Below are 72,089 nucleotides of genomic sequence, written 5' to 3' on the forward strand. Positions count from 1 at the left end.
TTTGAATTAAATCTTATTCAATGTCACAGGAATTTTTGTTCAGTATAGTTTGAATTGATGATAGGCTGTCGCGCAAACCTGCTTTAGACGATGGTACCACCAGACTTCAGACGAGGGGAGATGCATGCATAAACAAACTGGAAGTAATGCCAGTATTGACTGCCATTATTGCTGCACCACTCCAGACTGTAACACACTTCCAAGACCTCCCCTCTCAACTCTTTATAAACCAAATGAAGAGCCTGTCCGCCTGAAGGGGTGGAGTCACTCTTTCACTGATATGTACTTCTGCCATACAACTGTACACTCCGAAAATTCCATTTACCTCTATGTATAACATTGGAAAAATGCTTTCATTCCAAGACTTTCCAAACTATCATACCTTGAATATTCCCAGCAATAATAATATCTATCTGACCTCAAGGTGATTCTTATCTGGAATACGTCATTGATGTTAGTCTACTCGCTTGAATCAGCGGATCCTTCACGTATATAAAGATAGGAATGGATATGTTTTCCCACTAAAAAATGCATCATTTAACATTCGCTCAAGAGGATCGGCCAAATGCATCCAAATCAAGGCAACGAGACCGTCATTTAAAGATAAATAGCTAGAATCAATCTATGTACAGTAAATGTGGCCCACTCACAATTCCTCAAATTCAAAGTATATTTTCATATTTCCAAAATATATCCTTCGAGAATAAGCTGGAATATAAAATTGTACCCTGTGTTATAGAAAAATGTTCTTCGTTTTGCCACATGTACGTGCATACCGTTCTGTGTGTGATGCCAATAAACTGCTTGCTTTCATTATCTACGTATTGTCGGCTGGCTGTATTGTCCCTCGTCTGGCTGTATTTTCCCTCGGCTGGCTGTATTGCCCCTCGGCTGGCTGTATTGCCCCTCGGCTGGCTGTGTTGTCCGTCGGCTGGCTGTATTGTTCCTCGGCTGGCTGTATTGTCCCTCGGCTGGCTGTGTTGTCCGTCGGCTGGCTGTATTGTTCCTCGGCTGGCTGTATTGCCCCTCGGCTGGCTGTATTGCCCCTCGGCTGGCTGTATTGTTCCTCGTCTGGCTGTATTGTCCCTCGGCTGGCTGTATTGCCCCTCGGCTGGCTGCATTGTTCCTCAGCTGGCTGTATTGTTCCTAGTGTGGCTGTATTGTCCCTTGGCTGGCTGTATTGTTCCTCGGCTGGCTGTATTGTTCCTCGGCTGGCTGTGTTGCCCCTCGGCTGGCCGTATTGCCCCTAGGCTGGCCGTATTGCCCCTCGGCTGGCCATATTGCCCCTCGGCTGGCTGTATTGCCCCTCGACTGGCCATATTGCCCCTCGGCTGGCTGTGTTGTCCGTCGGCTGGCTGTATTGCCCCTCGGCTGGCTGTGTTGTCCGTCGGCTGGCTGTATTGTCCCTGGACAAACTACTGGACCTCAGCTTGCTGCATTGGCCCTCAGCTGGCTGGATTGGACCCCAGCTGGCTGGATTGGCCTTTTAGGAATTGTTTTAAACTTATAAGTTATCTCATGTTGTGTCAGCAATTCTAAACGGAAAGAAACATACCGTTTATCGGGTAGGCAAACATTATTTTTAAATCTTGCTGTTAATAAGGTATAAATAGGAAGGTATTCTAACTAGGCTGTCCTTTCTAATCTGGGGTGGTCGAAAAGCCAAGTGATTAAAGCGTTCGAACGTCAAGCCAAAAACCCGGGTTAATTCCCGACATGGGTACAATGTGTGAAGCCCATTTCTAGTGTCCCCCGCCGTGATATTGCTGGAATATTGCTAAAAACGGCGAAAAACTATACTCACTCACTCACTTTCTAATCTCCTAAATTAGACATTGTATGTTACAGGTAAGGCCAATAGGCTACATTGCAATTAAGTTTGAGTATTCTAAAAATAGAAGCAAATTTGATAGGGAGATAAATGAGTGAAAAATTCAAATAGTTGTATTTTTGAAACAAAAGTGTATTAAATGTTTTATTTTCAATAATTCCCTCACGTTGATAAATCCGGGTGTTGATTTGGGTCGGCCATCCAGGAAAGTAGAGTCATGGTCAGTCTCGTCTATTGTTGTCCTCCAGAAGTAGTTTTGCAACTCTTGTGTCTGTATAATAAACATAATAATAACTTATTAATTTGTTTCGTAGTAAATATTGTATCACGAGATGATTTAGTAAAATATACATATGCACTGTAGGCTGTAGGGAATCAGCTGTCTAATGGCAGACATCTTTATGAAATTGTAAACAGAACACAGGTAATCATGGTTATCAGTTATTTTCGATTTGTTCAATGATGGTTATATACCTTTGTTACGTTGTAATGAAATACACTAAGCGGCAAAAGAAAGTATAGGTTGGCAATTTGTAATTTTCATAACAGCGATAACTAGTGGAAAGTGGGTATTGGGAATATGACTGCCCAGGAACAGGTACAAAAAAAAAAACCTCACCCGAACGCGCCACCTTTGACGGCGCTCGCGCGGTGCCAAAAAAATGGTGAAACGCCTAAGGCATAAACTGAACGTGCATGTAAGCTGTATAAATGCGTTCGTCTGCAGGGTATAACCACACGTGATGAAAGCACACAAAGGAAATGCCACGACTGCCACAGGAACAGAGGGAGTGTCATCAGTATGGCCGAAATGGGGGGCAACAGAGGTCAAAATTTCCAGAAGGTTTGGTTGTACACCATTGACAGTAGCCAGGCTGATTCAATGGTACAGGCAGACAGGGAGGACACAGGACAGGCCTAGAACAGGACGACCCCGAGTGACAACACCACTGGAAGACGGTCAGATACGGCTCATTAACCTGCGAAACAGATTGGTAACGGCGACGACGACGGCAGCAACAGCGTTGGGACATCCCATTAGCCAACGTACAGTACTATGACGACTTCGTGCTGCTGGAATCCGAGCGTATCGTCTTTGGTATGGTACTGACTGCTCAACATCGACGCCTGAGACAGCGATGGGCGAGGCAGGTTCGACGCTGGCAAGTGAGAAATTGGCGTCTAGTGCTGTTAACTGATGAAAGTCGGTTTAACTTGTTTCGAAATGACGGCAGTGAACGAGTTTATCGACGCAGAGGGCAACGTTTGGCTCTGGCGTGTATTCGAGAGGTCTACATTCGGCGGGGGAGGTGTCATGGTGTGGGGCGGTATTTGTGGAGATCAGAAGACGGATTTGGTGATTACACAGGGAAACCGCTGTGCAGTACAGAGACAAAGTGTTGCAGCCAGTTGTGCTTCCGTTCTTACAAAACCAACAGCAGGGGACATTGTTTCAACACGACAATGCCAGGCCCCATACTGCAAGACTGACTCGGAACTTTCTAAACCAGCAGAACGTTGACGTTTTGCCCTGGCCTTCCCACTCACCCGATATGAATCCTATTGAACATCTGTGGGACCATCTTGACAGACAGATTAGAGCACGCTATCAGCCTCCCGTCAACAGACAAGAATTGCAGCAGGACCTGAGAGACGAGTGGCAACGGCTTCCAGTCCACGTCATCGATGAGGCGGCGTATCACAGCGTGCATTGAGGCAGCCGGAGGTCATACACGCTATTGAAGGCAACTGTGTTATCAATGAGCTTGTGGTGTGTCTGACAATTATTTGGTGACATTTCAGACAACTTTTGAAAATGAAATGTCTTACCCCACCATTGTTTACCTTGAGCTTACATTACTTGTGATTGCACAATTCCATTCAAACTGTGGTTGATCAATCATGTGTTACCCCTCCCTAGATAATGTTATAATTCACAACAAAACCTCTTCTTGTTATTTTTTTCATGGATCTCGACCTATACTTTCTTTTGCCGCACAGTTTATTAATTGACGTGTGAAGATCCGGGAAAGAATAGGTCTTCACCAACCCATGCTTGCCGTAAAAAGCAGTGCACGGGTGAGTGGGCAGTGTATGGGTGAGTAGGCAGTGCAAGGGTGAGTGGGCAGTGCACGGGTGAGTGGGCGGTGCACAGATGAGTGGGCAGTGCACGGGTGAGTGGGCGGTGCAAGAGTGATTGGGCAGTGCACGTCTGAATAGAGAGGCTAGTAGTCAATTATATTAGAGTCAGACACCTTTATCTTTACAAGCAGTTTTACCTATCATTTTATCATTTCCTAGCCTGCCATTACCAATAAACATATTTTATTTTTTTTACTAATTTTAATAGGTTTAAAGCTTAAGTTATTTATTCTTGTTTTGTCCTGTGTTTTGTCCTGCTCTCATGCGTGGCAACCCAAGTTCTGATCTGATTTCATCAATATTCAAATGAAATGCTTCAATTATGTATTCTTGAAGAATTTCGTACTCGCATAGATTATATGTGCGGGCATTAAAGTCCCCAATTAAAATTACTTTGTGTGTAGAAACCGTTCAATAATTTATGTAAATGCATTCTACATGTCCATACAATTTACACATGATATATTGACAAGGTCCCAGCCTGCAATCAAGAATTCTAAGAGCTTACGGTTTCATCATAACTTCATCTGCGGCAAAGGCTTACCCTTTGTGCGAACACCTGGCATCATCATTGAATTTCAGCAATCCATTTAGATAGTTTGATTACCTATTACGCCAAATGGAATCTGTTTGAAAATCGAAATAGTTATTCTCTAGCATAGGCGCTTTATATTTCTACAACAATAGATGTTTACAACATGAATCTAGTTGATAACAACATCTGGTGCCACACAACACAAAATAATAGTTGTATGCCTGTAATGTCTGGGTTACTTTGACATGGACATTATACACCCAGGACCACACATTTAAGCTAGAGGTAAGCTAATGTTGTTTAGATAATAGTTTACTCAGGAAACAATAGGTAAAATTAATGGTTTGTAATACTTGTCTTAATCGGATCTTGTCCACTTTGTGCAATTCTTGGCTCAGAATTTGATTCTCGTTCACCCGAAACAGCCCCGAAAGTCCCGAATCATCTACAAAAATATTAAAATATCTCTTCGGAACAATAAAGCAATGTTGTGTCTAAATGATTAATTACGTATGATGTATTACACCTAATAACCTGATGTGCATGAAATATGATAATGTGGCAAGGAATGATACATTCAGGTCAATAACACTGACCTGAAAAAGAATCCAAAAATAATTGGATGAATATTATTAAATAACTGCTTGAGACGCCCAAAGCTAACACCGTATTCGTGCGGGCGTGATTCCCGTGCAACCTTTCGAGTTGAGTTGATTGGTTCAACTGTGTCATTTGGCCTTGTGACGCAGGGTAGCATTATGCAGATGGCTGTTACAATGAATGATCGTTCCCCCCGTGACGAACAGGTCTGGTTGTTGATGAAATATAATGATAGCTAAATAGACATATTTTTTATTCATGCACCGATTGTCTTTCAATGTAATATCCAGTTATGTATGACCGTTTAATAATATCATACCAACTTTGACTGGAGTAGGTCTTATAGTTTTTTTCAGATATCTTAGTAAACGTCGGTACCTCCAATTAACTTCCAGACTATACGTGCCATGAAAGCCAGACGCGAATTGGTTTTAAATCGTCCATGCACCCGTCATATACGTGTAACATAGATAAATGTTATGTGCAATACTGTGTGGAATTGAATATGGTATGTAAACAATGAACGTTTTCATCTGGTGAAACATTTCAAAACACTATGTAATATAAGGTGTTGAAGATATTCTTAAGTTGACCTCAACATACAGTTTTTACACGTGCACACACCATTAGCTAAAAATATACATATATTTTTTTTTTTTTAATTTTAAAATACACATTTCGAAAATATATCAACGGACACTAAAAACCCCTGCTAATCACTACATAAGGAACATCTCAAGATATTAGAGAGGCCGTCAAATCCCTGAGCAAAAGTAAACCTCCAGGTCTGGATAAGATTACAGATGAACATATTATTGATTCTTTATGTAGAACTACAACATGTACCCTATGACCTTAGACTTGGCATGATTATAGCAATATGAGAAATTTGATTCACGAATGTATAGAGGTATTACTCTATCATCATGTCTCTGTACGAACATTTGAACTGTTCAAAAGTAAAGAAGACAAAATGTGTAGGTTTTATCAAGACTTTCCTGATATTTTACAGTTTGGTTTACGTAGAACATGGAACTAGTCAGTATTTTCTTCAGTACATGCAGTACTACATACAAAGGCAACCTGCAGTATAAGCTGCTTTCTTAAATAATGAAAAAAACATTTGAAAGACTATTGCACGAAGAAGAATTGTTCAACCGACATGAACTGGGCATTAGAGGTAATACATGGGAATTACTAGATCTGTGTTATGCAAATACACTGGCCCAAAAGAAACGCATAACAGAATAATCAGTGTTTCATTACATGTTCAATGAAACAGGATTACAAATAAATAATGAAGATACAACAACCACATTTTACACAGGATGAGGCACATGTTTTTTTACAGTACAAACAGTCTTTTAATGTTCTAAGGTGCGTCTATGTCATTGATGGCACTGTGCCAAATTCAGAGCCGGGTGTTACCACCACGAGAATCGATCACAGCTCTGCACCGCCTGGGCATGGACTGTATGAGTCGTCGAATCTGGCGTTGTGGAATCCTTTTCCACTCATCCTGCAATGCATGGTTCAGCTGTTGAAGCGTCTGTGTTTGAGGCTGTCGGCGTCGTACACGTCTGTCTAACAGATCCCACAAATATTCAATGGGGTTTAGATCAGGCGATTTGGAGGGTCATGGCAGCACAGTAACATTGTTGTGGGCAAGATAATCCATGGTCACACGTGCAGTATGCGGTCTTGCGTTGTCTTGCTGGAAAATCAATCTTCTGACAATGGCGGGAATAAGGTGACATTGAAGGATTTCATCACGGTAGCGTACAGCAGCTACATTTCCCTGCACGAGCATCAGATCTGTCCTACCATTCACGGATATGCCTGCCCACATCATGACACTTCTACCGCGGTATCGGTCGACTTCATGACAGTGTCGAGTGTAGCGTTCATTTCTCCGTCTGTAGACACGCATCCTACCAACATTGCGATACCATATCCTTCTCCAGTGCACTAGGGTCAATGGTCGAACGTTTCTGCTCAATTGCAGACGTACACGACGATGATGTTGCCGCAGAACGGGCGCTGTATATGGTCTCATTGGCCGTATCCCATGCTGTCTTAGACGATTTCTGATGGGTTGCGCTGAGACTCTATGAAGACCAGGAACATTGTTAGCTGTGTATGCTGCACCGATTGTCCGGTTGCGAAGAAACAAAACCCGGACAAAGCGGTCCTGTACCGCAGTTGTGACCCTTCGGTCGATCTTTTGTAGAGTAGCACTGCCACAGATGAGAAATAGTACTCTGGCTCACGTTAAAGTGCCTGGCTACTGATGTCTGACTTTCTACTGCTTCCAGACGTCCAATGGCTGTTTTTACAGTGTTCATTCACTCTTTGCATCATGAGAGTCACGTATACAGAACATCGGAGAGTGATTCACACCAGGACTGCCAAATTTTTATACCAATCAGTATAAAGGTTAAGTAGCCGTTTTTGCACGTGCAGCATGCTTACAGCTTTTTCTCCATGCAATTGCTCCCAGTTTGGTTTCAAGATGCTGTATTTTGGCGACAAGTCACCAAATGTTGTGTTCAGGTGCAGTTCATTAGTGTACGGTCAATATTCACAGCTAGCAATGACATTCTACGGTATATGGTAGAAAACGTTTAACGTATAACTTGTCTTGTAAAACAAGAATTGAAAAGGACATTCTTAAAGCAAGGCAAAATGTTAACTCCCTAATATCTTTAGGATTAGATAGTTATGATCTTCATCTAATTTCAAGCGTGAAAATATGGCTCAGAAGAATACACAAAACCAGCATTCATGGATGTGAATGACCTTTGACATCAAGGGTCTACATACCGAGATATTTTACACGCACTGTACAGGATTCTGCTTCAGAATCCACTATTGCGAACCTTGAACAATTACTGCATATACTGATAAATGCAAACTTTCATTTCTTGGTCGTTTATGCAACCTGAACTATAATAACTTTGCAACATTTTTTTTGTGTGCATCCATTTCCAGCCATGTCAAATCAATGACAATCTGTAAAGAACTTAAATCAACACTTGATAAATACAATTTGGGTATAAGTTCAATACAGTGCTTTCCCTGCAAAATTGAAATGGATAAATCATTTTAATGAAAATATATGCATCTACGAGGAACAATTATGGCTCACAAATGCATAAACAAATCTCTGGCATGTCCCGTTCTAAGATAATACAAACGAAATCAACATATCATGTACTGTGGCAATTCGATTTTCTGTACCCGGAACACCGACCTGCCTAACAACTTGTTGTGAAAGTCTCATCATGCTGTAAACTTTCTCGAAAGAATGACAGAACTGAAATTGGCATACGATCGACCATGACAACCACATTATTTAACATTGTTTAACACTTATATCAGAAAGAAATGTGTTTTTCTCTTCTCTTATTGACTCACTTGACATTACAAAATATGTTCATTTCGAGACGAAACGGGTATGTTATCATGTTTATTTTGGACTGAAACAGAATTTACTCACAGTCTGGATCAACACATCTGGGAAACTATCATACTTCAATTGGCATCTTAGCATCTTTTGACATATGTCTTTTAGTGGATATCTGTCTCCGAATCGGTATTTGATTTTGATAAGTTGTGTGGAATTGTTAATATGTTATGCCTTTTTATTGTATTATGTTAGCCATGTGTAAGTGAATATACTTTCATTGTAATCTTCGGAATGACCACTGGAGGTAATGAAGAATCTCTCCCTCTCTCTCTAACATGTATTTTATGTATGGGCATACCCAGCTGTATCGACGCTTCTTATTATTTTCATGTGTCGAATATTGACATAACCCTCGTATTATCATTATGATTAGCCAAAAGATTAAGTTTGACTCTAAGGGAATTTTAGAGATCTATTTTAAAGATCTGACACTTTTTAGTGTACAACATATTTTCAGAAATTGTAACAGGCGATCTGAATCTAACACGAATACATGGAGTTATCTGAGCCTGGAGTGAGAGTTATGGGCCGAGTAGAACAGAGTGAACTGAACCTGTGCTGAAATCACTCAATAATGACTTTTAAGGGATTAATTTGAGGCTGCTACACCGACGGGTTCACCTCACTGTGCCCTCAACTCTTGTTCTGGGTAAAAGTGCAGTCAGTCATGGTAAATAGGGAGACAAGAGGGGGATTAGCTATAGTACGTTTCTATAGGTAACAGGTATACATTTATTTATACAAAGATTCAGGTAAAATACACGATAACATACATTGCAAGAAACATATTAAGACACTTATTCAACAAAAATCAATTTAATAAAAATGGTTATTGATTTAGTTAACATTTTTTAATGGTCAACGTCTACACATACATCTACAAACATTGTACAACACATATTCTGAAATTCCCTATCACGAATACAAAAAGAAGCGTTCTTTCTCATCATTTAGACCCTTTAATCTTAAACAAAGCGTTTTAGTATACATTGAGAAACAGTAGATAGTTTGACTGCATGATCGTTCACGAATATCCTCGCTACGACCCATCCTAGTGAACAAAACGAAGAAATGCACATCCAAACTATGGTAGTATCGACTCGATCCGTGTCTAGGCTAACAGTGACAGTTTACAGCAATCTATGAGTTTACCTTAGCGTCTATTTGACACATCTTTAATCACCTTTCAATCATCTACCAATTGATCAATGATGACTAAATCACGTAACCGCCATACGTCCATTAGCAACTCCCCAAATCTCCCCCGTCACGTTTATCGTGTCGGCCATTTTGACGTCTCGTACTTGGTGTAAATGTATGATGACGCGCTATCATTGTGACTGACTTACTCAGGAAGTTCTTAACAGACCTTTCTCATCTAATGGTGATATCATTTGAATACATGTGTTTCCGTAAGATGTTTGTGAAGAGCAAGTTATGCATTCATCCGGACGCTCATGTCACCTCTTTTTTTATATCTTATTCCGCGATATAGCTGGTTGCTGTAGGGCTGTCCGTGTAAACATGAAGCCACATGTGCTAAATAAAATTGTTTATTACTTGCCCGTGAAGAGATCACCAGTTTAATAAACATACAGCGGTATTACACATTGTGTAATACCAAAACGCGTGTTTATGTACTCCCGGAACAAGTTTCACGAACAAATATTAAAAGCTCTTAACATCCCTTGGCCTATTCAATGATATTGCGTGTGGAGATGATAAATCACTGAGAGGAGCTCACATGGCATTGTTTCGCCGTTCGATCTTGCAACAAAATTCCACAAATTACGTCATCGCGTAAACGTGACGTGATTGCAAACTTTGAGGTGCAAGGCCCATTTCACATGGCGATTGTATGTGGCGCAACGACAGTCGTTGGTCTAAGTTAAAGTATGTGAGTTGCAACAAGAAAACATTGATACAGAGCATCAGGGTTCCCCGCCATATGTGATGCCTCACAAACGCATAATTATGATGTTACTGAAAGGCATGATGGAGCATAATTATATTAACCACAAATAACACAACGCTGTTGTGGAAAAAAAATATTATTTATTTTGAGTATTTGGCAATACAGTTGATACATTTGCATAGGATAGGTCTATTTAAAAATAGTTTCTTGTTTAACGCCGCACTCAGCTTTATTCCAGCCATATGACGGAGGTCTGTAAATAATCCAGTCTGGACCAGATCATCCAGTGATTGACACCAAGAGCATCGAAATACGCAATTGGAATATGATGTTATGCATCGACCAAATCGGCGAGCCTGACTACCCAATCCTGTTCGTCGCCTCTTACGGCAAGCATAGGTTGCTGAAGACCTATTCTTACCTGGGTCTTTATTTAAAAAGTAGATCGAAGGAAATCGAAGCAATTTCTGGCACAAATGTAAACATGTGGAAATAGTATCAAAACTGCCAACAACATTGGCAGATGCACATACTCAAAAAATAGATCACATTCTCTTTACACTTAGCAGTTGGTTATAATAATGTAAATGAAAATACTAAGGGCTCCATATGGCAAAAAAAGTCATACTAGATAAGGTCTTTTTGTCACAACCACAGATGCACATACTCAAAATATTATCACGTAGTTGGAGAACATTTCAATTCCGGGACTAATCAATATCGGAGATTCCTCGTCTCTTGTTTTACGTTTTTTGGTCAGTTTTTTTGTGTATTTCTTTCTTTCAAAGAATAGTAATTGTGATCATGGTGAGTTGAGTTACTTGTTTTTTTTCTATATACTGTTTTTTATCCAGTGTCAGTAACTGTTGTGGAATGTGGTTTACTTGTAACAATGACTGGTTTGAGTTCATATGATGATGATTGATTGGTTTGTCGTTTAACGCCGCACTCAGTAATATCCCAGCTATATGACGAGTCTGGACCAGACAATCCAGTGCCTGTAATATCATGAGCATCGATCCACGCAATTGGGATCGACGCCTCTTAAGACAAGCATAGTCGCCTGTTATATATACTGTTAAGATGTAACATGACAATTCATCCATACTACTAAACAGAAGTAAAACCGCTTGTCCATTCGGATCAATCTGACCAAGACCATTCCGCTGATGACAGTCAAATAATGCATACGAATCGAAATCCGTAAAAACTGCAATGGAGACATCATTAAAAGTTACCAAAAGTGACGGGGATATCAATATTGCTTTTTGAAATGTTTCTATGAAATTTGTTTTCCCTGCTTCAATATTTGGAGCACCTGTGACGGAGCCATAAAACTGATCTGTTATGTAGACAATATCGCTTGAGGCAGTGGCTGCTGGGAGCTGATTATGAACTAAATACCCCTAATAGCCTTCGGTGTTAACTTTGTGGCTGTAGAGAGCTGTGCCTTCATCCAACAGATTATCGAGGTCAGTGGAACACGGTACAGATGCAAATAGATTTGAGCTATGGGACACAAAATATATGAGTGACCAGAGCTACGGCTGTAAAATTGAATTCCATTAAACGGTTGAAAAATACTACAGCCTTGATGCAAATTCGCTGACACACTACTCCGATTTTGCTTTGACTTTGCTACCAAACGTTTCACATGTGGTTATGTGCGGTGCACTGATTAAAAAAAACACACGGGGCACTGGGTTAATTCAAAATACGGAATATAACTATTCCAAATATTTCCAGTGAACATGAGCATCCAAACAATCAAAAGTGTGGTATGTAGAATATGGAATTCAGCCATATTACATTTAAATTGAGATGTCGTCGTTGTTCATGAATAAGCATAGTCAGAACATAATTTTTATTATGCTGTTATTTAAGATCTCCGGTGCAAAGTTCTTCTTTTGTATGCACCGTGAAAATCAGAAAATTAGTCCTTGAGGAAAAAAGGACATCGGATTTCACATGAATGGTTTAATAATGTCAGCTAATGACCAGAAACGGTCAGATGCATCAATTAACTACATAAAGACGATTTTGAAGGATCTCTTATTGCTGGAAAAGAATAGCATCAACATTCGACGCACATGATTTGTATGTTTTGTTTCCGTAAATGCGTGGCTTGAAATTTCAAATAAACCAACATGTCGACATACATGCCACAAATTTAACGTTTCCCGTATACTTCCCCACCTTAAGGGCGGGGAAGAATAACCTTAGCGCTCCGATAATTTTGTGAACGGACGCCTGAATTCTAAAGGTGGACCGTTGTATGGTAATACATTCATAGGTTTTAACTTTTGGCGTGTTTGAAGTATTATTCTGTCAAACTCTATTAGATTGTAATGTTGATCGTGTAGGTGTCAGCCTAGTCACACTCAACAGTATAATTCTAAAAATGACAGGTAATAAATATAATACTAAACTCGCCCCCGTGTAAAACAATTTTTTTGAAACTCGTGAATAGTTGTGGTGGTATCTGACGAGCTTTCGCTAGGTAGATATCAGAACTATTCACTCGTTTTCATTCACTCAGTATAGATCTTGGCCTACATCCTTTGAGGTAAGAAATTGTGATGAAAGTCAATTGTTAAATAAAACAATAAACTTATAGGGCTAGAGTGGATATGTCATCGTTCATACTTATACAAACACTGAGGGAATAGAGCCAATCCAAGTAATTAACACTTTGTATCCAATCAAGCAAATGTTCATGATGTATTTGGAGTCGGACAATCAACTCCACCACTGGCAGAGATTTCTTATAATTGGAAAAGATTTTGTCGCTTATATTTCAATCATTATACATGGCACATGTACGGTCATATTTGTAAATATCAATCTCAATTTTGCACTGAACCTTCTAAACTTTATACTCTTTAGGTTAAATTATTTGTCATATTCAGTTTCATATATTTTATGCTTCTGTGAGTTGGTAGGTATATATAGAGAATCTCACCCGAGTGTCTTTTGGTATCAAATATATTAACACAACTTGATAACACGACTTGTTTTCCTCTTTTATCAATGAATGTATATATATCTGATATCAAAAGAAACGAGGGTGAGATTATATTTATCATCCAACGTCATTCTTACAACTTTTTCAGTTTGTAGACAGTAATAAGCTGTGTCTTGAATGTGTAAAAATACTGCTAGCAGCTTCAGTAGCAGAGCCATAAGTGATTGTTGTACTGCTTAAAACCCAATTAGGCACAAACACATAGCCCAAACGCATCGTTTTTGTACATTTTTTTTTTACCGGCAATGCGCACGTGTTTTTCAGAAATGCAAAGAATGTAAGTCAAGTAGTCAGTAGCAAGTCAAACATCCACATTGTAAACAACCAAACACATTTGAAATACCGAGACTATGTAAGCAAGCAATTTGGATGGTCCAGATGGGGGGCCACGCACGCCCACGTTGCAAGAACCTTTGGCTGTTCCCGTGTTGCCTTTGGAAACTTGTTGCAGCTTTTCAGACAGACAGGAAGGACATCGGACAGGGAGACTACAGTTCACTACACTACAGGAAGTTCGGTATCTGCGAACGTTGCACCTCCGCAACCACCAGTGAAGATGCTTGCTGTAAAAAGCGACTATGCTTGTCGCAGGAATGGCCTCACGGGATCGGGTGGTCAGGCTCGCTGACTTGGTTGATGCATGTCATCGGATCCCAATTGCCTTGATCGATGACCGTGATGTCAATCACTGGGTTGTCTGGTCCAGAATGTGATTTACAGACCGCCGTCATATAACTGGAATATTGCTGAGTGCGGCGTTAAACAACAAACAATCAAAAACAATCATCAAACCTCCGCAACCACCACCTCACAGTGACGTCATCGGCAGTGACTGCTTTGGGTCGGTGGTTGAGCACACATTGTTACCAGTAGACTTCGAGCATCACGTAACAGGGCCTAACGACTGTGAGGGGGACAGATGTTGACCGCTGAACTTCGACGGAGACGTCGTTCCTTACGATGGAGGTGGCATTATGGCGTGGGTTGGAATAAGTGGAGACCAGACAACGCCACTCGTCGTCATCAATGAAAACCTCAATGCACAACGCTATAGATATGACATCATCCGTCCAGTAGTGCTGACCTACCTCCAGCATAAACCCCGATTGTTATGTACAAACACGACATGCCAGGCCCCAGTCGTAGTGGACTTCATACCGTGAGCGCATACATGTGCTCCTGACTAATCCCCCACAGAACACCTCTTGAACGTCATTGAGAGGCGAGCTAGAGTCTGACCAGACCCTCCGGGAAACAGACAAGAGTTGATACAAGCTCTACAGGATGAATGGAACCACTTGCCACGTGACCTCGTCAGACGTTTGACGTTTTCCGTCCGACGCAGTGTCTTTGCATGTATGGAATCACGGGTCGTCCACATTCGGCATTAAAGTGACATTTTTTGTTTGAATGAATTGCAGTGAAAATCTTGACAACTGCATTTTCAACTCCCACTGATTCTGTTTGTCTCGTGTCCGCTATTTAACCACAAGATGTCAAGTTTGAGTTGTTCAATACTTTATGGAATTGTTGCATTATTAAATATACTTTACCTCAAACTTTTGTTATGTTTAGTTTTTGCAGTCACTTCAATCTGATGCAAAGTTTCTTTCGGCGTTCAGTTTAAGTCTTCGGCCTGGCAGGATAAAGTATCAACTACTGGAGTTTTTCCCATATGTTTATAACGGTGTTGTAAGACATTATTAGATAAAAAAATAATATAACTCATTTAATTCGAACACTTTGCAAACTATGTTCAAGGCTAGTGTGCTTCTGAAATAGAATTGATGGGACGTTCAAGAAGCTCTGATCTTTGACAATTGACCGGGGCGAGTGTTGCCTTTGTTATTTTCCCTCGTGGATACCCGGATGATATCCTTGAAACACATTTGTCGCTTTTATCGATTTCTTAAGGGTTTATCAACACATTCACAAACGAAATGAAATACAGTTTGGTCTTGGATGGACATGTAGGAATCTTTAGCCTTCGCATTGGTAATCCAATATGTTTTGCATACAAATATTTACATAAACTGAAATAATGAATGTTGATGGTATATCAGCAGATCTCAAATAGTAATGACTGAAATGAGTAAATCTATAGCATGTGCGTTGATGATGCAGTTAAAGAATTTACTGTAATACTTTGTAAAATCTACGACGTGTATATGCCCAATACAATTATTACACAAGAAGTAAGGAAAATAATATGCGTCGTTTAATGCGTTAACGCAACCGCAAAAAAGAAAGTCTAACCCATGGATTGGAATACGTTCAGACAATTTCGAAGTCAAGTTGTCACATCTGTTAGAAAGATTTGTGAACGATAGATACTGCATAAATATAGATGAAACGAAAGATTATTCCCGGGCTCCTGAGTTTGGAAAAACACTTAAAAATATTAATCAAGCTACTATATAAACTTTTGCAATATGTATCTCCGTCCTGTTATCTATAACATTTAACATGACACTTGTTGAAACGGTTTGATGGTGATCAATCAAACACATCACAAATGTTGTTTTAAACGGTAAAGAATCACAGTTAGAATCTGTCAATGTAGGTATTTCACAGGGATCAGTTCTAGGACCATTGGGGAGTGGTCGGGTAGCCTAGTGGTTAAAGCGTTCGCTCATTACGACGAAGACCCAGGTTCGATACCCGACACGGGTACAATGTGTGAAGCCCTGGTGTCACCGCCGTGATATTGTTTGAATATTGCTAAAAGCGGTGTGAAAACATACTCACTAACTCACTCTTGGACCATTATATTTTTCATTTTTTTATAAATGATCTTGTTGATGATACACACAGCATAGAAATGCTGCATAGAAAGGATCTCCATATGGATGTATGAATGGTAAGTAACGTTTAATCCAGACAGATAACTGAAACAAAAGGTAATATTAACTCAGGCCAAAAACCTGAAAGGTACTCAGATAAAACAGGTATCAAACAAACACCTTTGTCTAATTTTAAAGCAAGTTGGCTACTTGTCAAATCATATACATGTAGATTATATTGTACAGAAAGTAAGTCCCGGGAGTATTGCTCCAATACTTTCAAATTCTGCTCTCAAGAAAAACGTTAGAGGATACCTATTTAACATTTTTACTTACCAATATATCTAACTATTATGAGATAATGGGATAATTACTCTCAAGAACGAACATGGGGATTGGAAAGGCCAAATGTAGACGCACTGAGAACACTATGTGGAGTTACTGTGGTACCAGTCAACTGTCTCTATCCTGTTTAACTAGCTGTACACCCTTATCCAAAAGATGGCAATATCAATATGTAATCATGTTTTTCCTAATGTCTCAGCGAGTGCTCATTTCAATTTACGAATTTCTTCATATTCATGAATCTACTACCTTGGTCTTGTGCTGGCAATTATCAGAAAAAGATTATCAGTACTTCAGCATTATCATATTCACAACACTGACCCGTCTTGTTCCTGCGATCCTGTTGATCTCACGGCAATCAATCAAGTTATGCTGTGAAAAAGAACAGAGGTCATCCTGGTTGAATCTAATTCAAATAAGAAGAACACTCATACAGTTATTAATGGTTTCCTTTTTGCACGAGTTCCCAATCCCGAATGCTCATTCCCTTCTCCATGTGCCCAGGATATTGAAAACAGGATTAACAGGATCATCATAGGTGCTGAGACCGAACTGTTACCTTCTGGAAACTACTCAGTTGATTGGTCAGCCAGTATTGATGGGCCTGTGGCTGAGAAATATCCTGGGACACGACTTTTCATCAGGAAATCTTCCCTACCAACGAAAGGACACCACTCAGAAGACTGATGACGGTATAAGGTCACAAACAACAAACGCTGACATGGTCACTGAAACTATTTGTCTCAAGCACATATTGCTACAGAATTAATCTGATGATATTGTTTAAAATGAGATTTTCAGAGAAGTTCTTTGTCAGTGGTATCGCACCAGCATGGAAGATTCTTTGATAAAAGACGACTTGTAGGAACGTGGGGTGAGGTCTACAATTGTTGGGTTATTCATCAGTAACAGGAAAGGTACACATTTTGCATGTGTGAATATTGCAGCAGAAGATGGTTATGGACGATCAATTTTGGCCAGAGACTATACATACTTTAAAAATACATATGTTTTAGTACCGATTTTGAGCACACGCTTTGCCAATCATGTTCATCGGTATATTTGATGCGTGACATGAATTAAGATTTTGGATGGTGAAAACACTGCTGTTGCCATATATATCCGATACCAAAGCTTAACGGGATATATTTACATTTCATTACATGTGTTTTGCCTTTATTAGATGCCTGTAACATCATCTTGTAACACTTTGTTTGGATAATGGGAGTCAGGCATAGAGATAAGATTAATCCAGTAACTAATACATGTTTTGTAAGCAGAAACAGATAATTGATATCGGCCGCAATCACTACGCACGATGTGGTTAGAAGCAGACATCTTAACACCATGAAAGTGCTTACACGCCAACATATGTGCACTACTGCCTAGAAGTTCATTCCCTTAACATGCGTTCAGAACGCATGTAACACGCATGTGACACGGGTGTTCAACTTGTTGCACATGGGTTTAGCACCGTTGTGTACATGCGTGTGTCACGGGTGTGCAGCGCATGTGCAATCCGTTACGCACACTGGGTGACTTGTTTCACACGCGTGTGCCATGCGTGTAATACGGAACAGGGTTTCAGTTGAATTTGACAAATATATCAAAATGAATAGTGATATAACAGTGAGATGTGAGATTGTGGCCCCATGTGCTAGAATATTTTCCTTTGCTCAAAATTCATGTTGTATCTACAAGCATCATGAAACATGATTCAACTCATTTAAACATAATTCAACTTATTTGTGGCGTTGTTAAAATATATTGACGAGGATATTTTCCTTTGCTGAAAACTCATGTTTTTCTTTTGCAAATACATAAAGGTATGTCTACAAGCATCATGGCATGAATTCGTATGATAAACTATAAATACTTTTTGAGCGGTGAAGCCAGGTTCATAAAAGATCGTTACAATATGTACAAAAGGTAAAACTTGTAAATCTTCTATAAAGGTAACATCCAGCCAAAGGCCCATTTCAAATAGTAATGTAATGATATAATATGAAGCATATTTCACATGATACAATATAGTTTGCACACAAGTAGTTACTGATTTAAGGAGACTGACAAAAACATGAGCGAACTATTTTAATACCGCCCTAGATTATTTGGTTTAAGTTAAAATCATTTGAGTTATGTGCCGTGATGCTTGTAGACACACCTTTATGTATTAGCAAAAGAAAAACGTGAGTTTTGAGCAAAGGAAAATGTTCTAAGGCTTTGGCGAAATATTGTAATAACACCACAAATTAGTTGAATTAAGTTAAAATGAGTTGAATCATGTGTTATGTTTGTAAACACACCTTTATATATTTGCAAAAGCTTTCATGAGCTTTCAGCGAAAGAAATTGTTCACGCCCTTGGGCCAAACCTTTTCGCCCCTAGGATAAATATTATAATAACGCAACAAATTAGTTGAATAAAGTTAACATGAGTTGAATCATGTGTCATGATGTATGTAGAAAAAAACTTTATGTATTTGCAAAAGAACAACTTGTGTTTTGAGCAAAGAAAAATATGCTCGTCCATGGGCGTGCCAATTGGTCAAACCTTTTTGCCAATGGTTGAAATATTTTAATAACGAAACAAACTGGCTGAACTAAGTTAAAATGAGTTGAATTATGTGTCATGATGTATTCGCTGAAGGCAAACATGAGTTTTCAGCAAAGGTAAATATTCTTGCCAATGGGCGAAATATTTTAATAACCCCAAAATTAGTTGATTTTAGTTACATGACACACCTTTATGTATCTGCAAAAGAAAAACATGAGTTTTGAGCAAAGGAAAATATTCTAGCCCATGGTCCAAACCTTTTCGCCCACAGGCCACATCTTTTGATAAGTTGAATTATGTGTCATGGTGCTTGTACACACACTTTTATATATTGGAAAAAGAAAAAACAAAACATGAGTTCTGAGCAAAGGAACATATTCTCGCCCATTGTCGAAACATTTTAATAATGCCACAAATTAGGTAATTATGTTAAAATGATTTGAATCATGTGTTATGATGCTTTTCGACAAACTTCTATGCATTTTCAAAAGAAAAACTTAAGTTTTGTGCAAAGGAAAATATGCTCGCCCACTCTTCGCCTATGAGCCACTCTTCGACCACTGGCCGACATACTAGTAGTTTAAATTTTGAGCTTTTATTACATTTATTTCATTTTTATGCAAACATGACAACAGCAGTTTTGAAAATACCTTTGACAGAGACTAGCTACAGCATGGAGAGATTAATGTTATCATTAATCTGAACACATGTATATTGATATCAACAATAAGCCAATTAACAAGTCCTTGGAAAATGCTTTGGTGCATGTTGATGTTTTCTTTATTTTCACTTTGACATAATACACTCTCCAAAACAATAGAAAAGCACAGGTAGACCTTTAGTAAATTTATTATATCAAGTCGATATATTAAACTTAATATCATGGATTCAAATATGAATTTGTTGATCGCGATTGTCACATGTTGTCTTTGTACAAATGCATTCAAAACTGTTCACTGTCTAGTCACATAAGCCCACACGTCGTTGCCGTGGAAACTCGAAAAAATAACTTTAAAAAAATATCCAAAACTATCAAAGGCACCAGTTCACCACTAGACCTATCAATGTGCAAAATATGGTGAAGACAAATGGTACGGTTTTCAAGATCTGCTCCGGAAACGAGGACTACCTCCATTTTCAGTCTAAATCAAAGTCGTTGCCATGGAAACTCGAAAAATATTTTGTTTAAAAATCCCAAACTATCAAAAGGCACCAGTTCACCACTAGATCTATCTATGTGCCAAGTGTGGTGAAGAAATATGGTACGGTTTTCAAGATCTGTTCCCGAAACAAGGACTACCTCCATTTTCAGTCTAAATCAAAGGCGTTGCCATGGAAACTCGAAATATATATTTTTTTTAAATCAAAAAATACCAAAAGGCACCAGTTCACCACTAGACCTATCTATGTGACAAGTTTGCTGAGGAAATATTGTACGTTTTTCAAGATCTGCTCCGGAAACGAGGACTACCGACATTTTCAGTCTAAATCAAAGTTGTTGCCATGGAAACTCGAAAAATAACTTTTGTAAAAATCCCAAACTATCAAAAGGCACCAGTTCACCACTAGATCTATCTGTGTGCCAAGTATGGCGAAGAAATATGGTACGGATTTCAAGATCTGCTCCGGAAACGAGGACTACCGCCCCTTCCACTTCGTGGCGGGGGATAATAATGAGTAGACCGATGCTGTTCAAACTGTTGATATGTATGAAGACAGTTGAGCACGACAAAGAGCAGATTATTCAGTACCCATTCACTTTTAAAGACAAGATTTGCCTTTTGGTTCGCAACTTCTTGCCATGTCTGTTGCTTCCGGTTCTTGACATTTCATATTATCTGATTCAAGATTTTACTTTGACTGGGGTACATGTCTTCCAAGTCCTATCCATCTGAACCTGCAAAATCAAATGTTTCCAAACTTTCTGAGAATTGTCTACATACATAACATATGACTCAAGAGAAGTTAAGGAACACCCGCTTTTTTCATGTGAGTATACATATGGTTAATCTGGCATGATTAGGTAATTTAAGATGAGAAAACCTCGCGAATGGATCCATGGATTCCTTCAGGTTTTACAGGAATGTGAACCCTGGAGATATAGAGAATGGGCCATGGGAATTAACTATATTCATATGAACAATTCGTTTTTTCAAAGCTTCTTTTGGGTAGTCTATTATTATTATTTTTGTCATTATTTTTATTATTAGTAGTATTATTATTAGTATTATTATTATTTATGCATATCCGGTGTGCAAGTAACAATGCATATGTTTGCCCATTTGTTACATGATTCGACATATTTAATTGCGGGAAAATTGTTTATGAAAATATCACAATTCCAACGCGAATTTTGATTGGCTAGCGCTGTTCCACTCAAACCAGCATATGTAACCAATGAAAAAAACGTGAGAAAGCGAGATTGCGACACTTGCGACCAATGTCGGGATCTCGCGTTCTCACACTCAGCAATGTTCCAGCTACATGAAGGTGGTCTGTACAAAATAGAATCTTGACCAGACAATCCAGTGATCGATGTCATGACATGTAGCAACCAAGTCAGTGAGCTTGACCAACCGATCCCGTTAGTAGCCTCTTACGACAAGCAAAGTCGCCTCTTACGTCAAGCATGGGTTGCTGAAGACCTTTTCTAACCCGGATCTTCTCGGAGATCACAACGTTTGAAACAATGTTGTCTATGCCCATATACGTTTGATATTGAAATACATAATGAAGATTATCTTCGTAGTAATGACCACAACTTCACTTAGGATCAATGACAATAAAACAATAAAACTAATATCAAACTAATGTCCATTACGTCTAATTCTACAATGTATGATTTTCTTTTCTGGTAGTTAATGACATACAATATAGAACATGGAAATGTAACCAGACGCCAGCTATCGTTGAATTTTCAAATTTAGCCAAAGTAAATATATCTATACTACTCAAAGTTAGCTAAGGATCTCTACATTGAAAGGTAATACGTCAAATTGTGTTCATCTACTGAAATAGCCAACGATAATATTGCGTGAAGACATGTTTAATGTTGTTTTTGTTGTTGTTTCTTGTTTAACGCCGCTCTCAGCAATATTCCAGCTATATAATCCAATCCGTACAAGAACGTCTAGTGATTGGCATCATGAGCATCAATCTAAGCAATTGGGATACGATGACATGCATCAAGTCTCACCGGCCGATTGCATTAGTCGCCTCTTACGACAAACAGTGTAACTTTGTACGGCAAGCATGGGTTGCTGAAGACATAGTCTACCCTGGATCTTCACGGGTCCATGTTTTATTAACAGAAGACCGCTGTTATGAGCCACATAATGCCAACAACCACACGGGATCAATAATCAGTCAGATCACCAGTTAGAAAACGAGAGTATCTGACCAAAACTGAAACGTACAAGAAAATCACAAAACTAAATTCATTGTAATAAATAACACCTCTCGTTGGTGTATGTGATTCACGTGATGCGATCACTGCCTGGCACCGTCGTCCCAAACTTCCAGTAAGTGTCTAGGGTGGTTGCCAAAGAAAGATTGTGCCACACTTGAGTGAGTTCCTGGCGAGTTGCCGGAAGGACAATACGGCGACCTGGTTCGTGCGTTATCGCCTATGAGGCTGAAGTCGGGTGCGATTACACCAGCCTTCGTGTCATCGATCCCAATTGCGTGGATCGATGCACATAATATCAATCGTTGGATTGTCACGATTATTTACAGACTGCCGTCACATAGCTGAAATATTGCTGAGTGCCGTGTTAAATAACAGACAAACCAACCAGCCTACGGTCGCACGTACACATCCACAATGTCATCCCTGTACTGCATACCTGTCATCGTGAACCGATGTGGGACATCGATATCGGTTCTTCCAGATCTTCAGTGAAGTCTTGTCTGTATCTCAATTCATCAGTGAAAAGCACTGGAACCCAATCCTGGTCTTCCCAACTGATTTGATCTACGGCCCAATCCAATCATGACTGTATGTGGGAAAATTAGTGGAAATGGAAAGCCCTTGCCTCAACTGTTTCCAAAGTGTGGACGTAGGGAAATTGCATTCCACCAGTGACATAAGTTATTTGACATCGTGTCCCGGCTATGTAGTAATATACAATGCATTTGGATGGACTAGATGCAATTTTGTAGCCATACAAGGTACATTTAAGCCATGATGCTACAAGAAGTAGTTTCGTGGAACAGATTCACGAATAAAGGTGACGTCACACGAGCTATCACGTTGCCAAATCGAAACAGGTGATTTAGAAGTGTTCACATTTTGTTTTTGCACATTAAACAAACAGTCAGTAAGATTAGTGGTGATATGCGTTAAGTCATGTAGCAATAACGTATATCTTTACGGTTGTATGCTGTATCGCATACAACATGTACAATATGATTAATCTCACTGTCTCCTGACCGAAATATACAAAAGGCTTGTACATTACATTAAGAAATTGCTAATGGGTTATATGCATTACATTACGCTTATGCCTGAGTCCTCTGATTTCAATGAAAGTAGATTTCAGTGATTCATGGTGGTTCTAAAGATGGCTCACGAAGCTATGACGATGTTAAGATGAGTCAGGAGTGGGGACCTAGGAAGAGGAGTTACTAATATTGTTGTGATGGGAAGATGGAGTAACATCCATCTCTGGAGGTTCAAAGAAGTTATGACAATCTACAGATGATTCAGGAGTGGGGACCTAGGAGGAGGTGTTACTAGTATTGTTGTGATTGAAAGATGGAGTTACATCCATCTCTGGAGGTTCAAAGAAGATGTTTCAGAAGGATTGGGGACCTAAGTGTCAATTTTCCTGTATTGTTTTTCTTTCGTTTTGTGGACAATTCAGTTGATGTTTTTTAAGTAGCTTGTATTTCAGAAGCTGGTGTAGACTGATTCATTGCCCCAGTCACATTCTGAGATGCTGAAGAAAGTTCTGTCTGAATAAATGGTCAGATGTTGAAGTAATAGGCAGCGGATGTTCCTAGTTTGCCCATCTCAAGTCAGTCTGACATTCTATAGATCTAGTGGTAGAAGGGCGAGAAACAGCAGCAACATAGGTTTGTGTCGATTGAGGCGACCTGCACGTAACAATTGTTTTAGCATCCTGGAAAGAATTGTTGTTTTGACATTTGACAGTCAAAATATCCTCTTCATGTTTCCACAAAGGACATGATTTAGAAGACGCCACATGTTAGCCGCTACACTTAGCACAGCTGAGGTCTGCTGTACAATTAAATCCACCACAACAATGATAAACAGTCCGACATTAGCTTAAATAAATTGTTTACATATGTTCATATTCTGTTGACGTCTCTGTGTGAAAAACACTTAAATTTTATGCTACTCTTTCAGAGTGATTTTGCTTCCTGGCTTTCCTTTGCAACTATAATCATGGTTAATGTGTGTATTTGAATAAATTACGCTTTTTAAGGAAAACAAAGGCATTGATTGCATTTGACAAGAAGGGCGCTTAAGGGAACTCAATAAAAAGGAGCTCTGGACCAATGACACGCCACCTTTTGTACCCTTCATAATAACAATTAACAGTTAATCAGGCATGTGCACACCGATTTCATTTATGGGAAGGTAGGTATTTAATCTGGCTAAAAAAATACATACACGTTAAAATGACAATACCCAAACAATAAATGCGTTAATCAGTGATAGTTTATTACTTGAGTAATTAATCCAGGAAGTGGACCTCGACACAATCATCATGATCAGTATGAAAGACAACTTGACTCCATGCAAATATACAGTGAGAAGATAGATGAAATGTATGCATGGGCAATCACTTTATATGCATAGCATATCTGGCCAGAGATTAACCAAACTGAAATTTGTAATAAACGGGAACCTATATCCTATTTATGTATTATTTTTTTAGATTATTTAGTCTAATATATTTCAAAACATTAAATTAAATTCAAAATCCTCCCAGTAGTACAAAGATAAGACTTACAGGTATACCTAAGAACTTATGTACAAATGAATATTATTCACTGATCACGACGATGGAGTTGAAAGAAATGTTACCGTGTTAAAACAAACATAGAGGATAATATATTCGTGTTCATGTCATACTATGTTTACGACACAAGTTTCTAAATTTCAGAAAACATATGTCGTAAACATATTATGACATGAACGCCAATATAATGTTCTTTTTATTACCGAAGAAGATGTCTACAAACAGAGACGATTTTCGGTGTTTACCTTTTAGGATAGCAAGTCGCAACAGCAGCGGAACCACAATTTGTCGAATGACGTCAGCAATCTTCAGCTATGACGTCCGTATCACGGCAACAATACACTGTCGTCTTTTGACGTGATATGACCCTAGGGCACATATGTTTTTTTATGAACACCGACATGTTTGCCCTCGTAGGTAATGAATGCTATTTGTTAATCATTGATCTCCGTTGCGAGCCGTGTTTCTCTTTATTTTATATTAATAAAGACACGAAAGTGGTTGCTTTAAAATCAATGTCTTTGCACAATTAATAATTTTAAAACACAAAAAACAGTGTAGGATAAAGAATGTCTGTACTCATGTGGGGTTAGTAGATCTGCTCCCTGATTGGTCAATCCTACTTTGAGGCATAATGATATTAGTTATTGTGTCTTTAGTGGCCGTATACGGTGTCATATTAGGGTAGCAGAACAATATTGGGCGAGGCGTGAAGATACCATAACGAATTAATATGCCGAAAAGTTTACACTATCTGGTATCTTTATCGCACATGTCATGTCAAAGTGAAAACTTGACACTTACCACCGGTTTAAATGACAGGACCAGCATATATGTTTACAGTGCTATATTGTAAACACAGACGTTAACAATGGAATATATGATTCTCTTTTGTGAACGTTGAAACAAATATTACAGCTAAAACAGATAGAATAATATCAAACTCCCCGCTTGTTAGAAATCTGCGGTCCACTGTAACTTGATAGCAGTCCCTTCTCCCCTAAAGGCTGTCTGCGGTCTGTTCTATTGCAATAAGACACATCACGTTTCTTGTTTGTGACGTCATCCTATATAAGGTTCTATGATGTTGCTATTTGTAAAACATTTATCTCCGATGTGAGCATTGTTTCTCTATATTTTTTATTAATAAAGTTACGAACGTGGTTGCTTTAAAATTAATATCTTTGCACATAACAATTAATGATACTAAAACACAAAACAGTGTAGGGTAACGACTTTCTCTACCAGAATTTTCATGTGACATATGTCAGATGGGTGTTGGAAAATCCAAAATGGCTGTTACTGATGGTATACAAGTACATGTGGGGCTAGTAGTTCTGCTCTCTGATTGGTCAATCTCACTTTGAGGGATAATAAAAGTTGCTATTGATATACAAAGCTAAATGTAAAACAAAATACCAAACGTCACTAATAGTTCCCTACAGTTGTATATATGTCGGATATTGTTTTGAGCGTGCAGATCACCCATACAGCGAGTTCCTCTTATAACTGGTCAGGATTTAAAAGTTCCAAAGTGTGTTGCACATTTTTCTAATGATTTTTTTTTAACATAACAAGCTAGTTTTGCACGAATGTTTCTTTATTGTTTAACATAAGCTGACACCATTAAATGGCGGCTTTGATGTTCATATTACGTATATTATCTAAATTCCATTTTGTTATTTTTTTAGATCTTCGACACAAGACATAATCTCCTCTTCAGTAAAAGGACATTCCAACATATCCACTGGCTGTGCATCAATCACTTCTTCATGTACACTATCGTCTTTATCACTTCAATGAAAACCCTTAAATTTAATAAACATATTAATGAAAGAGAGACCCGGAAGACTCCATAATCTAACCCAGGTATAAATGACATAAATAAGCTGACATCATGACATAAATGGCAACTTTCATGTTCTCAACACCTATATTATCTTAATTCCATTTTGTTATTTTTCAGATCTTCGACACAAGACATAATCCCCTCTTCAGTAAGAAGACATTCCAATATATCAACTGGCTGTGCATCAATCACCTCTTTATGTACGTTATTGTCAATGACATTTCTACTAAAATTACAAAAATGACAAAACAATGGGAGATAGATGATTATGGGTAAAATTGTTTAGGAAATTCATGCACTTCTATGTTGTTGACAATTACCTATGACAATTCTTTTTTGGTATAATTGTGTTACACTTTCCCGTTATGTTGTTAGTAGTTCAGTTATATTTTTACGAAAAACCATACATTAAAAAAAAGATATGTTAGATGATGTGTCACAATAATAAAAGAGAGTCTCTGAAAAGTCTACTGATCATTAAGATATTATATTCTCATGCCATTTTCTTTCCTGATATATAACAAGACAAGGGTCGGCCGGGTAGCCTAGTGGTTAAAGTGTTCGCTCATCACGCAGAAAACCAGGGTTCGATTGCCAACATGGGTACAATGTGTAAATCCCATTTCTGGTGTACCCTGCTGTGGTAGTGCTGGAATATTGCTGAAACAGCGTAAAAACATACTCACTCACTCACGACTCACTATCATGACAAGATAAATCCGCATTTTATCTCAGTCAGCTATTTTCCGTCTGTCGACGTTCAAAACGGGAGTTGACGGCTTGTTATATATTTGTGGAAAATATTTGTTTGTAAATTTAATCTGATGTTTGCCGCCATGTTTAAGTAATGCTTCAATAGTTCTCTTGTATAGTTTTAGGATAGTTTTACTGCAAAGCTTACTTGCAGACATGCACGATTTCGTTACCGTTAGCCCTTACGTAATGCAGGTACTTTCTTACGCAAGTGATACTGTTCACTGACTGAACTACAAGCCATATCATGACATGCTCTATTTTTAGATATATTTCCTGAGAAAGCTCTTACTTCTGCCGCGAGTAGCTTATTTCCAATGACATTTCTAATTCTGTTAGTCCATTCTGTCACATAAATGTCATCTTGGGTGTCTACAATGTTTAAGTTCACATATTTCGATAGGCATATTCCATCTAATATTTCGAATGAAAATGATTTTTCTTGTTTTCATCCCATGAATTGGCTTTTGTAGGACGTTGGGAGCGTTGTTGTCATGTTCATCTGTGTAGCACATGTGTCCGTCATATATTAACTGGAATGCCAGAGCACACTGGATATATGACCTTATTTCACCAAAGTCAAGAACTAAGTTAGCATGTTGATTGTTGCTAAACAATTTTCTACGACACTGGCATCCTTGTTTGACGATACCTTTGTCACTTCCAATTCTACCAGTCTTCTGTAGCATGTATACATATGTCAAGCGGTTTGTGCCCATAGCAGTAAGCAGATGCGTCCAAGATTTTCTGATAATGTTGATAGTCTTTTTCTAGCAATGTTGAACATCAGAGTAGATGAGAGATTCGTCAATCAGGTCATTGTCACGGGAGAAGTCGTCTGGACCAATATTGTCCGAGAGATTTGTGACACCTCCGATTATATATCCATAGGTAACTTCAGCCATCTCTTCGATATCATTCTTCCTGGGAATAAAAGTAAGTCACATCGTTGAAGAGGATAGCCTCTTAACGTCAATTGTGATACCCCATGATGATCAACTAGGTACACTGTTTTTGCGGTTGCTGGAATGAAAAGACTCCTGGTACATCAATACTGCCTAGCTCACATGGTTTAGTCACAGTCAGACATTGAATGTCGTAGTTCGAGATATTAGAGAAAAAGTCAGGGTTTAGCATGACATCCATACGGCATTGTACACAGCAGTCGAATCCAACGATTTCTTGATTATCCATTTGGCGTAAAGGGCCAAAACACAGGGACAATAATATGAATTGAACACTGAAAATCAGTGAGGACACCATGTGTTCACGATAAGGGTAAGTAGAGCCTGCCATACCGATATCACCCGACATTAACACAATTTTCATAACAAGAGTCAGTATATATTGCCTGGCGCAGCACAGCAGTACTCCTGTCATGCGACGGCCGCCTATAAACACACCAGATAATCAAGTGACCGATGGACCCAAAATCCGGCAACACGACAGTGCATTTAATGATTTTGTTGAGACTAATGTTCTGGAAGGGGGTTTTATGGTGGTCTTTCTAGGACAAGAACATACACCACCTACTGTTGAAATAAGATTCAGCTTACCAGTCGCACATTGCACATCATTTAAATTGCTTATGTGAAATAGTATTTATCTAGACGTTAACTGTTAACCATGATGGAAATACACAAGTAAATTTAGCAACCATAGGCAATGATCATTGCATGAAAACATATACGGTATCTGTTGCTAAACAAGACATGAAATGAAATATACTACTCAAAAGAAGTTAAAGAACATCCAAATAAGTTATCAAAATCACTCAAAAAATAAATCGTGGACACAGGAACGACACTGATTGGGAAAGAGAAGTATTTAATCATGACATTTCATTGACGAAAAAAACGCTGGCATACAGCTGATCAGAGAAAAACAATATGAACTGCATATACCCTATTAATCAAAAGTCAAACACTACAGTTCAGGATAATCCTGTTCCTTCAATATCGGATATCCCCACCCCTGGAAGCAATACAGTCCTGACATCTCCTGTGCATAGATCGGACAAGCTGCTGCAGTGTTGCCTGTGGAATTGCTTGCCATTCCTGATGAAGAAATCCTAACAGTTGCTGGAGATTAACAGGAGGTGGATGGTTGGTTAGCTTGAACAACTCTTCCCAAGGCATCCCAAAGATGGTCAATGGGCGCCAGATCTGGCGAATAAGCAGGCCATTGCATAACGGTAATCTGCCTTTGTCTGTGATAGTCAGTGATAACCCGAGCACAATGGGGTCTTGCATTGTCGTCCTAAAGGATAGCACCTTGACCACTCTGACGAAGTGTGGGCAATAACAGGGGTTCAAGAATTTCATCACGGAACCTGGCAGCATTCAGATTCCCGACAATATGGCACAGAGGAGTCCTGTGATTCCAACTGAATCCTCCCCATACCAACACTGTTCCAACGCACATGTTGTCGACACCAAGCCAGACGTGCTGTTCTGTGAACTGGACGTAAAGGTGGTCTCACTGCTTGTCGTTGACTTCTCAAGTTCGCAGCTCGTAAACGGTTTCGCACAGTCTGATCACTAACGACAGTGTTAATGACAGCCCTCACTGTAACCTGAGGTTGTTTGCTGTTGATGTACGCTGCCTGAGTGCTTGGAGAACCAGGTATCGGTCATCACATTGTGAGGTACACCTTGGCCGTCCAGAACGGTGTCGCTCTTGCACTCTGCCACTGGCAGCAAAACGATGCCAAAGGGTGTGAATGACAGAGGGGGACACCTGCAATCATCTGCCCACCTCACGTAAAGAAAGGTCATCCTGGAGCCAAGCAATAGCTCGTCCTCTATCAACATCAGTCAGATGTCGTCTCTGTGGCATTGTTTTGGAAAGTGTGATTACACGATCATCGTCATCGCCTTCTTAAAGGGAAAGCATGCAAGTGCACCATGAACATCACCACTTTCATATGCTGAGCATGAAACTTGTGTTGGTTGTTGTTAAGGACAGGTGCAGCGTTGTGTTTCGGCGACAATATTCCTGTGTTTTGCTCATGTTTTCAATTCATTTGCATGACTAGCAGAAGTGTTTCCAGAAAGTGTCAGGAGGACCAGCAATACCCCAGACGTGGTGCAACATGTTGCCAAACATTAGATGATAGTAATGTTATAACACATAATGCCATGACCAATTTGCTAAATCGTGTATTATATATCTGGTGTTCTTTAACTTCTTTTGAGTAGTATATATGGAACCCAAGCAAACACAGTGACAACAATACATCCCCGTCAGTAACCAAACAACGACCCAGCCACATCGACCGCTGGAGGAACAGTGAGTCAATATTGAACTGTATACTCTAGCCATATTGTGATCAGAGTAATGTATATATTATACAAACCTGTCAACGAAAAACGGCAATATATCAGTAATGTACCACAGACCGAAGACTAACCAGTTCATGTTTATATATGTTAAATTCCAGGCCTACGTTAAGCTTCAAAAGGTTTTATGGTAGACATGTGGAAGGTATTTCCCAATTTGAGGCGTCAGTGACAAAAATGATGTCTGATGTTATTGCCTGTTTTGACTTCTACCATATGTTCCCATGTTTTTTTCAGGTTAACAATGGACTTGCCTTTGCATGTGTTAGTAACGGGTGCCACCAGTGGGGCAGGGTACGCTCACCTGTTCGCGAACAGCTGGTATCATCTATATTTAATAGTGATTCATAAACAAATGTTCATGATATAGTCGAAATCGTAAAATCGATTCTGTTTTGGGCAGATTTTTCTTATGAATCAGGAAAGGGTTCTAAAAATGTTTGCTGTTATCAGTGTCATTCCTGTTCTGAAATTACGTCTCATGTTTCAGCATACAACCCACACAAACACCTCCTGATGTGAAACCAAGAACATGAAGTTCACTTACAGGACATTACAAATCGTATTAGTCGTTGGTGGCATTTGTTTATTCTTACCTATCATATTCCAATTCAGAGAGAAACTATGTATTGAGAACAATATATGTAAAGTCAGGAGCAAGGATCTGTTCTACGTTTCGAAACAAAGACTTGATTTTTACCAGTTACTAGAAAGAGAAATCGACTTCGGGAAAAACGTAGTACATGCACGTGACGTGGTGCCAAGGACGGTTCATTTCATTCAGTACTCCGTCAATGGAAGGAATAAGTTTGAGTTTCATCACATGCTTTCAGTTATGGCTGCTAACAAATTTATCAAACCAGACAGGATCTTTTTCTGGATGGACAAAGAACCTGAAAGTCAGTACTGGAAGGACATTCGGGCCCAAATCCCAAGTATGCATCTTATCTACCGACCCAAACCGACGACCATTCGAGGCAGAAAAGTAGAAATCATTGAGCATGTGAGTACAGTCATGAGGTTAGAGATCCTATTGGAGTATGGCGGAATATATCTTGATCTGGATGTGATAGTTGTCAAGTCCTTCGACCCTCTGCTTAAGTATGACATTACGATGGGAAATGAGGGAAAACGTCGTCTTTGTAATGGAGTATTGGTAGCAAAGCCATGGACAGAGTTTATGATCTTATGGCACAGAGAATTTACAACATATGAAGACAAGGTATGGGGACACCATGCTGTGGTAGTCCCGGGCAAACTGGAAATCAAATATCCTAACCTCATTCATACAGAGCCGAGATCACTACACCGTCCTAGTTGGGTAGAACTTGACTTCCTTTACAAGGAAGGACAACTCTATGACTGGAGAAGCAACAACTATGCTTGTCATCTTTGGATAAGATTTCACAGGAAGAAGCACAACGCCACAGACATCAAGACCTGGAACACGACTGTTGGAGAACTTTTTCGCTATGTTTACTATGACGACTGGGGAATAATAAAGTAAATATCAAATGGAGCTGATAGGAATAATACAAATTGCGAGAAACTTATGGTTAGGTCAATGTTGGCTTAATACCTATCGGTTTTGGCCGACTATCTTTATTATTCTGGTACGGGCCTGGGATTCTTGTTTGAAAGATATGCAAGCTTTTTCCATGGACCCACAACATGATATATACTACTTTTCAGAACTTCAAACATTTCAAGTGGGCAATTTCTTTGTTTTGTAAAACCTGAGGAAAAAGTATCTCTCAAGGCATTTCCTGGACAGGTTGTCTTTAAATTGTCCAGGCTCCACCAGAATATCAACAGTTGACCCAGCGTGTGCATTGTTTTTATGTAACATGATTAGTTTACCTGTAAATTACAGATACAATTAACTCTAATACATGATAGGATAAGACAAAGACAGCATTCAGTGTTCGGTTCATAAAAACTTATGCCAATTGTACAGCCAATCTACAGCTTTATAAAATATACCTTCTTGAAAACTCGGGGACCACGAGAGTCACTGGTGGTCGAATCGTCTGAGGAGCAACATTTTAGCGATGTTTATGATACTTGAAAAAGTTGTTTGAGAGACTATCAAGTTGTTAGTGTACACTTTGACATCTTGAACGGAGGGGACACAACGGTAGGAGGAACAACGCAAACACGCAATTCAATTGTTACAAAGTATACGCCGTTGTCGACTGACAAGATGCGCTGCTCAGCTGATGTGAAACTGATGCATCCCAACAAGCCGAAAAATATTGTCCGTCAATGGGCAGGCGAAGCAGGTGGGGAACATGTAGGGTTGATAAATTAGACAGCTTTCAGACGTGCATTTGTTAAACTGCATTCAGAAAATAAGTACCATGTCACTAAGTCTCTCGAAGAAATACCTTGAGACTTGAGATGATTTAAATGTTACAAAATACAGGCAATGGCAATTTTTGCATACATTTGAATACATTTGAAGTGGTGAAATTAGGGCTGTGTTTGGTGAACGATCTGACATCCTTCATCTTCCAAATAATTATCTTCGAACCATCAAGCAGAAACGTGAAGAAGGATATCATCTATTTTCCTATATGAGACGTTGGTAAATGCCTCTCGCACAGCCAGCAGTCATTGGGCAGCCAGTTGGAACTATAAGGCGTCTTATACAACTTTACCAATGGGAAAAGGGAAAGACTTATCGTTCTCCATGCTGGCTGTGCTAGTCGGGGTTTTCTCACGGCTGTGACCTCGTTTTTCGAGGACTACTACACAGAAATGAAAGGCAAGGCATTTCTGGAGTGGGTGAACGACAACGTGGTCACTGCTTTGCCGGCCAAGTCCCTTATTGTCATGGACAATACAACCATGTCACAGTATGCAGAATCCAGACAGCAAGGCGGCTTCTAATAGGCTTAAAGGAGACATGGTGACGAGGCTGCAACGGGTGAATATGACCTTTTCTTCCAGGGCTTTAAAATATGAAATCATGAAATCTTACAAACCTGAGCCCAACATTTTTGACAGTTACAACAAAGATCAAGGTCCCGGCGTCCTACTACTCCCCCCTTACCACTGCGATCTGAACCCAATAGAGGTCATATGGGGTATCGTCAAAGGAGACGCTGAACGATTGAACACAACGTTTAAATTGCAGGATGTTGAAAAGCTAGTAAATGAATCCCTAGGTCGGATAACAGTGGAGTCATGGCAGCGTTGCGTGTCCGAAGTCATCAACGAGAGAGTCAAGATAATGGTCACGTGATGGACCTCAGCAAGCAACAGTGACACAAACAATTCGACGAGGATTGTGACATGAGCGAGTAAGATTGTGATTATCATAAGACGACCCCGCTGCCATTCCCTGGTCCGTTGTGTTGCACGTGCGTGTTTGCGCTGTTCCTACTCTAAGGTCAGCTTGTACACATAACAACACGATAGTTTCTTGAACAACGTTTTCCAGTGGTGGGATTAAAATTAACATAAACCATATAGTGTTGGGTACAGCGTATTCATTGCTGTGTACAATGTTCACATTTGATAGATGTTGATTTGTTTTGCAATCCATCTTTTTCATTTGGAGCTAAACAGACTGTAGTCGGTTATGTAGTCATGTGTGGACAGGCATGACACAGCTATGACATGCTCTGACGGAGAAAGGTTGAGCGAGTAAGGTTACAATTTACGTCAGTGCAAGAGAAAAGCTGAAGACTTATAGACATGGCATTGCATTTGAATAAAACTTTTTTTTCCAAAAAAACTGTAAATGCACGCTTGTTAATTGATGGCTTGTTTCTTTGGATTTGTATGATTTCTTGAAGTTACTTTCTTCCCCAGTGATTACTGTTGGCTTTCATGAAAATTTGTGGACGTTGTTGTTTGTCAGATGTAAAGAGAGTCTTGTGTTTTTTTATGATTCTGGGGCGTATTGTCCCTCGAATATATATGTGAGTGAGTGAGTGAGTATGGTTTTACGCCGCTTTTAGCAATATTCCAGCAATATCACGGCGGGGGACACCAGAAATGGGCTTCACACATTGTACCCATGTCGGGAATCGAACCCGGGTCTTCGGCGTGACGAGCGAACGCTTTAACCACTAGGCTACCCGACCACCCCTCAAATATATGTGTCTCGACAGTTACACCTGATCACACGTACTTTAGGTTTTGGGGCGGACAAGTTAGAATTTTCCCTTTGATCTGTAGGATGTTCTTCGGTGAACTGTCACACTTGAGTGTCACATCTATGTTGGCCGTTTTCATGAGGTTTTTTGTTTATCTAGTAACTGTTGAAGCCTCTGTAAGGCTGCTATCTAAGATAAGTGAAGGTAATGGGGCATTTATTTACTGGATTACCAAAGTTTTCCTCATGTTGAATTCCTTGTGATCTGTGTATTAAAGATGCTTGGTTTCTTTGTCAAAGTTGCAGTTGGCTGTAGCTCTTTGGGTGAGGTAGATACCATCAGACAATGTGTAAAAGGTAGGGCATGGGCTACCATACAGAGAATGCCCGCGCCTTGAAAAACAACAAGTAAACAGATTGGCCAACGTATGCAGGTGCTTGTGGGCTACAACGCTGCTAGTTAATTATACGAAACAATATGCCATGGCAACTACAGCTGCCCGGCCCTGGTATACGTAAATATGAGGAAAGCTCAACGTGAGCTATTTTCACTATTCCACCTCTGAAAATGTGGGAAAGACATGGTTTCCACTGAAAGGGCAAACAACCCGTGAGTTTTGAAGTAAGTTGATTTTTTACACAGGTAGCCCACAAGAACCCCGCCACAATGCACCAAAGTGCTACCCCACACCTACAGTTTCCAATGTTATCTGTGGGATAGCTGTTTGAGAATAAATGATGATTGATTTCTTTGTTAGGGTTTGCAGTAAGTATGGTTTTATGCCGCTTTTAGCAATATCACACCGGGGGACACCAGACATGGGCTTCACACATCGTAACCATGTGGGGAATCGAACCCAGGCCTTCGGCGTGACGAGCGAACGCGTTAACTACGAGGCTACCCCACCGCCCCAGGGTGGCTGATGACTAGGGCTCGTTAGGGGATGGTGATATTATGGGTTGTTTGGTCTGTGGGTGGTGGTTGGACAGGTAGTGACTATACTGGACTGTGGGAGTAAACTTGCGGTAGACGGTAGCGAGGATGTTTCCATCACTGTTGTCAGGTTCTATGTCTAGGAAGGGTAATTTATGGTTTGGTTGATCATTTGATGTTGATGATTCAGATTGTTCGGGGAGTCCAGGTCGTTTTGGTGATGGTAAATATGGTATCTTCCTTTCTGTCCTGTGCATCTGGATATGTATTGATTTTGTGTGTTGCAGTTGCTTAGTTGTGAGGAACACAAAATATATTCAAACATTGTGCTCATGTGGAAACGCTTTTCCTTTTATGTTCTTTGTTTATTGACCAATGAATTAATATTTTTGAAAACAATCATTCACAATGAATAGCTTTATTGATGCTGATAATTGCTGCTGGTATGTATATGGCAGTCATACAATACCAATTAAATAAACTTAAGTTTCTTTGAACCATTTCCCTGAAGCATGTGATGATTGGCCATGGGAATCAAGGTGATTTCATTTTGTACTGGTAATTTGTGAACTGCTTAGGGATTTACTTCTGTCTACAGTGATGTATGCTGAAGCATTTTAATTTCTGTTGCATTAGTATATGTATAATGTATAATTAAATTTCTGGGATGTTTTTTCTTCATAAATAAACGGTTTAACATCAACCATAACGTATTCAATCATTATGTTCAACACTGCTTTGAATAGTAAATACGTTTTATTATGATTTGTCAGCATAGTTGTGGGAGGGAAGAACGACTGCAATGCTAACCAGGGAGATGATATAAGTAACTGAAAGATAAAGGCCGGATCTGTGGCAGCTGGCGACACCTTCGACCACTTGGCCACCTTATGTAATGTATAATGTCCACTAAAGACACGACGAAAAGGCTATTGAGGGATGCAACTCATCATACTGACAACACATGTGTGATTTACCCAGGCCCATGTGAGTGAATGAGTTAATATTTAACGTAACATTGGCAAAAGTTCAGCAACATCGTAACAAAAACTTCTACATTGATAAAAGATATATTTAGATTGAAAAAAACTGTCATCGATGGACAGTATAATGACTATATCATCACAGATTTGATTTTAACACTACGAGGGGTTAGTGCCAGAAGCACGTATCTCCATTTTCCCTAGATGTGAGAAATCCCACTTCAAAAGTTTGAAATGGTGATAAAAAGCACCACTTGAAGTTTTATTAGCAATATTGTGTCCAGCCATTGTCAGTAAGTGTGCCAAACAGTATATTTTCAACAGAACATATATATTAACATGTAATAAAGATAACCTGAAAAGTATACGATGTTCTGGCATATCTCTTCCCCAAAGAAATTCAGCTAGACTTTCAGCCAAAGCGAAGTAAATAAAGGCAACTCCATCTGGCAGCATAAACATTATACAGGAAAGGGGAAATGTGAGGCCCAGATTCTTGTAAACAGAAGTGATACATTGTGTCCCTGATAAATGATAACATTTCTGCTTGCGTCAAATTACCCCACACACAGGACATAAGTTAATGCTTCAGACACTTTCTCAATGAGCAAGCCAATTAATAGCAATAACAGCTTATCTCCCGACAGCTGGTAACGGCTCAACCACAGAGTCTGCGTGACACACAGGCTGATACCATTACCCTGGTGTAAGCTGACACTCTAAAGCATCGCTTGCTTCAAACACGTGGTTATAATCACTTACCAGTTTTAACAATTATCTGGCATTGCCTAAAAGAACTAAAGGAATGTCAGTGTTGCCTTTACCAAACATTGTTCATTTTATTAATGCTGTACATTTACATTTCCATTGTTTGTTTCAAAACTAAAAAGTTAAAATAGTCTGCAAAATTAAGCTAATGAAAGGCTGTGATGTTAATGAGTGGAAATGTGTTCACACAAAGTTAACGGAGAAACGTTATTCTATAAATTATAGATGAATAGAAGATCCTTTTAAAACCTTTGAACAATTATTTATTTATGTAAATATATATTCATTTATATAACAATGGGTACATAGTTAGGTTATTATCTTGATGCCAGTATATAATATGTACAGAGAGGTAGATAAATAGATAGATAGATCTGTACCCAACGTTCAATTTCAGAATGGTGACATAACTCGCAGTATTCACAAAAAAATATAATACTTTTTCCAGATCAGCTTCATTCAAAGTCAATTTATGAACATAAAAATACTGCAATTCTTAAGATCAGTTATCTCAGATTGTATTCAGAAATCCAACCTAGCTGTCATATGACATTTTAATGTGGTTACAATCATTTCACGTTCCTAACTAGAATTCTTAGCTTGATCATTCACGCGATTGTTGTGGCTCACTAAAAAGGACATTAATAAGGAAGTAATGCAGGAACTTGTCAGATATAATATAGCCAGGATCAGCATTTCAGCAATGTCAGACTTCCACAAATCTGAGTCGGGTATTCATGTTTGACTGCGACATAGTATCTCAGCGGGCTGGCGCAATAACATTGGCATTAGTCTGGACTAGTACAATCACACGCACTTACGCACGCACGCGCGTACGCACACATAGCTATATTAGTGCGATAATGAACACAGCACCACAGTCACACATCATATTATGCAATGTCTGTGTCATAGTCTTCCTCCATAGCATCTGGTCCCGATAGACAATCAGATCTGTTACCAGTTAGGAGAGCTTTGCAGTACTCATGATATTCGCTTGGAATAATGCCAGATCTACAAAGAGATAACAAGCCTTTCTTCTTCGCATGTGATATTTCTTGCTTCCCAATGTACCTACAAGTAAGGGAGTTGGTTGTGTTCAGAGGTTTACCTCGTCTACTGCCTGCTGTAACCTTGATTTCTCTGAACTGCTCATCATTGTGTTCAGCTTTGAAGTAAACGCTGTCAGGGCTAGTCTTCATAAACCGCAGCCAGCGAATATTTAGCCAGTTAACAGTTTGATTGGAATAACGAGATAGGGGTCCTTCCTTCTTGCCATTCTGATAACAGTATCCCACTGGCTGGGGGACAAAAATACTTGTTTTCTTTTTGGATAATTCAATACTGGAGTGAATTGCATCGCACTCCATTTGGGTGTGTCCTGGCTCCAAGAATGTATGGTCAATGACACCAATGTGGTCAGTGGTAGTGACAGCAACATAGCAACATATTGGTTCCTATTCTGCCCTGTGCATGTATCTGAATACAGGATAACATGTTTGATGTTAGGAGGCATTGCTTTCAACTGTATTTGTAAACATGAGGCAATTTCGCATGAACCTCTCTGGGCACAGAAAACATGTACCGCTCTTGTGAACAGCATCATGCACTGTGAAATTATAACAATTCAGTTTTCTCATATAGAAAATTTCGCTTACTAGCGAACATGGCGTGTACAATACTGCCTTAAGGTCAAATGTCCCAACAAAGACAGAGGGCTCTGTCAAGGCATGTGCTTTGTCCTTAATCTTTGCCTCTCGAGCTCTGTTTTTTCTGGCTTGGTGTTCATTGAAATCCTTTGTTAATTGTTCTGTCAGGCAACCAGTGTCTCTTTCCCTGTAATATTGCTGACAAAGCAAACACTGGTCCTTCTTTGGTATATGGAAAGAACAAATATATTCTTTATTGAAGACGTTTCGTTAGATTACTGGTTCTTTGTTGTCTGCAGCACACCTTTCCTTATAAAGTTCATACATCTTTTTAATATTCAATTCTGGTCCTAAATAGTGCCTGTTTGTATCTTTTCTTGTGTAGTGGGCATCCATCTTGAAAATGACTCAATGAGTTGCCTCACTTTCGTCAAGCGATCACTGGCAGTTTTATTGTGTGGCTTATGTCTATCGCGACGTTCAGTGGATCCAAAGGTTCCCTGGCTCTTGTGCTGTAAGGCATGGCTGATGTATGACTCCCCAATGTCAAGAGTCTTCATGAAAAAATTCTTGCAAACAAGATGTCTAGTTCCTTCCCACTGTAGATTAAATGCCCGATAGACTTGTCGTTTCTTTTTCACCTTTTTTTCACTGTCATCCAGGTATGTACGGGATTTCTTTTCATCAGTGTTCGAACAAACAAAATCATTTTGCCTTTCATATGATGTCAAGCTTCTAAATGATTTAAATATACCGTGTCGAGCTTCTTCGGGGATCTTCTGGGAGCACTTATATCTACATTTTGAGCAGTCGACTGCTTTAACCGATTTTCCTTTCATGGTCTTCCCTTGCTGGTTTACATATTCCATTCCACCTAATCTCAACTGTTTCCTTTTATTTTTTAACCATGCCTCGGGCGTCGCACCTTTCTAGGAGGTGTATGGAAGGCTGCCGACTTTCTTGGAGTTGCAGATCGAGATGGGTTCTGTTTGTTTAGGGTTGATGTTGTATTACCTGATGACACTGTGTCGTCACCATGCTGTGAAGATACTGGAACTGGACTTGAAGTATTTGAAATGATCACAGGACCTTCTGGCATTACATGGTTGCGTTCATTTACAGCAGGACAAGAAAAATCAGAGATCCTGATGGATTGGAGACAACTTGCAGCTGATGTGGACGTTCCAGGACAGGTAGCTCTAGAAGCACCTGCTTCTGTTGTTTCATGTACTTGAGTACTGAGAAGATTTTGTGATGTTATTTTCTATCATTGTGTTTGACAAATGGTTGGCCAGTGGTGTGCATGCATCATAATGATCTTCAATACCTTTTTATGGGTGTAAATGCGAGGATTTTTCTTCTCTCAGTGCATTGTTGACGAATTGTGGGTTGGACATCAATTACAGGAGTTGATGCCTTGCTGGAGAAAATACGGACACAACGACCTGACCAGTTAGCAAGTGCTAATGGCAGGAAATCAGCAACCTTATTGGTGAAATATCGATTCATGCGAAGATGTTCCACTTCCAGTGAATAACTTTGCCATGTTTCCAGGTTGTTTTCCTCCACTTCAGCATAGAAATCGGAATAAGTGATGATATTATCATCAAGAAGATCACACAGTTGTTTCCTCAGTTCACATTCACTCACATTAAGTTGAAGTGCAGAAGCCTTAAAAAAGCAATTTCCATCAGCCGGTACCTTAAGTAACTTGTATCCATTACAATGCAGACGTTGTTCTAATCTCTCCGTGTGAAACTTTTTCATTTTAGATTTATACATGTAGTTGGTATGACTTTCATGTAATGTCTTCAGAACAACAGTTTCCACCAATTCCCCACTTGACCTTTCATGACATTTTCTATGAACAATATTCTTCTGATTTGGTATTCGCAATTCTGTTTCCGATTCAGTGGTGTCAGACGAGCATAAATCTTCTTCCTTCGGAAGGTACTCTTCTGATGATGTTTCGATGCTACTTTCAACATGTGTATGTCTATATTTCCCCAAATAAATTAAAGGTTCGTCATCAGAGCTGTCAAATTCATTTTCATTTCCTCCCTCACTGGTATTACTGGGACGTGGCTCTATGTAGTCTTGAGGGGCTTTCATATGCGCTGCCGACAAAGGATCTGGGTTGTCAGTAGTTTGTACCTGATTAGCATGCATGTTGGTTGCCGTCAATGGATCTGCGCTGTCAGTGGTTGGTAGCTGATCAGTTTCCATGTTGGTTGCCGTCAGTGGATCTTCGTTGTCAGTGGTTGGTAATTGATTAGCTTCCATGTTGGTTGCCGCCAATGGACCTAGGTTGTCAGTGGTTGGTAGCGGATTAGCTTCCATGTTGGTTGCCGCCAATGGACCTAGGTTGTCGGTGGTTGGTAGCGGATTAGCTTCCATGTTGGTTGCCGCCAATGGACCTAGGTTGTCGGTGGTTGGTAGCGGATTAGCTTCCATGCTGGTTGCCGTCAATGGATCTGGGTTGTCAGTGGTTGGTAGCTGATTAGCATCCATGTTGGTTGCCGCCAATAGACCTATGTTGTCAGTTGTTGGTATCTGATTAGCATCGATGCTCGTTGCCGTCAATGGATCTGGGTTGTCAGTGGTTGGTAGCTGATTAGCATCCATGCTCGTTGCCGTCAATGGATCTGGGTTGTCTGTGGTTGGTTGCGGATATGGTTCCATGCTCGTTGCCGTCAATGGATCTGTGTTGTCAGTTGTTGGTAGCTGATTAGCTTCCATGCTCGTTGCCGTCAATGGATCTGGGTTGTCAGTGGTTGGTAGCGGATTCGGTTCCATGTTGGTTGCCGTCAATGGATCTGTGTTGTCAGTGGTTGGTAGCTGATTAGCATCCATGTTGGTTGCCGTCAATGGATCTGCGTTGTCACTGGTTGGTAGCGGATTCGGTTCCATGTTGGTTGCCGTCAATGGAACTGGGTTGTCAGTGGTTGGTTGCTGATTAGCATCCATGTTGGTTGCCGTCAATGGAACTGGGTTGTCAGTGGTTGGTAGCTTATAAGCATCCATGTTGGTTGCCGTCAATGGAACTGGGTTGTCAGTGGTTGGTAGCTAATAAGCATCCATGCTGGTTGCTTACAAAGGATCTACGTTGTGAATGGTTAGTAGCTGATTAACATCCATGCTCGTTGCCATCAATGGATCTGGGTTGTCAGTGGTTGGTAGCGGATTTGGTTCCATGTTGGTGGGTGGTTGTGCCACATTATGGTGTAATATCTGATTGTTCTCGATAATATTGCAAGCTTCCAAAATGTCTTGATCTTCGAAGTCAGAATCAAACTCACTCATTTTCCAATGTCTATAGAAAGAAAACAAAAAAACAAAAGAAAACAATACATAGCACTGGTCTTGAAATATTTGTGTATGTGACATTATTTCTCAATTTACAATCTAACTTCATGTATCATATATTTACACTTATGTAAACTTTACATGTGTTTTTGAAAGTTGTTTATGTTAAAAACACAAGTATCACCCATGTCATTTACATACTAATTTATAGCAAAATTAACAAAAAAAATTCGCTGTGATTATCTGAAAACAACCAAGAACACACTAAAAGTTAACGAACACTGATTTGATAATGACTTAAACATAAAAATCGGTTATATAAATCATCAGACGTGTTGTTGCGTCGTAACTTTATAACAATATGAGAGATCAAATTTAATTTTTTTGTAAAATAACAGATAATTTAATTCAATTTACAGTTTTACTTACCTTAAACGTATTTATGTTGATGAAAATAATTTGGACTATGATATTTCCGTTGTAAGACGTTTGTGTAGTCGGGTTTATCTTCGTCGCCAGGACCAAGTAATGCCAACTAGTATAAGCTGACTGGAATTTAGCCCGGGGATCAGATATAAACATCCTGGGCCATAGAAGGCTAGCACCAGTTAACATCATCTGGTGCAGGGGGAGCGCTTATCTCTAATCGTAAACACAAACAGCCAGCACATCTCAAATGATTATCAGTTGTTACAGCTCTCCAATTAAAGGAGTCTAAAGCCTATTTCAGAGTGCTAGAGTGTGTCAATTCTCGATACGTTTTTCTGGCTTAATAGAATTGAGTGAAAACTTTAAGGTTGTGTATACCAGCGTGTAGTATTTTAGTATAGAACATCCTGGCGCAACACGAGAACAGAGTTAGGTGATAAGATGTTTATGTCTTGTTGAATATCTTTTAAAATATACAATGTAGTACATAGATATTTTGGCGTAGGATTATATATGGTCATACAATGTTTTGAAAGTCATAAAGTCAATTTTAATATTTTACAAGATAATGTGTTCCGACACTAACCCCTCGAATTGTTGATTTAAAATGTATTATCCCACTTCTGGTCTAAGGGATATGAGTAACAATACAGTAAAAAAATATCACCCTTTGCATTCCTATTCTGCTCGCAAGTTTAGACAGTCATTAAACATGGATCAAGTAATTCTTGTTTACTGTTTTGTCAGCAGGCGACAGGGATCACGTGTGCAATCATGTTACTATATAACCATAAATATTATACATATATAGTAACATGTATATATACTCTTCAAAAAAAAAGAAACTCAATACGGATACTATTGGCCATAAAAGCAAACTTAGCGGACTAAGAGGTGACGAGGTTTAATGTGTTATAGTGTCAGCGACAAATTTCCCGGATCAAAATGACAGCCAGGACATGCAAACCATTAGTCAGGAAACACATACAATTCGTAAAAACGCACCCAGTACATTAACAAGAAAGCCATGGCGCTGAACGCACTACAGCTGCAGCAGCAGTATGAACGGGATCAAAGTACAGGGTGTTTGATTGCCTGGCATCTGCGTCAACCGAACAGTGGCAGTTAAACAATATGCCAAGATTAACAGAAGTGCAAAGGAACAACGTAGTAGGCCGCTTGTAGGCAGGGGAATCCCGATCAGCTGTAGCCAGGATTTTCAATGTAACGCCCATCAACAGCTTGGGTCAACTCGTGATCGGCCAAGGTCAGTATGACCAAGAATATCCAACCCCGCCCAAGATGGCAACCTACGTGACAGGACGACCACAGCCATCTCAACAGCATCCCAAATACCCGGACTGCACAGAATCTCCTATCATACCGTACGAAACCTTTAAAGAACAGCAGGTCTACGCGTCATATTGAGTCGACAACATCGTCAACAACGACTGTATTGGTGTCGTCAACACAGAATATAGCCTCAACTGCGATGGAGAGATGTCTGGTTCAGCCACGAATCACGATTTCTTCTACTTCGATAGGATGGAAGAGCACGCCTCTGCAGACGTCGGGGAGAACGTTACGCCGGGAACTGCGTACAGGAATTGGACAGGTTTGGTGGGGGTACCGTTATGTTGTGGGCGGCTATCTCTCATCAGGGCAGGTCTATATCTACGGCAATCTTACGGCTCAGTGATCCTACTACACGTCCTCCCAATTGCAGCCAACACAACAGTGTATTCCAGCAGTACAACGCTCGACCGCATACAGCAAAGAATTGAACCCGATAGAGCACCAATGGGATGAATTGGATAGATTGCTACGCTAACGTCAACCACAACCCCATCCATTGCAGCTGTTGGATTGATATCCGCCAGTATAGTTCTTACCACTCGTTTTCCCCAACTGGTGATAAAGCTACAGGAGGTTCTTCTATCCTGGTGAAGCAGGGCATTTTCCATAGCTCTGTTCGACACAATACTACTCTACAAGCCGGTGTTGTCCCTGTTACTTTGAACATAGTGTTTACATTATGTTCATTGTATCTTCAACCTTCCTCAACTATTCGTCAATCAGATCTTCAGACTTTGTACGATCAGCTCCTGAAGCCCTGTATCATCATGGGCGATTTGAACTGTCATGATCCCTTATTGGGGAGTACTGATACACATAATAAGGGAAAAGTCCTTGAAGATTGTATCTCAAACAATGATTTATGCTTCTTCAATGATGGTAATGATACCTATCTTCATCCCGCCACTGGCACATACTCTGCCCTTGACCTTTCACTGACAGATTCAAATATTTTAAATGATTTTGAATGGTCGGTCCATGATGACATTTGTGGAAGCGACCATTTTCCAATGATACTTGCAACTATAAATCCGTCTGACGAACCACCGTCGACAAGGTGGAACTTTACAAAGGCCAATTGGTCTTTATTTCAAACACTAAAACTAAAACCAGACAGTTTCAGGAATGTTCCTGATCCTATACATCTTTTTTTTTCCTAATATATTGGAGATGAAAGCATTCCTAAGTCCTCTGCAAACCCTCATATACATGTACGTAAACCATGGTTCGATAAAAATTGTAAACAAGTTGGGAACAAATAGGAAGAGAGCTGAAAAATATTTCCGACGACATCCAACTGTCCACAATTTGAACAACGTTAAAATCAGGGGCGCTGAAGCAAAATGTACCTTTAAACAGAATAAAAGTGAATCCTGGAGGAACTATGTTTCAAAAATTAATTCCCGTGCACCTATGTCCAAGGTGTGGAACATGATTCAAAAGATTAAGGGCAAAGGATCTAAATCTGGAGTTCACCATATCAAAGATTTTAATACACTTTAACTACAAAATCCGAATTTGCTAACAAACTTGGAGACACTTTGGCAAACCATTCCTCATCATCAAACTACAATCCTCAATTTCAGAGGTTTCAAAAACAGCAGGAAAAGAAAAAAAAAGTACATTTTAACTCTGATAATGGTGAGGACTATAACGAAACATTTTGACTCTGCAGCAAGAGCCGACAACATCAACTATCAACTCCTTAAACACTTGCCCGATTCATTTTTGGAAACGTTACTTAGTATATTTGATGAAATATGGACATCCGGAAATTTCCCTTCTTCTTGGCACAATGCTATTATTATTCCTATTCCAAAGCCAGGATGGGATCATACAGATCAATCCAACTACCGTCCAATATCATTAACTAGCTGTGTTTGTAAAACCATGGAGCGCATGGTCAACAATCGATTAGTCTGCTACGTGGAGACCAATAACTTCCCGAGTGACATCCAGTGTGGTTTCCGAAAAATCAGAAGTACCATTGACCATTTGGTGCGTTTAGAATCGTTTTTTTTTAAAAATCCACTGTCAACAAACAACATACTGTATCAATCTTTTTCGATCTAGAGAAGGCATATGATACAACGTGGAAACATGGTATTTTAAAATATTTGCATGAATTTGGATTGAGGGGCAGATTACCTCAGTTTATATCTCAATTTTTAAACCACAGACAATTTTAAGTACGAGTGGGATCTACCCTGTCTGATCATTTCGATCAAGATCAGGGCTTCCCTCAAGGCAGCATACTATCAGTCCCCCTTTTTATGTTCCAAATATAATTCTCACAGGTCCATTTTTACAGACGGGTCCAAGGATGGTGGCAAAGTTGCAAGTGCCACCATCATTAGATCAAGAACTGTCACCTCAAGAATCCCAGATTTTATTTCAATCTTTACTATCCTAACAGCTTTGACCTATATTCAACAACAAAACCAATCTAAAAATTTCATTATCTCCTCTGATTCGTTATCTTGCCTTCAGGCATATCACCTTATCACCCTATTGTCCTTGACATTTTAGAACTCTATAATGATCTTTCTACTGGCCAATATGACATCGTCTTTTGCTGGTTACCAAGTCATGTAGAGATAACAGGTAACAAAAAAGCCGATGATGCAGCTAAAGCAGCTATTGACAAACCGTTATCTCCACTTCTGATCTTGTACAGTGATTTCAAACCAACCATCAAATCTTATACTCGGGATCGCATGCAAAAGAGGTGGGACACCCAAGTAGGAAGCAATAAACTACACGAATTGAAACCAACAATCGGTCATACCTACTTGGTTGTCAGTCAAGACATGACAATGTCGTTTTCCGAAGATGTCGTATTGGCCACAGTTCGTTTACACACGAATATCTGCTTAAGACAGACGAGGGCGAACCTCCAAAGTGTATCCCCTTTGATGAAAAGTTCACCGTCAAGCATATATTGCTTGATTGTGTGGACTTTCCAGTCGCAAGGGATTCACATTACCAAAGCTTAAATCTGAAAGATCTCTTTTCCCGTGTCAGCGGGCATCTCATTATCAGCTATTTTAAGGAAATCGGTCTTTATAATAAATTGTTAATATGTATGTGAATAATTAAATAATTATTCTTAAATTGGTGTGATGCTATTATCATCTGACATTACTGAAGGCTCTGTCCAGGAGGTTTACGTAGCTTAAAAATATTGTCCTCCTGTATGACACACAATCCTATCATAATCGATGTTACTATCATCAACCAGTGTTTTTTAAGCCAACTCATTTCTGAGAGTTTTTTGACATTGGCTAGTATTATTTACAACTACCAGTGGCTAAAGTGATGACGAAAATCCTGCTGGGGTTTCATGCAGGAAGCAGAGGTACTGTAGGTCCCCATGATCCCCAGCCAGGTGGCCCTGCTTTGGTTGCTGGTGGCCTATGGCCCATGTTTTAAAACTGTATTGTGCATGGTTGGCATGAATTGATTTTAATATTCATTGGCTTAAATGACTCAAGTGTTTAATATATTAAACTTGGTCTCGTCGCTATATGACTAAAATAATGGCGATGCGACGTTAAATTTTAACTCACTCATTCACTCAGCAATATTCCAGCTATATGACGGAGGTCTGTAAAGTATGAGTCTGGGCCAGACAATCCAGTGATTGACATCATGAGCATCGATCCGCACAATTGCGATACGATGACAAGCATCATCCAATTCAGCAAGCCTGACCAACCGATCCTGTAAGTCGCCTCTTACGACAATCATAGGTTTGTGAAGACCTATTCTACCCCGATCTTCACAGGTCCCTGTGCTCTCGTAACGAATCATAATCGATCGATCTTGAACCGCCAGGTGTTGTCCCGTGTGTCTTATAACGGTCCCACAGTCTTGTAATAGTACTTTGTGCTACGTGGAAAAACCTGGATACGGACAAAGACGATTCTTCTGTTTGCAGTCGACTGATGGCGTGTTTGGCTTCCTTCAGTCGCTGTTCACTTCCTGTAATCTTGTGATGGCATGCAAATGAAAACCAATCGTTTTTAGCCCAAAAGGTGATGTTGCACATGCATGTCATGATGGTGTGTTTTGGCACTCAAGTGCTCTCACGTGGGTGTACTGTCCATCTTTTCACCAAATTTCTGGGTGTTCATGTTTGTTTTAATGTGTCTGCGCTGTATGTGTCACCATGTGGATTTCTGTGTGTGTGTGTGTGTGTGTGTGTGTGTGTGTGTGTGTGTGTTTATGTGTGTGTGTTTTGTATGTGTGTTTGTGTGTGTGTGTGTGTGTGTGTGTGTTGTGTGTGTGTGTTTTGTATGTGTTTTTGTTGTGTGTGTGTATGTGTGTTGTGTGTATGTGTGTGTGTGTTTGTGTGTGTGTGTATGTGTGTTGTGTTTGTGTGTTTGTGTGTATGTGTGTTGTGTGTGTGTGTGTTGTGTGTGTGTGCATGTGTGGTGTGTGTGTGTGTGTTTGTGTGTGTGTATATATGTCTATATATGTGTGAGTGTCTGAGTGTCTTTCTTAGTGGGTCAGTGTGTGTTTGTGTGTGTGTGTGTGTTGTGTGTGTGTGTGTTGTTTGTGTGTGTGTGTATGTGTGTGTGTGGTGTGTGTGAATGTGTGTGAATGTGTGTGTTTGTGTGTGTGTGTGTGTTTGTGTGTGTGTATATATGATTATATATGTGTGATTGTCTGAGTGTCTTTCTTAGTGGGTCAGTGTGTGTTTGTGTGTGTGTGTGTTTGTGTGTGTGTGTGTATGTGTGTGTGTTGTGTGTGTTTGTGTATGTGTGTGTGTTGTGTTTGTGTGTATGTGTGTTGTGTGTTGTGTGTGTGTGTGTGTGTGTGTGGTGTGTGTGTGTGCATGTGTGGTGTGTGTGTGTGTGTGTGTTTGTGTGTGTGTATATATGTCTATATATGTGTGAGTGTCTGAGTGTCTTTCTTAGTGGGTCAGTGTGTGTTTGTGTGTGTGTGTTGTGTGTGTGTGTGTGTGTGTGTGTTGTTTGTGTGTGTGTGTGTGTGTGTGTGTGGTGTGTGTGAATGTGTGTGAATGTGTGTGTTTGTGTGTGTGTGTGTGTTTGTGTGTGTGTATATATGATTATATATGTGTGATTGTCTGAGTGTCTTTCTTAGTGGGTCAGTATGTGTTTGTGTGTGTGTGTGTTTTTGTGTGTGTGTATGTGTGTGTGTTGTGTGTGTTTGTGTATGTGTGTGTGTTGTGTTTGTGTGTATGTGTGTTTTGTGTGTGTGTGTGTGTGTGTGTGTGTGTGTGTGTGTGTGTGTGTGTGTGTGTGTGTGTGTGTGTATATGTCTATATATGTGTGAGTGTCTGGGTGTCTTTCTTAGTTGGTCAGTGTGTGTGTGTGTGTGTGTGTGTGTGTTGTGTGTGTGTATGTATGTGTGTGTGTGTGTGTTTTGTGTGTGTGTGTGTGTGCGTGTGTTTGTGTGTGTGTATATGTCTATATATTTGTGAGTGTCTGAGTGTCTTTCTTAGTGGGTCAGTGTGTGTTTGTGTGCCCATATGTCTGTCACTCTGTCTATGTCTGGGAGTTCATGTCTGTTTTAATGTGCATGCGCTGTATGTGTTTGTCACCATGTGGATTTCTGTGTGTGTGTGTGTGTGTGTGTGTGTGTGGGGGGGGGGGGGGGGGGGGGGGGGGGGGGCAGTGTGTGTTTACAACATTGAAAACCAAACTTTACTTGTTTGAAAAATGCACTAAAATATTGGTGTCACGGGAACTTTTGTTGTTGAGTATAAATTTGCAGTCAGTTGGCCTATTACTGTTTCGTTATGTGAGTGAGTTCCATGTTCAACATTCAGCTGAAGAAAAGGGATACACGACTTTCCCAGTTGAGGGGGGCGAGATCCATCTGAAGAGATACAATGTGGGACGTACATGGGACGGAGCCTTAGAGATGTGCCGGTCTGACGGCGCCACACTGGTCAAGATAGACACCGCGGAGAAACAGGACATCGTCAGAGGCTTGTTCAACTTCAAGGACTACATAAACAAAAGTAAGTGACACTGTGAGTATAACTTCTGATTTCTACAGATTTCTGTAATCAACATGTGATAGACTAATAACTCGCAAGATCCATGTGTCTAAGGGCACTTTTAGTGTGCAATTCAGAGACATCCCACTGCCTTATCCGTTGTATGTAGTTGTCACTAAACCAGCGTACCAGTTATAATGGTTCTTAAAATAATTAAACTAGAGCATCGCCTTATTCAAAACACTTCAGTAGTTGGTGTAACCAATTATTACATACGACAAGGTGAACTATGAATAGAAAAGTTAGTGACACTGACAGCACAGCTTCTGATTTCTATAGGTTTCTGGTTTCAACATGTGTGAGACTAAAACCCGACAATATCCAAGTCTAAGCAACCCATTCTTGCCATAAAAGGCGACTCTGCTTGCCGTAAGAGTCGAGAAACGCGATCGGGTGGTACTGCTCGCTGATTTGGTTGATTCATGTCATCCTATGCCAATTGCGTAGATCGATGCTCATGATGTCATTCACTAGAGTGTCAGGGGACAAGATTCGATTATTTACACATCGCTGTCATATAGCTGGAATATAGCTGGAACAAAAGATGTGTCAGTCACACAAACCAATCAATCACAGCCTCTAGTCCGTCATTACCCTCGTCTGCCCCCTCCCATCAGTTATACAGAACATAACTTACAAACAGTTCAATCACCACCTTCTGTAAAACATATTCTCCCGTCAGTATCACAGTCGCGTCAGTCATACCAACTAAGAAGTCAGACATTCCGGTCAATCACACCCCTTCGTCAGTCACACCCTCTCGTGACAAAACATTTAGTTTAATCACGCCCTCCCGTCAATCACACCAACAAATCAGTCACACACTTCCGTCAGTCACATCCATCCTCTAGGCATAACCTCCAGAAAAACAAAATATCCGATACTGTAGCGTCTTCACATCATTCCGCCACTCACACACCCCTCCGTCTCACTCTCCCGTCAGTCACACCTGCCCCTCATTCCCTCCAGTTGGTGTTTCAGAGGAGCCCTGGATTGGACTGCGGAACACAACCAGGTCAAACGTCTACAGATGGACTGACGGTTCCGTCCCGACGTACACGAACTGGTACAAAGGGCAGCCAAGCTTTACATATGAAGGCCATGACGAGGACTGTGTCCTGATCCTTTCACAGATGTTTGGGTCTGCATGGAACGATGATGACTGTAGTAAAATACGCTGGTTTGTGTGTGAAATGTGATTTGAAAATGTTCACCAAATAATGCCTGCAGCACCTGCCTATCCAATCATCGTTCATCAGGGTAGAATGTCAACAGACAGACAAGCATTTCAGTTATAGCATGGCGTGAGAAGTGATGCAGATCTTAGACATAAGCAACTTTTCACACACACATATATCCCTCTTACATTTAACTCTCTGCCACTAAGTACCAGTGTAACTGACGGCACTAATATCCCGTGGAGATGGGACAAGAAAGGACAGATGCCTTGTTGTGTGAAGGAGATGTCATGTCGATCTTTCACATACCCAGAAACATATCAGGGACTCAGGGCCGAGTAGGGTGCAACCCATGGATGAACAGGAATACCCCAAAGCCCAACCACAGATTAACTGTAGTCATATGAAACAAGCGCGAGTTGTTTAGCTTCTTTTGAGTAGTATATATATAAGACTAAACTACTTGTATACTATCGAGTTGTTTCAGTTAGCAATTCCAAACTTAATGTTAGCTAAATATAACCTTTAAATTAAAGTATTATGCTACTTTTGTTTTATACAAAGTCGTTAGATCAGATTATAAATTTGTTTGAGTTGATTGGAAAATGTTCGTCATTCAGTTTGCGTCCATGTTTAATCAGTCAGGGTTGCCTATCGTGGAATTTCAATTCCTGCTATAGAACCCGGCTTTTCGCGTGCTTTGGCAAAGTCACTGGAGCCCGCGTAAAAAGACTTATAACATCCTGTGTACTGTGATTCCCTGCCTTCATTACCGCCAAGAGACACGTCAAGTTGAATGTGTGTGAACTTGAATGTATGTGATATAAAAACTGATTGTTTGATTGAACATTATTTTGGAAACTTCAAAATTTTAGTGTTTTTATGTTTCAGTGTATTTAATTGGTTACCAAAGATTGTAACTGAGTAACATTGTTATTGTTGAGATTCGGTAGAAGCTCATTGCGTTGTATTTGGACTGTTATTAGTCGTCAGGAATGTTGTGCAACTTAATCTAAGCAGTCAGGAAGTTGCTTTACTAGTATTTAGATGCTACAGAGGGGTGTAAACTTCCACAAACGGCGAGACTGGTCTCGCATTGTATAGGGTCTTACAGCATTGGACAAGTGGGTCAAGAGTACGTGTGCCTGATCTCTCACACATTCTGTCTCACACCTATCTTCATCAAGTCAAGACAAGCTTTCATGTGAGGATCGCCGATCGTCCCTAAATTCCTTGCCTAGCCCATCTCGGAAGCTTGACCACTGTCACTGCTGGGTGAATATATATTATTATCACTGACATCAGCTAATCACCTTTGTATTTTGTATTTGACACTGACCAATGCATTTGGCTTGTTTTTCTAATGATCGGATGCCTTTGTGATGTATGATTTTTATCCTCTAATGAAGCTATACTGATTGTGGGTGAATTTTGGCACCTTCTCATAGAGGTTACCCATGCATGGGAAAAATTATTCACGTAGATATAAATCATTCCCGGCATTAACCAGGTGAGGACAACATGTGGTAAATACAAAATTAACACATAGAGGCGGCGTAAATAAAGTTGTTTCGTTATTTTCTTACGCCTTAATGCCAGATAGCATTATCAAAACATAAATTGGTTTTGCAAATTCTGAAAACACGGGAACAGGATATCCTTTACACACTATATTGCCTGTAAGATTCACTGTGCACAGGTATATTTCATCGTTTCTACTGTTCTTTATTGGAAATAAAATTACACTGTGGTGTCATGGCTATTGCTGCGTATTTGACTCCCGGCCTTCATTACAACGAGGTGACTTGTATTTGTTTTCTGTTTAACACCGCACTGAGCAATATTCCAGCTATAGGTTAGTTGGTTGGTTGGTTTGTTGTTTAACGCCGCACTGAGCAATATTTCAGCTATATGACGGTTGTCTGTAAATAATCGAGTCTGGACCAGACAATCCAGTGATTAATATCATGAGCATCGATCTAAGCAATGGGGTTGATGACATGCATCAACCAAGTCAGCGAGCCTGACCACCCGATCCCGTTAGTCGCCTTTTACGACAAGCATAGTCACCTTTTACGGCAAGTATGGGTTGCTGAAGACCTATACTACCCTGGAATCTTCATGGGTCTCCACATATAGGATCAGTCTGTGAATAATCAATTCTGGACCAAAAAACCCAGTGACATCATGAGCATGGATCTTCTTAATTGGGATGCTATGACATGCTATCAGTCAAGTCAGCGAGTTTAACCACCCGTTCCCATTAGTCGCCTCTTACCATACACATTGGTTGCTGAAGATCTATCCTAACCGGTCTGTATTCTTCACGGGTCTGGTGACCTGTGAAATGGCGTCTATGCTTAGTGTTGGAACAATGTCATGAATACTGGATGATTTGTGAGTACTTGTTTTGTTGTAAATGTTGTAAAACACACCCGGTAATGATGTTACACATATATTAGAATTTGAATAGTTAAAGGATGATGCAGAAAGGGGAAAGCAACTAAGAAGTAGGATACAGTGGAAGAAGCCGTCTAAGTATTTTGTCACATGGAAAACTGAACTTACACACATAAGACCATTAATAATTTAACAAATGCCAATGGTGAAGGTGTCACTGAAGGATACAAAATACTGCCTGAACAGAAAGAACTTTACAAAATCCTGTATTCATCTAGAAGTTCTAATAGGGAACACACTTTTGAAATCAGACAAGTATTAGATGGTGTCTATAATCATGTGCAGATAGCATTGAAAAACCTGCTGAAATGTTTTAACTCCTAAAAGTTGTAAACAAAAGGCCTGGCTGATTTGTGTCCCCAGTTTTTCATTCTTTTGGAATGACTTAGGTGTATGGGTTTTTAGGTATATATACAAAATTCAGATTAATCAGATAATCTCAACTATAGTTAGAGGAATAATTGCATGTATTCTGAAACGAAACAAAGACAGAAGGCCTCTGAAAAACAGGCGACTGATTTAACAATTTTAAGCTCTTGTATAGAAACCAAAATTAAGAAAACTTTAACATTAAAATGCAAAACATTAATTCATAGTAACCAAACCGACTTCATACCTTGTCCATGGATAAGTGAAACTGACAGAAGCATGTATAATTATCATGTGTGTAGCTGAAAGAGCAAAATAGGGCAGGACGTTTATTACTGTATGTTTTTGATGAGGGTTTTGACACAGTTTCCAAACGATTTATTGACTTGGTTATGAAATAATTTGGTTTCAGACCAAATATCATGAAATGGGTTAATATCTTAAATAAGAATGCATCATAGACCATACCAAATGGATATCTCTCCAGTTTCTTTTCAGAACCAAAGAGGATGTAGGCAAGAAGACCCACTTTAACCATTACTTGTTTTGCTTGTAGCTTAGATACCAGGAATAATGATTAGGAATAAGAAAGGCTTAAAAGGAAAAACAATAAACGATGTGGAGTCACTCAGTTTCTTATAATTTGGACATGGAGCAAAAGACTGTCGCCATATCCAAGTTTGCTCTTTCTGCAGTAAGACCCATGATAGCACTGACTGCATGGATACCATCAAATGTGCACACTGCAGTGGTGATCACATGTCCACTTCAAAATCATGTCCTCTTTTGTAACACAGACCCAAATTCTGAAAATAAAGTGTGCAGATGATATCTCCTTTTCAGACGCGAAGAAACTGGTATCAACCACTTCCACTTCTTCACTGACCTTTTCTGATGCAATCTCCTCTTCCCCTGTCAAGGCTGATAATGGTTGTCAAACAGCTATTAGCTGAGTGTCGAATGATCAGAAAAAATATTGTATCAAATTGATGCTAATGACAACAGGTACATAAAAGTTTCACTCAAAGTTTCACCAAGTTTATAAGCAGCATCTGATTTATGAGTTAGTAGTTGGTCCAAAGTATTAAGATGGTGAATACTAGACTTAGTTCCCTTTTTGGACCATGTTCCATACCATGGACATTAGACTTTGTGAAATCATTTTTGACATATAATTTCGTCAAGATGTGCGTTTAAAATTTAAAATTTATTCAAATTAGTGACGGAAATAACATTCTGACTTTTCCCTAACCTTCCCAGGTTATTGGCAAGCATCGCTAAATCACAGTTTAGGTATGTGTGGCATTGCAGAGGACTTTGGAACACATTTTTCAATTGTTTTCATTAGTTCATCAGGAAAGCATTGTTTGGGATCAGGAACGTCAGTAAGCCGATCAACCTTTGGGTTGTCTGTACAGAGATTCAAATGCAAGCCCTCCGTGATCGGATACCAGCTTCACGGAAACGATTAAACTCTGTCCATTTAGAAACAATAACGCTATGGTGTTCCAGGAGTAATATGTGACCAGTCACTTTTTGTAAGGAGGAACATCAGATGGGATACTTATTTCACATCAACATCCATTAAGTTTCTTTGCAATAGTAAAAGTTCTCATTTTGTTATTTTTTCAAAAAGATATTGTGATGATCTTATATTCCAGCGAATGTGATACGGAAAGGCCGTCAAGGTCCCAAATTGTCTTTTTTGCATCTTCTGACATTGGTTTAGGATTCTTACAATACAGAATGGTTTCAAGCAGTTTAGTATTTATTTTGCAACGATAGCAATTTCCGCTTTGTGTTTGGTACATATGTCACAGCTTTCTTCATATTGCAAGCATTGCCATTATTATAAATATCATTTTTCCGATTTAAACCCTTGGTTTCTTTATTATTGCTGACTCTTGAAACCAGGAAACAACATCGGATACTGTTCTATCGATTTTACACGAGGTCGCAGAGAAAAGTGACTCATCCATGAGATATGAATTTCCAGGTGTATATTCCTAATGCAAATTATGTAATCTTTTTGGTTTACTATTAGTAGTTTGAAAGGCCTACTCAGAAGCTTTAAGAAAATTGTTGTAGGGATCCTAACAAGTATTGATAAGCGCCCATAACGTGGTGGTTCCACGACTGTCGGCCAGTTGCTGTGGGTTTTTGCTGGAGCAATGATCACGAATATCCTGCTGTGTTTCAACATAATAATAGCTATGGCAGCCCGGTTACCGAACTCGGAGAAAGGTAAGCAGTGCTGTCAGGGTGCTATCACAGTCTCTCTAAGGGTGCTGTGAGATTCTGTTGTCAGGGTTCGTGAGAGTATGTTGTCAGGGTGATTTCATAGGCTGCTGCTACCATAACGAGAAAGGCCGTTGTTTGTGTGCGGTAAGAGGCTGTCGTCAGGGTGCTGTCATGGGCTGTTGTCATGATGCTGTGAGAGGTTGTTGTCAGTGTGTTCTGAGAGTCTGTTGTCGGGATGCTGTCATAGGCAGATGTCAGGGTACTGTCATAGGCTGTTGTCAGGGTACTGTCACGGTCTGTTGTCGGGATGTTGTCATGGGCTGCTGTCATGGTACTGTCATGGGCTGTTGTCAGTGTGTTCTGAGAGTCTGTTGTCGTGATGTTGTCATAGGCTGTTGTCAGGGTACTGTCACGGGCTGTTGTCAGTGTGTTCTGAGAGTTTGTTGTCAGGATGTTGTCATAGGCTGTTGTCTGGGTACTGTCACGCCCGTTGTCGGGATGCTGTCATAGGCTGTTGTCGGGATGCTGTCATGGGCTGTTGGCAGGGTACTGTCATGGGCTGTTGTCAGTGTGTTCTGAGAGTCTGTTGTCGGGATGCTGTCATAGGATGTTGTCAGGGTACTGTCATAGGCTGTTGTCAGGGTACTGTCACTGTCTGTTGTCGGGAAGTTGTCATAGGCTGTTGTCAGGGTATTGTCACGGTCTGTTGTCGGGATGCTGTCATAGGCTGTTGTCGGGATGCTGTCATGGGCTGTTGGCAGGGTACTGTCATGGGCTGTTGTCAGTGTGTTCTGAGAGTCTGTTGTCGGGATGCTGTCATAGGATGTTGTCAGGGTACTGTCATAGGCTGTTGTCAGGGTACTGTCACTGTCTGTTGTCGGGAAGTTGTCATAGGCTGTTGTCAGGGTATTGTCACGGTCTGTTGTCGGGATGCTGTCATAGGCTGTTGTCAGGGTACTGTCACGGGCTGTTGCCAGGGTACTGTCACTGTCTGTTGTCAGGGTACTGTCATGGGCTGTTGTAAGGATGCTGTGAGAGTCTGTTGTCAGGGCGCTGTGAGAGTCAGTTGTCGGGATGCTGTCACGGGCTGTTGTCAGGCTGCCGTCACTGTTTTCAGGGTGCTGTCATGGGCTGCTGCTGGCGTGTCGAGAGAGGCTGTTGCCAGGGTGCTGTGAGTGGCTGTCGTCAGTGAGCTCTGAGAGGGGCTGTTATTAGTGTGCTGTGTGGGGCTGACGTAAGGCCAGTGAGAGGGAGCGTTGTCATGGTGTTCAGAGAGAGTGTTGTTAGTGTGCTCTGAGGGGCTGTTATTAGTGCTCTGTGTGAAGCTGTTGTAAGGCAGCTGTGTGGGGCTGTTGTCAGGTTGCTGAGAGGGACTGCTGTCAGTGTGTTCTGAGAGGGACCTATTGTCAGGGTGCTCTGGGAGGGGCTGTTATTCGTGTGCTGTCTGGGGCTGTTGCCAGGTTGCTGAGAGAGAGTGTTGCCTGGTTGCTGAGAGGGACTGCTGTTAGTGTGCTCTGAGAGGGGCTGTTATTCGTGTGATGTCTAGGACTGTTGTCAGGCTGCTGAGAGGGAGCGTTGTCAGGGTGCTAAGAGGGACTGCTGTAAGTGTGCTCTGAGAGGGGATATTATCAGTGTGCTGTGTGGGCCATATTGTCAGGGAGCTGTGTGGGCCATTTTATCAGTGTTCTGTGTGGGCCATGTTGTCAGGGTGTTCTGTGGGCCATATTGTCAGAGTGCTGAGAGGGACCTATTGTCAGAGTGCTGTTTTATCTGCATTCTGTGCTAAAAGGTACTTGTCATCTTTTATTCGGAGATCAATTCTTAGTCACTTAGGCAAGGTCTTTATTAAATGTTCTATTATTCAATAGTGTGTCAACAGTAAGATGATGTATTTCTGCAGTTTACTTTCTTTCCAAGTCAGCTTTAATTCCTTCAAGATTATGTTTTATTTATGGTCTTTTAATGAAATCAATATGAAACTATACTAACAACAAAAGTTTTTGGGCCACGCTTTCTCTCACAATGCAAGACACTAACTTATCTCTGTAATGAAAACTTTATTCGATTCGGGTTAACAGCTTCTTCCCAGGGCAAATGAGTTAACTGACTATAAAAGTCCAGTTTCCACCCTTGCCGAACTAGGCTGGTATTATGGAGTTACATTTTGGCTGGGCTAACGAGTCTATGCATAGTCCAATCAAAATCGCGCACCGAAATTGAAATCCGGTTTGTAAAATGTACTGCAGCTTTCTGTCGATTGCAGGATTTGCAAAGCATGTGCACCGCCATCTCGTTGTCAACACATATTTTCCAAGTATTTTTATGTTTTTGATCAAGGTGCTCACGTAATTTGATGCACTTCGCTATGTAAGACACGTTTTATCACAATATAGATCTCGATTATCAATCAGATGGTTTTGACTGGGCTGCACCATTTTCTCTGAAACAAATGCAAGTGATACGAGAAGTGGAATCTGATTGGTCCATAGGAGAGGCTTAGAATGGACATAACTCGTAATAACCACTGGTGGCGCTACGGTCGAGCCCGGGAATTCCAGCCTAGTTCGGCAAGAGTCAGTAGTCTCCCTTGCCTCGGGAAACTGGACTTTTATAGTCAGTTAACTCGGGAAGATGGGTTAACAGAACAAAATGAAGAGATAATGTCTGATGATGGCTCCTCCTGCTCTTCTGTTTGCAGGCCGATCACTAGCGTTGTTAGTTTGTTTCCAGAAGCTCAAGATTGCGTTCATGCGAAGATTTAACTGACATACCCCTTCCCAGTGTGCTGTTCCAGTTTCAATCATTCCGTTGCTCTGAACTGACTAACTTGAATTTACATCCAGTGTTTGGATTTTAGATTTCAGGACTCACAGTATCTTGTTAAATTAGGGAATGAAACATTGAGATAAGTAGTAGGTATTCCCGTGGCTATTGATTTTGTCCCTCTCCTATCCTAGTGGGTTAAGCATTCGATCGGCTAGCCGAAGACCTGGGCTCGATTCCCAGATAGGTACAATGTGTGAAGCCCAATTTTGGTGTCACCCGCCTTGATATTGTTGGAATATTGCTAAAAGCGACATAAAACCATACTCACTCACTCTTTGATCTGTTTCTCTTTGAACATGTATTGGAAGTTTTGGACTACCTTAGTTAAATCTGAGAGAGGACATATTGTGAAAACGTTCAACATCAGTTGCAGATGTATAATGACCTCATTTCTTTTAAACATGTCTAAATAAATAAATATCTTCAACTCATCTATCTACCAGCTTGGGAATCAAAGAAACCACTGAGAAACTATTCAGTATCTGAATCTACGTGTATTTAAATACATTTTAAATCTATTGAATAAAATCACATTAAATAAATAGTAAATAGTTTGACGAGTTTCATCTATCCTTTCCTGTTTGGACCCAATACACAGAACCAAAGAGTGAGTCGGTCGTTAGGTCAGTCGGTTTGCAAAACGAACATATTTCTTCAACATTTTGTCATCACAAGCAGAAGCATCTCTGCACTTGCACACAGCAGGCGTAATTCAAAATTAACATAATGGTTTTAGTTCCGTGTGATTGGATTTCTGACTGTCTGGTTTGTGTGCATGGTAGGAGTACTGTTGTAAAACCATACACTTTTTATGCAACTTGTGTGAGTCGCAGGTGCTATCAGCAGGACAGAACATGCTTGTCCCTTTTCGCTGGCATCACTGGTTTTCAGCGGTCCGTTCATATAGTTTTCACCACTGTATGCCTTTCTTGCCCAATGGGGGGCACGGGTAGCCCAGTCGTCTAAGGCGCCGCGATTCGCTGTACAGAGTTGCGTCCCTTGGGCACGCCAGATACCTATGATTGTGGGTTCGAATCCCGGTTCGCCCCGAGTACGTTTCTAGGTTTGTCAGCACCATACCCGTGCTCGTGGGTTTCACCGAAGTGGTAAACGTCTCAGACCTACATCACTTCGGGCTTTCCTCCACATCAAGCTGACACGCCGTGATATTACTGGAATAATGTTAAAAGCGGCGTTAAAACCAACTCAATCACTCACTCTTGCCCAATGGGATCCATTACGTCGCTTGATGGAGGCAAGCACTGGCGTTATTTATTATGGATGGAGATAAAAAATATAAGTTGACTTCCAATGTAGGATGAGATCATGTTACTGAATAGGGCTGGATTACACATCTCAATTTTGTTTGACGATGGTTTTAAAGCATTCTTATATGATACAGCCTAAATAATTTACTTAGTTTGCTGCACAAGAAAACACATTCAGCATGATTGATGGGTGACATATAAACCAGTAGGGACAACTCAACTAATAGGATGTTAATGTCAGATTACTTGGTTTCTTCGACCATAAAACTTAACAAATGTGATATAAAACTTAGAAAAAAGACATTTTGAGACTGTATATTTTTATCCCTTTTTTAAAGATAAAACTCAATTATCCAAGAAGGAAACTCTATATTATGACATTTACTGAACGACACACATTAGGGACAATGAAGAAAGAACCAACAAGAAAACAGTCTTATCACTAATCCCCGCCATGGGGCACATTAGAATTTTGTTTGTTCATAGAGAAGAGAATAACATGGTAGTTAATGTTAACTCCAAAACAGAGTCCTATACATCCTTAAGAACAGATAGTGTGGCTTTATGTCATGAGAAAATCTAATTTTTCGAACTCAGTCTTGATAAGTATCTCTTTCATAAACTTTCCAAGTTTCATTCATGTAACTTCAGTAGTTTGAGAAAACTTTCCCCATTGCCAACTCGATGCACTAAAATGGAAAGGATTGATCAAGGGACTCAAGACTGTAAACAAATAATGACGGCACCACAGTTTTACTCAGTCTTGACAAGTATCGCTTCGATAAGCAGGCAAACTTCCATTCATGTAACTTCTGAATAGGAAAATGTGTCCCCAGTTCACACAATATGCACGAAGTTAAAAAGCACGGGCCACAACTCTGTAAAAATAAAATTAAGACACTAATGTTTGAACTCATTAAAGATCATGATCAGTAACATCAGGGTATAAAATTGAATTTAAATATTTTTTTAAGAAGCAGACGGACGGACGGAAGAACAAACTCTTTCCCTGGCCAAAATTTGAAAACCAGGGCCTGGAGCTGCTAATTTTAGAAGGAGTGAGTGAGTGAGTTATGGTTCATAGTCACATCGGCAATATTTCAGCCATATCGTGACTAAATCAAGTTATATAGTAATGAAACACAAAACTGAACTATGAACTATAAAACCTGTCGACAAAGGACAGTACAATAACAAGAGTATCACATATTGTAGTTAAAACTAGTTTGAGAGTATATAAAAGAACAATGGTACAACTCAACAACACAATATAAAAACGGGTTATAGATCGCCAGCAACCAAAGTTCAGCCACCACACTAGGGACCGAGGGGACTTACAATGCTTTTGCTACCTGCACGGCTCCCCAGCAGGATTTACACAAACCCTTCAGCCGCTGGCGATTGTAGGCAATAGTAACCACCAATTAAAACGAACAAATATACTACGATTAAAAATGTGATAGCTATAAGTTTACTTTGAAAGAAATGGAAGTTATGTATCCTCTCCAGGGGACAATAGTTTTATTGTACTTTAACCCCCTTCGAGGATACAGCCATTTACAATCACAGTTTTTAATTTATTCTACCAAGTTTAAAACATAGTGTTTATACAATATTATTAATCAAAATTTTGAAAACAATTCAATATGTTTTAAAAAATCTATAATTAAACGAGAGTTGATACTAGTAAAAATATCCTTAATAGATGCTGTTTTGAAATATTGATCCATTGTGATTGAAAAATCAACACAGTCAAGCAGGACATGCTTGACCGTGATTCTTTCATCACAAGGGACACAAAACGGAGGATCATCACCTTTCAATACATACTCGTGGGTGTAGCGACTGTGACCAATGCAACATCGTCTCAGGACAACTTCGTCGTGTCTGGACTGGCAACCCAAGTAGGTATAGCCTAATTTGGGTTTAAATTCATGACGTTTATTTATACCTACTTGGGTGTCCCATCTTTTCTGCATCAAACTACGAATATATTCCTTGATGCCTTGTTTAAAATCACTGTAGGGAATGGTAAGATGGGACATTGGTTTATCAAGAGCTGCTTTAGCTGCAGCATCAGCTCGTGTGTAACCAGCAATACCAACATGACTAGGCAACCAACAAAGTACGATGTCGTATTGGCTAGTAGCAAGGTTATTATAAAGTTCTAAAATATCAAGAATTAACGGGTGGTTCGAGTTAACAGTCTTAAGTGCATGTAGGCATGATAAAGAATCGGAAAAAATGATGAAGTGTTTACATACAGTTTGTTTTTGAATATATGTCATGGCTGTGTGAATAGCCTTAGCTTCAGCAGTAAAGATTGAGCTGTTATCCGGTAATCTGGAGGAAACGGTTTTGGAACCAATGATGGTGGCACTGGCAACTTTGCCGTCATCCTTGGATCCATCTGTGAAGATGGAGCGGTGAGAATTATATTTAGAGCGTAACTGGACATATTCTTGCTGGAAGATTAACTGGTTTGTATCAGATTTCTTAAAATTGGTAAGTGTAAGATCTACTTCTGGTTTGACCAATTGCCAAGGAGGCATGGACAGTAAACGGTAGGGTGCAATAATATCAAGGTCTATATGAGCTGCTGTTACATGGGGTTGTAATCTGATCCCCAGAGGTGGAACCAGTTTTGGTTTAGTTTGGAATAACTCCTCGTAGAGAGGATTAAAAACACAATCATAAGCTGGATTGGACGGGTTTGCTTTTAGTTTTGTTAAATACTGTAATGCAAGTTTTAAACGACGCTGTTTCAACGGAGGCTCATCAGCCTCTACATACAGACTATTGACAGGAGAGGACCTGAAAGCTCCAAGACAGAGTCTCAAGCCCTGGTGATGAATTGTATCTAGTTTCTGTAAAATACTTTTACAGGCTCCACCATAAATGATGGAACCGTAGTCTAATTTTGAGAGGATCAAAGATGGGAGGGTTGTCTGATCCCCACCCCATTTAGAGTGTGATACGACTTTCAGCAGGTCTAGTGCTTTCAGACACTTAGCCTTGAGATATTTTATATGTGGCAAGAATGTTAGGTGGCGGTCAAAAATAAGCCCCAAGAACTTGGTCTCCTCAACTACATTTATGGGTGTATCAGATAGAAATAGTTTGGGGTCTTTGTGCTGTCTATATTTCCTGCAGAAGTGTATACAATTAGTTTTTGTTTTAGAAAATTTAAAGCTTTTGGCAAGCGACCATTTCTGGATTTTATTGAGAGACAACTGCAGTTGTCTCTCAATAGTGTTCATGTTTTTCCCGCGACAAGAAATGTTAAAGTCGTCTACAAATAGCGACCCATCAACGAAATCATTCAAAACTTTTGACAGACCGTTTATCTTGATACTAAATAATGTAACAGACAAAATACTGCCCTGTGGGACACCCTAATCCTGAGTATAATGGTCAGACAGGGTTGAACCCATTCCGACTTGAAATTGTCTGTCTGTTTAACGGCCTCTCAAACCAAAATCATGTCAATCCTTTAGAATGCCATGCTTCCAAGTAGTATCATAGGCCTTTTCCAGATCGAAAAAGACTGACACTACATGCTGTTTGTTTACAATAGCATTTTTCACAAAGGATTCCAAACATACTAAATGGTCGATAGTACTTCTATTTTTTCGGAAACCACACTGGATATTGGTAATGAGATTATTGGTTTCCAGATACCAAATTAATCTATTATTCACCATTCGTTCCATGGTTTTGCACACGGAACTTGTTAAGGATATAGGTCTATAGTTAGAGGGATCTGTATGATCCCGGCCAGGCTTTGGTATTGGAACTACAATGGCATTATGCCACGAAGGAGGGAAATTCCCAGATATCCATATTTGATCAAATATATCTAAAAGTGTCTCCAGACAGGATTCAGGTAAATGTTTTAAAAGCTGATAATGTATGTTGTCAGCACCCCTTGCTGTGTCATGAGCTTGCCCAAGGGCGGTGTGTAGCTCATGTAATGAGAAGACTTCATTATAGTCTTCACCATTATCAGAAGTGAAATTTAATTTGATCTGTTCCTGTTGTTTCTTAATTTTTTGAAACTCTGGGAGATAATTAGATGTTGAAGAATGTTTTGCCAACGTTTCTCCAAGCTTATTTGCAATGTCAGTTTTATCCGTTAATAACCTGTCATCATCCTGAAGATGATGAACAGAAAATTTTGAGCCTTTGCCTTTTATTCTCTGAACCATGTTCCACACCTTTGACATGGGCATACGGGAATTTATTTTCGAGACATAGTTCCTCCAAGATTGACGCTTATTCTGTTTAAAAGCACGTCGTGCCTTGGCATTTGTAATTTTAACTCTATATTTCTGCTTTCTTCCTACACTTTCTGGCCTGTTTGCAGTCATTTGTAAACCATGGCTTACGAATATGGGGATTTGCAGAGGACTTAGGAATGGTTTGGTCAGCAATGTCATTCAGGAAGTCCGAAAACAACTGTATCGGATCTGGAATATTCTTGAAAATGTCTTGTTTTAATTTGTCAGTACACAGTACCTCGTATAAGGACCAATTGGCCTTGGTAAAGTTCCACCTGGATGACGGTGGCTCATCAGTAGGGTTAGCAGTCTTAAGGATAGTGGGAAAATGATCACTCCCGCAGAGGTCAACATGGACTGACCATGCAAATTCATTATACAAGTTTGAGTCTGTGAGTTACAGATCAAGGGCAGAATAAGTTTCAGTGGCTGAATGTAAATAGGTGCTGGAATCATCATTAAAGATACATAAGTTATTGTCAGAAAGAAAATCCTCAATTAGTTTTCCTTTATTATTAGCATTTGTACTTCCCCACAACGGGTTGTGTCCGTTCAGATCACCCATGATAATGCAGGGCTTTGGAAGTTGATCATATAGATTTTGAAGATCAGATTGACGAAGATCAGAGGAAGGCGGAATATATAAGGAGCACAACATAAAAGCAATGTGGAGAGTCAGACGAACAGCAACAGTTTGAAGATTTGTATTAAGAGGGACTAGGCTATGTATGATGCCCTGCCTCACCAGGATAGTTGAGCCTCCTGTTGCTTTATCCCCAGGAGGAGAAAAGGAATGATAATCATCGTACTGTCTTAAAGTAAACTTATCTGTACTTTTGAGGTAGGTTTCTTGAAGACATAGTGCTGACGGCTTTAAATCTTGTATCAATAATTGGATCTCATTGAAATTATGTCTAAGTACTCTGCAATTGCATTGCATTAGATTTGGCAATTGAGTCATGGTGGCTCAATTGGAGATATTTCACGTGAATGTGAGGAAGAACTACTCCTCTGCCTGTCCTGTGAGGACAGGGTGACCTCCATATCCAGAGGTCCAAAAAGGTTCTGTAGAGGAACCTCAGAAGGTGTAGGGACGGTTGGTGTTGAATGTCTATTTATTTTTTTTCTTTCTTTTCTTGTTAAAGGAACTGATGCTGGTTGTGAAATAGACGTTGAGGATTGTTTGTCAGGCTGACTCTCTGTCTGAGATCCAGCACTAGACTGAGTGACTTCGGAAATAATCTGATGGATTGAATCTTTGTCAACAGGATGTTTCGACTGGACCCATGTCAAGTCAGTCTGACATGAAATAGAGGACATTGCTACAGAACGAGTGACTGCAGCAGAGTAGGTTAAGTGAGAAGGAGTCGAGGTCTGATTTGTGAAGAGTTTCTTGGCATCTAGGTATGATAGGTTTTGTTCACTTTTAATTTTCATGATTTTTTATTCTCTTTGCCACACAGGGCAGGACCTTGATGAGGCAGTATGTGGGCCATGACAGTTAAAGCATTGTACATCATTTACACAGTCAGAGTTTTCGTGGGAGCCTCCACAACGATGACACACCACAGAGTTGTGACAAGATTTTGACCCATGACCGAACTGTTGGCATTTGTAACATCGGAGTGGATTGGGGACATACACCTCCACTCCGATATTGATGTAACCTGCCTTAATTGATTGCAGAATCGATATACGCGCGAACGTCAAGAGATATGTGTTTGTATTTGTTATGACACCTTCTTTCTTGGCAGTGAAACGTTTCACTGCAGTAACAGCTTGCTCTTCTAACTCTGCAGCAATATCCTCTTCCGACATGTCCGACAAGCAACGAGCCTGGTCGCAAACGATGCCTCTACAACAATTCAATGTTCTATGCACAGACACAGCAACCTCAATATTGGCAAATGTTGTGATAGACAAAAGATTGAGAGATTGCTGTCAACCAGAAGTGAGCCACTACGAAGACGGGTGACATTTTTCAACTCTCCACAAATTCCAGATACTGCTTTAGAGATAGCAAACGGGTTCTGTTTAATGGGTAATTGATCCTTAGCCTCAATAACTAGGAATCTAGCCCAAGTATCAATGTATGAAGAATTATTCCATTTGATCCTCAATACGTCTCTTCTTTTCATTTCGAGAGGAACCAGATTGTTGTAGTGACATGATGAAAGAAAACTATTCCACACCCCTGCTCCCCACCCACCACCGAGTGACAAGGACGGTGTCAAATTGCACCGGATATCCAGGATGCTGACACCAGGGATACAGGGATGCTATACTCCAGAGAATATGACGCGAACAGCTGTATTTGTCTACCAATTTAATGCCAGACTGGTTCGGCCCATGACAAGAAATTGGAAACATACATCATTCGGAGGTCAACATCACCAGATTGGCCCATGAGCCACCGCCTTCTGGCGTAGGACTCTAGGCAATTTATTCAATCCAAATTGGAGAATTCACACAAGTAAGGTACGGCCAAGACCAAAATATACATTAAAATACAACACAGTTGTGCATACACAATATTACGCACAGGGCCTGGCATGATCAGCCGATTGATAAGACCGGGCCCATCTTACCACCCGTCTAGGCGAAGAAAGGGTCGAAGTAGTGTGTTGGGCAAAGGAACACAGTTCCAGGAACCAGTGCCCTTAACTACCAGACTCCCGTCCTCCGCCGACACAGGGACGCAACCCACAGCAAACGGGCTGCCCACTTTGGTCGCCTTGTACGACCAGCAATGGGGTGCTGTGGAATTATTCTGCCCCAGTTCCACACGGGGGAAAAGCTATTAGCGTTCCCCAGCACTCACCACGAGGAGGTTGCTCTTCACGAGTGCCAATTTTAGATGGACTCCGTGGAGATTCAGAGTGTCCCCAGCTTGTCGTGAACGGCCATAAATGTGATCAAAACCGCTGAATTGCTTGATGTATGGTATCGTATTCCAATTGCATGGATTGATTCTCTGGATGTCAATCATTGCATTGCCTTGTCTACATGCTGTCATTGACTGTGATTATGGAGGGTTACGCAACAAGCAAACAAACAGTTTATCTTGGATATATTGACCATAGAGATGCTTTGTTACCTAAACAATTTGTGCCGAGTTGGTCTCAAAATAGCGAGTTGGTCGGCTATCGATAGATATGCTTTCATAGCAATAACGAGAGAGGGGCATCGTGTATTGGGATCGATAGAATAATCATCTTAGATGTGTGTATATGTACTCAGTTCTTCTCAACTGATCACTGAAACTTCAGGGCGAAAATTTTCTTTTGTGAGTTCCAGATGTTTTCTCGGCTCGCAACGTTATTTTAACTTTGAGCAACGTCGCGACCAGGAATCATTCATCGTTCAACTTTAAAAAACGTTGTGTGTCTGCTGAGAGGTATATGTTTTATGGTAACTTTATTTGTTCAAGTATTTTTTGGGACAACGTATTAATAAAGGAATACAGCCTCAAACAAGCAAATAATGCTTGACCTCAATAAAGCAGTGTCATAGATATAACGTAGTGGAAGAGAATAGGGCTTGGTGAGAGAGAGATTACTACACGCTCAGATACCAGTTATGTTACAACCAGTTGTTTCCGAACCCGAGTAATTGACCCATCTTAATCTTGAAGCTATAATTCATATATATTCGGATTATCAGAAGAATTAAACTTCTGCTTCAAGACCGAGTTCTCGTGTAGTTTGTTTGTTTCTCGCCTACAGGTGGTTGTGAGAAATAAAATACCAACTATTCCCTCTCAGCAGTCCCGGGTACCAGAATAGGAAGCGTTGTATGTGGAACCTGTGCTTCTGAGACATGATTTCTCAAGATTTCTGTTTGTTTTAAACATGTCTACCGTTGCAGAGAAGAAACCGCAGCTGTATGATGGGGGCATTCATCACATCGCCTGTGTACAACGCTGGCGACTGGCAGCGAAGTGCGCGGTCGGTGCATGGTTGAAGTGTCCACTGGCTCCAGACAGGGTCAACATCAGAGGTAAGGGTTTTGTTGAAACGTCCTACGGATCTTAACAGGGTTAATTCAGAGGCAAGGGTCTTGTTTGAGAATCTACCGGATCCAAACAATGTAAAGATCAGAGGTAATGTTTTTGTTGCAACGTCTACTATTCCAAACGGACTCAAGATCAGAGGTAAGGGTTTTGTTGGAGCATCCGCTGAATCCAAACGGAGTCAACCTCAGAGGTAAGTGTTTTTCTTGGAGAATCCACTAAATCCAAACGGAGTCAACATCCGAGGTAAGGGTTTTGTTGGAGCATCCACTGTATCCAAACGGAGTAAAGATGAGAGGTAATGGTTTTGTTTGAGAATACACTGGATTCAAACGGAGTCAACATCAGAGGTAAGGATTTTGTTGGCGCATCCAATGAATCCAAACGGAGTCAACATCAGAGGTACGGGTTTTGTTGGAGCATCCACTGGATCCAAACAGAGTCAAGATGAGAAGTAAGGTTTTTGTTGGAGCATCCTACGGATCCACCTCTGAATCACCAGTGTTGGAGTGTCCACATGCTTCAAACAAGGACTTGTGTTGAAATGTTCACAGAATTCAAATATAAACAAAATAGAGGTCAAGGTATTTTTGGAGCTTCAAACTTGAAAAAAGCAGAGGTTAGAATTTCACTCGAGCATCCACAGGATCCAAAGAGGGACAGATTCAGAGTTTAGGGTTTGTCCACAAGTTTCATACAGGTTCAGAATCACAGGTAATGGCATTTCAAGTGTGTGAGTAGCGCTTAGTTTCCATCAAGTCGATCAATCAGCAGAAGTATTAGGATATTGTCACAGCTACACATATTCATCAGATGCTGAATTTACAGCACTATAAAAAAGCATTCATTTGGTCTTCTTACTGGAAAACATCCGAGGGTGATTGGATTTTGACCTTCCTGTCATTTGGTACAATAACCGTCAACATCAAGGTGAATGAAGTATGCATAGCCGGAAATATAAGGAAGACTCATCTCAAACCAATTGTGCTGCATCGATAATTAATCAGTTCATCAAACTGTGACATGCATGTCTGACTTTGTAGTTAGTTGTCCAGCACGCCACAAATTGCAGTCAGTTGCCCAACACACTGTTTCAATAAGTGATTGAGCTTCATGTTAAACATTCAGCTGAAGAAAAGGGATACACGACTTTCCAAGCTGAGGGGGGCCAGATCCACCTGAAGAGATACAATGTGGGACGTACATGGGACGGAGCCTTAGAGATGTGCAGGTCTGACGGCGCCACACTGGTGAAGATAGACACCGCAGAGAAACAGGACATCGTCGGGGGCTTGTTCAAATTCAAGGACCACAATAACAAAAGTAAGTGACATTGACAGCATAGCTTCTGATTTCTACAGGTTTCTGGTTTCAACATGTGTGAGACTAATAACTCCACAATATCTAAGTCTAAGCAACCCATTTGTCCTGTAAAAGGCGACTATGATTTTCGTAAGAGTCGAGAAACGCGATCGGGTGGTCAGGCTCGCTGACTTGGTTTGATGCATGTCATTGTATCTGAATTGCATAGATCGATGCTCATGATGTCACCTACTAGAGTGTCAGGGGACATGATTTGATTATTTACAGATCGCCGCCATATAGCTGGAATATAGCTGGAACAAAAGATGTGTCAGTTACACAAACCAATCAATCACAGCCTCTAGTCTGTCACAACTCTTGTATGTCCCCTCCCGTCAGTTATACAGTATCATAACTTACAAACAGTTCAATCACCACCTTCTGTAAAACATATTCTCCCGTCAGTCATACAGTCGCGTCAGTCACACCAACCAATAAGTCACACCATCCGGTCAAGCACATTATTTCGTCAGTCACACGCTCTCGTGATTTACACAAAACATTAAGTTTTATCACGCCCTCCCGCCAATCACACCAACAAATCAGTCACATCCACCCTCTGGTCACTACCTCTAGAAAAAAACAAAATCTCCAATACTGTCGAGTTTTCACATCATTCCCCCCCCCCCCCCCCCCCCCTCCCCACACACACACCCCCCACCACCCACACCCCACCCCCACCCCCACAAACATACACTCGCCCGTCAGTCACACCTGCCCCTCATTCCCTCCAGTTGGTGTTTCAGAGGAATCCTGGATTGGACTGCGGGACACAACCAGGTCAAACGTGTACGGATGGACTGACGGTTCCGTCCCGACGTACACGAACTGGTACAAAGGGGAGCCCAGCTTTACATATAGAGGCCAGGACGAGGACTGTGTCCAGATCCTTTTTCAGATGTTTGGGTCCGCATGGAATGATGCTGACTGCAGTAAATTACGCTGGTTTGTGTGTGAAATGTGATTTAAACATGTTCACCAAATAATGCCTGCAGCACCTGCCTATCCAATCATCGTTCATCAGGGTGGAATGTCAACAGACAGACAAGCATTTCAGTTATAGCATGGCGTGAGAAGTGATGCAGATCTTAGACATAAGCAACTTTTAACATACACATCTATCCCTCTTACATTTAACTCTCTGTCACTAAGTACCAGTGTAACTGACGGCACTAATATCCCGTGGAGATGGGGACAAGAAAGGGCAGATGCCTTGTTGTGTGAAGGAGATGTCATGTCGATCTTTCACATACCCAGAAACATATCAGGGACTCATGGCCGAGTAGGGTGCAACCCATGGACAAAAAGGAATACCCCAAAGCCCAACCACAGATTAACTGTAGTCATATGAAACAAGCGCGAGTTGTTTAGCTTCTTTTGAGTAGTATATATATATAT

At 40.3% G+C, this 72,089-nt stretch overlaps 3 protein-coding genes across 3 annotated transcripts; 2 read left to right on the forward strand and 1 right to left on the reverse strand.

The window, feature by feature from the left end:
* Positions 1 to 817: 817 nt before the first annotated feature.
* Positions 818 to 42,312, reverse strand: LOC125378973 (protein FAM186A-like). Its single transcript, XM_048394999.1, has 3 exons — positions 41,728 to 42,312; positions 1,998 to 2,102; positions 818 to 1,231 (listed from the first exon to the last, which is right to left on the reverse strand). The coding sequence occupies exons 1-3, from the start codon at positions 42,310 to 42,312 to the stop codon at positions 818 to 820; spliced, it is 1,104 nt and encodes a 367-aa protein (XP_048250956.1).
* Positions 42,313 to 44,335: 2,023 nt separating this feature from the next.
* LOC125378974 (collectin-12-like) lies at positions 44,336 to 51,894 on the forward strand. Its single transcript, XM_048395000.1, has 3 exons — positions 44,336 to 44,384; positions 50,462 to 50,656; positions 51,677 to 51,894. Exons 1-3 carry the CDS (start codon positions 44,336 to 44,338, stop codon positions 51,892 to 51,894), a joined length of 462 nt encoding a protein of 153 aa, XP_048250957.1.
* A 17,274-nt stretch (positions 51,895 to 69,168) lies between these two features.
* On the forward strand, positions 69,169 to 71,655 carry LOC125378975 (C-type lectin-like). The gene is made up of 3 exons (XM_048395001.1): positions 69,169 to 69,316; positions 70,458 to 70,652; positions 71,438 to 71,655. Exons 1-3 carry the CDS (start codon positions 69,169 to 69,171, stop codon positions 71,653 to 71,655), a joined length of 561 nt encoding a protein of 186 aa, XP_048250958.1.
* The last annotated feature ends 434 nt before the right edge of the window (positions 71,656 to 72,089 follow it).

This window comes from Haliotis rufescens, unplaced genomic scaffold (genome assembly GCF_023055435.1).
Source record: "Haliotis rufescens isolate VD_foot unplaced genomic scaffold, xgHalRufe1.0.p SCAF_137, whole genome shotgun sequence".
NCBI classification, from domain to species: Eukaryota; Metazoa; Mollusca; class Gastropoda; order Lepetellida; family Haliotidae; genus Haliotis; species Haliotis rufescens.

What these genes read in the sequence shown, in the direction of transcription:
- LOC125378975 (XM_048395001.1), top strand. Translation starts at nt 69,169, where the DNA reads ATGTCTACCGTTGCAGAGAAGAAACCGCAGCTGTATGATGGGGGCATT. An exon ending in AGACAGGGTCAACATCAGAG is followed by an intron (nt 69,317 to 70,457) that starts GTAAGGGTTTTG and finishes TTAAACATTCAG; the next exon opens with CTGAAGAAAAGGGATACACG. An exon ending in CAAGGACCACAATAACAAAA is followed by an intron (nt 70,653 to 71,437) that starts GTAAGTGACATT and finishes TTGGTGTTTCAG; the next exon opens with AGGAATCCTGGATTGGACTG.
- LOC125378974 (XM_048395000.1), top strand. Translation starts at nt 44,336, where the DNA reads ATGGCGCTGAACGCACTACAGCTGCAGCAGCAGTATGAACGGGATCAA. An exon ending in GCAGTATGAACGGGATCAAA is followed by an intron (nt 44,385 to 50,461) that starts GTACAGGGTGTT and finishes TTCAACATTCAG; the next exon opens with CTGAAGAAAAGGGATACACG. An exon ending in CAAGGACTACATAAACAAAA is followed by an intron (nt 50,657 to 51,676) that starts GTAAGTGACACT and finishes TTGGTGTTTCAG; the next exon opens with AGGAGCCCTGGATTGGACTG.
- LOC125378973 (XM_048394999.1), bottom strand. Translation starts at nt 42,312, where the DNA reads ATGGAAGCTAATCAGCTACCAACAACTGACAACACAGATCCATTGACG. An exon ending in CCAACATGCATGCTAATCAG is followed by an intron (nt 2,103 to 41,727) that starts GTACAAACTACT and finishes TTTATTATACAG; the next exon opens with ACACAAGAGTTGCAAAACTA. An exon ending in CAACACCCGGATTTATCAAC is followed by an intron (nt 1,232 to 1,997) that starts GTGAGGGAATTA and finishes CAATACGGCCAG; the next exon opens with CCGAGGGGCAACACAGCCAG.